The sequence below is a fragment of the Arachis ipaensis genome, chromosome B2 (assembly GCF_059453495.1).
Source record: "Arachis ipaensis isolate K30076 ecotype BB chromosome B2, ASM5945349v1, whole genome shotgun sequence".
Classification (NCBI taxonomy): Eukaryota; Viridiplantae; Streptophyta; class Magnoliopsida; order Fabales; family Fabaceae; genus Arachis; species Arachis ipaensis.
The window spans coordinates 91,888,724-91,960,812 of NC_142437.1; the positions used below are offsets into that span (position 1 = coordinate 91,888,724).

Here is a 72,089-nt window from a genome sequence, read left to right on the forward strand (position 1 = left end):
CTGGATCAAGTTCTAGAGGACATTTGCCTCCCTGGAACCAAATGGATTACCAATTCAAAAGGTGTCCCAAACTAGTTAAGGAGAGAAGATCTTAAACCAGTTACCAGAGGTTGGTTGGATTTCATTGGGCGCTCTATACTCCCAACCAGCAACCGATCTGAAGTCACTGTTAAGATGGCAGTGATGATTCATTGTATTATGCTAGGGAAAGAGGTAGAGATTCATCAGTTGATCCCCATTGAAATTTACACAATTGCAAACAAGGAATCCACTGAGGCCAGATTGGCCTACCCAAGCTTGATTAGTCTGCTATGCAAAGATGCGGGGGATACAGATGGGTGTGGATGAACTTATCCCAGTTGAATACCCAATCACCAAAAAAATGATGGATGGACCTCCAATTCAAGATAATCCCACCAAGAGGGGGGAGGGGGCGCATGAACTCCTTCCAGAAATTCCTCAATTTGACTATTGGGCTCGCTTAGAAGCATCTGTCACCAAGCTGCAAGAAGCTGTGAATCAACTCAAAGAGGAGCAGCAGAATCAAAATAGCATGCTTTGCAAACTGCTCATAGAACAAGAGAAACAAGGGCGTGAGATACAGGAGCTAAAGCGCCAGAAGCTGTCCCTTGAAGAGCCAGGCGCCCTACAAATTGAAGGAGCACTTGCCTCTCCCAATGCAGGTTGTTGAGTCCTAACTCTGTGATAACTTTTGTTATTAGAGATCTATTTTAAGAGTTACATGAGCATTAGTATTAAAGTCATTTATTTTTATGTCTTTAATTTCCTTTCTTTTATTATTATTTGTCTGCTTTTATGATTATTTTATGTCTTATTTCTATTCCATGATCAATAAAGTTTAGAGTATATGTCTTAAAGCTATGAATAATCCCATAAATCCCTCACCTTTCTTAAAAAAATATTTTTATTTGCAAAAGAACAAGATGTACATGAATTTCAAATTATATCTTGAAAATAATCTAATTATTTTGATGTGGTGGCAATACTTTTTATTTTCTGAATGAATGCTTGAACAGAGCATATTTTTGATATTATTGTTTATGAATGTTAAAACTGTTGGCTCTTGAAAGAATAATGAAAAAGGAGAAATGTTATTGATAATCTAAAAAATCATAAAAATTGATTCTTGAAGCAAGAAAAAGCAGTGAATACAAAGCTTGCTAAAAAAAAGAGAGAAAGCAAGCAGAAAAAGTCAATAACCCTTTAACCTAAAAGGCAAGGGTAAAGAGGATCCAAGACTTTGAGCATTAATGGATAGGAGGGCCCAAAGGAATAAAGTCCTAGCCTAAGCGGCTGAATCAAGCTGTCCCTAACCATATGCTTGTGGCATGAAGGTCCAAGTGAAGAGCTTGAAACTGAGTGGTTAAAGTCGAGGTCCAAAGCAAAAAGAGTGTGCTTAAGAGCTCTGGGCACCTCTAACTGGAGACTCTAGCAAAGCTGAGTCACAATCTGAAAGGGTTCACCCAGTTATGTGTCTGTGGCATTTATGTATCCGGTGGTAATACTGGAAAACAAAGTGCTTAGGGTCACGACCAAGACTCATAAAGTAACTGTGTTCAAGAATTAACATACTGAACTAGGAGAATCAATAACACTATCTAAATTCTGAGTTCCTATAGATGCCAATCATTCTGAACTTCAAAGGATAAAGTGAGATGCCAAAACTGTTCAGAAGCAAAAAGGCTACAAGTCCCGCTCATCTAATTGGAACTGAGCTTCATTGATATTTGAAATTTATTGTATATTCTCTTCTTTTTATCCTATTTTATTTTTAGTTGCTTGGGGACAAGCAACAATTTAAGTTTGGTATTGTGATGAGCGAATAATTTATACCCTTTTTGGCATTGTTTTTACATAGTTTTTAGCATGTTTTATTCACTTTTTATTATATTTTTATTAGTTTTTGTTCAAAAATCACATTTCTAGACTTTACTATGAGTTTGTGTGTTTTTCTGTAATTTTAGGTATTTTCTGGCTGAAATCAAGGGACCTGAGCAAAAATCTGATTCAGAGGCTGAAAAAGGACTGCATATGTTGTTGGATTCTGACCTTCCTGCACTCGAAATGGATTTTCTCGAGCTACAGAAGTCTAATTGATGCGCTCTTAATTGAGTTAGAAATTAGACATTCTGGGCTTTCCAGCAATATATAATAGTCAATACTTTGCCTGAGATTTGATGGCCCAAACTGGCGTTCAATGTCAGCCTAAAAATTCTGGCGTAAAACGCCCAAACTGGCACCAAAGCTGGCGTTTAACTCCAGAAACAGCCTAAGCACGAAAAACTTCAATGCTCAGCCCAAGCACAAACTAAGTGGGTCCCAGAAGTAGATTTCTCTACTATCTGCACTTAGTTACTCATTTTTTGTAAACCTAGGTTACTAGTCTAGTATAAAAACTACTTTTAGAGATTCATTTGAAAACTTATGACATTTTTACATTTCATATTGTACCTTTAACGGCATGAGTCTCTAAACCCCATAGGTGGGGGTGAGGAGCTCTGCTGTATTTCAATGGATTAATGCAATTACTATTATTTTCTATTCAATTGCGCTTGATTCTATTCTAAGATACTCACTCGTACTTCAATATGGAGAATATGATGATCCGTGACACTCATCATTATCCTCAACCCTATGAATGCGTGCCTGACAACCACTCCGTTCTATTTGAGCTCAACGTAGTCATTGGGCGACAGCTTGAGTGCATATCTCTTGGGTTTCTAATTCACGGACCGAGTCCGGAGATTAGAACCTTCGTGGTATAGGCTAGAATCATTGGCAGCATTCCTGAGATCCAAAAAGTCTAAACCTTGTCTGTGGTATTCCGAGTAGGATTTGAAAGGGGATGACTGTGACAAGCTTCAAACTTGCAAATATTGGGTGCAGTGACAGTGTGCAAAAGGACAATGGTCCTATTCCGACGCTAGCGGGAACCAACAGATGATTAGCCGTGTGGTGACAGCGCTTGGTACTTTTCATCCGAGAGGATCATACAACCTGCCATGGAAGGAAGCCATGCGTGTTTGGAGAAGAAGACAGTAGGAAAGCAGAGATTCAGATGATAGAGCATCTCCGGAACCTCAGCCTGTTTCTCATTACTGAATCACAAGTACTATCTATTTCATGTTATTTATTTTTCATAAATTCAATCACTCTTATCATAAATCTCCTGACTAAGATTTACAAAATAACCATAGCTTGCTTCAAGCTGACAATCTCCGTAGGATCGACCCTTACTCACGTAAGGTATTACTTGGACGACCCAGTGCACTTGCTGGTTAGTTGTGCGGAGTTGTGAAAAGTGTAATCACAATTTCGTGCACCACCTGCTCAACCATATCCAAATCTCAATCATTTTCCAAAATTCAACCAGTTTTAATATCAAATTATTTTCAAAGTGAACCATTTCCAATAATAAATCTTTTTCAAAATCAAACCAGCTCAAATATTAAATCATATATAAAATCAAACTAATTCAAAATCAAACCGCTTCCAAAATCAATTCATTTTCATATCTTAAATCATTTCCTAAGCCGATTCTTTTACATTATCAAATTAACTTCAAAACCAAGAAAAACCACTTTTCATAATAATCAACTAAATAACTTCTCAAACCAATTTCTTATCAACAATCGCACACTACTCAAGCAATCAGTAATTCAGTCCAGCAAACCACCACATTCATAAGACAATCATAATCACAGAAATATATCTTTCACATTAATATCTATTTATAAAAACTCTGTAAAATAAAATAAAATTTAAGAAAAACCCCTACCTCGGAAATTCGAAACCTAGAAACCAAACGCATCAAAGAAAACCTTTTCTCTCGACCCGTGATCAGCGGCAACTGCAGCCTCAGCTCCACTCACTTCCGCAACAACCGAAACAGCTTGAATTGTAACATACAATAACCGGAACTCGATTCTAAGGCATTCACGTCGCAAGAACCTTAGCAACATATAACAGAATAGTGACTAACAGAGTTCGGAACAAGGAACAGCTTACCTGACTTATGAATAACTGATAACACGGAGCAGCAGTAGCTCTGGTGACGATGCAGCAGCTTGATGTCGCATGCAACAACCATTGAACTCAGCATGCAAGACTCGGAATTCAACCCTACATTATCGACTCAGAACCTTTAATAAATCATAACAGAATATCAATTTTCAAAGATTCTAGAACGAAACGCTTACCGAGAAGATGGGGTTCCATTAGTGGTCAAAACGACGACGCGAAGCTTTGAGGGCAACAGGGCAGCAACGAACGGCGGTGCAACAGCGATCCAAACGCGACGACGGCGATCCCAGCGACTCAATGACCGTGGCAACACCGCGACGCTCCCTTTCGCGCATCTTCTCCCTCCTCCGTTCGCAATTCCAATGGCAGCGGCAAGGACGGTTCGACGACAGAGATCCGACGAAGCTGGCAGCAACGTGCTTCCTCCATACTTGCGAACACGACGGCAAGACGCGAGGCAGCTCCTCTCCCTTAACGCCGCGCTCCCCCTCCCTTCTCCTTCTCCCTCTTCGTTCTTCCCTTCTTCCTTAGGCCTTTCTTTCCCCTTTTTTTTCCTGCCGTGGGTGTTATAGGGGAAGGGCTAATGGCGGCTAGGATTAGGTATAAGGGGATTAGGGTTTTGTGTTTTTTTTTTAGGATTAGGGTTTGATTTGGGACAATTTGAAATTGGGGATATTTTGGTAAATTGAAGTTTGGATAATTTTAATAAAATTTAGGGATATTGTAATTAATTTAAATCTAATTTATCCTAAAAAAATTACTTTAAAAATTATTATTTAATTATCAATTTGCTAATTAACTCTCAATCAAGTATGCTAATTTAAAATATAAGATAACATAATTAATTTTCTCTATTTATAAAAATTAAAGTATTAAATCTCAAAATCTCAATTATTTAAACTAAATCATGTAAAATTCTTATTCTTCTACAACTGCTAAGTTTTATAATTTAAATATAGAAAATTATTTATTATTCATTAATTATAAGATTAAGTAAAATTTTTAATTTAATTATTAAAACTTGATTTAATTACTTTTAATAAAATAATTTCTAAAAATAAGGTCTTTAATGAATAAATAAATTGAAATTAACTAATAATAATATTTTCCGAAAATTTTGGGTCTTACATCCTATCCACCTTATAAAAATTTTCGTCCTCGAAAATTAAAGTACTACTCAAGATATTTCATAGTTTTAATACTTTAGTTTTGAATACTTTAGAAAAGCAAGAAGTGTTGGCACATATATAAATTTTCAAACACCGGATAAGTCATAAGACTTAGATATAAGGGAAAAGTGTGGTATAAGCAGATGTTACTAGATAGGCTCAAAAATAAAGAGGTTATAGGGTGTCAATACCAAGGGCTTTAAAATGGCTCACTATCACAACTCCCAACTGCACTTTATCGAACAACTCATCCGAAGGTTCTCAATCTCATCAATCACTTTGGAAACCTACAACCAGTCATAAGCCTAATATCAACAAAACCCCTTTCGCATAAAATAAAACTCTACAACATCCTGTGACATCACACACTTACAAACTTCACTTTTCGCATCCACTTATCGTATCCTAAGAACTAACATATCGCTTACTATATCTAAAGGTCATTTGTGTCACTAAACCAAATCTCGAGTTTACTCAGAAGGGTACAAGATTTTAGAAAGAAATAACAAGCAACAAGGACAGTACTCATAGTGATTTCGAAAGAATGAATGAAATTACAGGTAGATAAGGATACCCAAGCAATGAAGATCGCCGAAAAGGAATCAATTGGTAATTACAAGGATAACTCTTGAATCAGAGAAGTTTGTTAGGATCAATAAGAAGAAAAACAACGTATTAATTTGAAACAGATTCAAGCCGAGTCGAAAAAGTATGAGATTTTATAGAAGAAGAATAGTTAAAGACAATAGTGACACATCGCAACGGAACAACTTCATATTATTATAGGGGTTTCATAGCTCGTGGTAGAAAATAAGATCAACAACCTTGTTGCAAGAGTCTTAACAGAGTCAGAAGTATAAATAGATCAAGATATGTGTAATGTACAAATTATAAAGCAAAGAATATAAATTATATCTCAAGAAAAGAAAAGGACAAACGACACGTCAAATTACACAGTACGATTAGAACGCATAAGCCTATATCGCCTAATTAAAAAGAGCACTTAACATTTTCAAAGATTCAAAAATCGGTTTCGTATTAAAACAATTTCAATGACATGTCAAAAAGTACAAGACTCAAGAAGAGAAGTATAATTACAAGGTTAGACGTTACAAAAGGTTCAAACAGTAATTTACAAATAAAAGGCGGACGTATTGAGAGTTTAAATAACTTTAATGGAGACAATGAAAAAAAAATTATGCATTTGTCAAAATTGAATTCAACCTGAATTAAAGTGCAAGATTCACAAAAAGAGTGACTAAAGTTAAGGACGTCGTTTACAAAATTTAGGAGAATGTTTAAGAACATAATCAAATGAAATATCCACAAAGAATAGATAACTTAAGACGAAAATCATCTTACCTTGTAAAAAGAGAAGGTATGAACTAAATATTTAAGGGAATTAACAAAAGTATAGATATTTGTGTTACCTCGAAACATATTCAGGTTGAAATAAATTACTTGAAATTTGTAAAATGAAGGTTATTTGGAATAAAAACAAAATCTCCTTACAAGAATCTCAAAGTATGCTTAGATATATAACCAAACAAAAATATGCATAAAATTGTAATAGGGTCGAAACAAAATCAAGTATTTCGCCAAGACTATTTCTAAGGTAAAGACAAAACATGTGAAGCTTGAAAGATGGAATTTAATTGGACTAAGGACCAAACATAATTCCTCAAAAACCTCAAAAAGTACTTAAGTATTTAGTCAATTAGGGGTATATAGTGAAATCGCGATAAAATTGAAAGAAATTTCAAATTTTGTTTAAAAAGAAAAATTTAAGGTATAGTTTCAAAAATACATATAAATAAAGACATGCCAAATTCAAAACATCTTTATGAATTTTAAAGAATGATTATAGGTACAATCAAGTAAGAGAAAATTGAGTTGAAATTTCTTCTAAAAAAATCAAAAATCTCTTTTAAAAGGTTTAAAACTAAAATTCCAAGTGTATTCTTAAAATCACAACCTTGTAAAGATATTCAAGAAGATTGAGAGATGAAAGGAAGGAAATCCACTCACATTTCGAAAAAGAAGCTTAAATCAAGGAATTTGAACAGAATTCACGAGACATGACAAATCGAATAAGTTCTCAACTGATCCAAAGAAATACAAAACTCTTAAAGAAGAACAACCCAATCAATAGAAATTTCTTAAAGATTTCAAAGACTTTTTTGATGCATTAAACAATTTCAAGAATACATCAAAGAGTACATGAATCAAGAAGAGTTTAAACAAACAAAAACAAATCCTCCAAGGAATTTAAGATAGGCAGTTAGGGTTAAACGAGAATGCATTTCAATAAGAGATAGGGTTGGAAAATAATTAAACTATTTTTCAAAAAAAGAAATCTCAAATATGGATTTCAAGGCACACTATGAAAGAACAAGTTACAAGTCATCAGCAGAATTTTCATGACAAAGAAAAGAATAACCTCAAGAATTAACTCCTAACGTCCTCAAACCGCGCGATATGCGTTACCTATTACTTCTATTTTGCGTATGATAACCCTTTAACTTTTCCGTACACATAAACTATCAACATTAAGTTGGCCAGACTTAACAACAGCAGTTATGCAATGGTAAGCTAATAGTGTTAATCGATAGACAGTCATGCATATAAAACTCAAACTCTTGTTATCAAAACAAGTCATAAAGCATGGCAGACACTTAGAGTATGCAGTGAAGTAAAGTCAGTCCATTCCTAAGGCTCTAATCAGGATGAACTGCTCTAATACCATAATTGTAACACCCTCACTATCAGAATGTCACGCTTCCGACTGCGCCACTCTGATAGCAAGAAGTATTACGACGACTTCGTATACTTCATAATAAAATATGAGCCTTTGACTCGAAACTGTATCGTTGTCTTCTTTGAAAAACCTGAAGATACTTTTTCATAAAAGAAACATACAAATATAACCAGAACTCAATCACATTACTTATATATATATATATGTACCAGACTTCTTATACAAGCACTTACAAATATACATACATGTTTCATTACAAAACAAGTTTCTATCCCTCTTACAACAATATAATATTAATGGCAAGGGAAGAATAATATCTAAACTAAAACATAACAACAAAATCGTATAAGCAAAATTGCGATTAAACTCTTCGTAAGCCTCTTCGTTCGTCTCCTAAAAAGATAAAGCTGTAGAGGGGTGAGAACCTAACCACACGGTCTCACCACAGAATTTTAGAATTGTCATAAGAAGATCTTTAATAAGAAACTTGTTTTCAAACTCAATGATTATCGTTGTCTAATGAATCCTTTGAAAACCAATGATTTAACCATCAAGAATTCAAAATCTTTTTAAAAGAAATCAGTTAACTAAACAGAAATCCAAACTCCCTTTTTAGATAAAAGAATCTTAAAAGTTTTCTAACAGTATGAATGACCAACCTGCTCCAAACATAAGTTTGTTAAATCTATGCTGAACCAGCTCGATATTTCATACTTTACTAAACCACAACACAAACCAATCACAGCCTCCGGCCCATCACGTAATCAATCATGGCTTTAGGCCCAAACAGCTCAATTAACATCTAATTCATCACAATCCAATCAATTTCAGTCACAAACACAAGTAATGAGGTTCAAACACAATCCATAGCAGTTACGTCAAGTATAGCAATTAGCAATTAAACATAATTATTCACATAGGCACACCAAATACAATATGCACACCCAAACAATGTCACATAGATGCATATGATGAATGCCTGTCCTATAGCTGATGAGTCTCATCTATCGGTTATAAAGCCAACCCGACAAGTCTGGTTTGCTAAATCCTTGGACTGTCCCCGACGCGCATCCCCATGAGTATATGCATAGCTTTTTCTCATATATATATCAAATCGCTCAATGGGGGTACCATTCCCGGGAATTTATAAGTGCCCGATCACCTTTACGCCGTAAGGTCAATAGTGTATCGAGTTTCAACCTGGTACATGTGGTGGCAAGCCACGGTACTTTACCTAAGGAACTCGTATCTCATATAAAAGAAGTGCAAAAGCCACATATTCATTTGTTCATCATCATTTCCGCACTTCATTAACAATTCATATCAAATCAATCAACATTCAAGCCATAAGTCACTTTTTCTCAAATCTCTTTACCTGGAAACCAAAATCAATCCATCTCAGTTTTAACTTTAAAACCCTCATCATCCTTCATTCAAATTCAATCATCATCATCCATCCTCCCATTCCGTACATCAACAATCTTAGTTCAAAATATAATTCATTCCTTTCTAAATAAAATCAAACTTAAAAGATATAGTCTTTAAAACAAAATCTATTTAAATAATTACTTCAAACGAAGTTTCTAATTTTCATAAAATTTCGGCAACATCTCCTCTAAAACTCAGACTCTGCCACCCTTTTTGGATCCCATCCAAACATTCCTCAAACCCTTCTCAACCATCTCCAAATCTCAATCTTTTTCCAAAATTCAACCAGTTCTAATATCAAATTATTTTCAAATTGAACCATTTTCAATAATAAATCTTTTTCAAATTCAAACTAGCTCAAATATTAAATCATTTATAAAATCAAACCGCTTCCAAAATCAATTCTTTTTCATATCTTAAATCATTTCCTAAGCCGATTCTTTTACATTATCAAATTAACTTCAAAACCAAGAAAAACCACTTTTCATAATAATCAACTAAATAACTTTTCAAACCAATTTCTTATCAACAACCGCACACCACTCAAGTAATCAGTAATTCAGTACAGCAAACCACCATATTCATAAGACAATCATAATCACATAAATTTATCTTTCACATTAATATCTATTTATAACAACTCTGTAAAATAAAATAAAATTTAAGAAAAACCCCTACCTCGAAAGTCGAAACCCATAAACCAAACACATCAAAGAAAACCTTTTCTCTCGAGCCGTAATCAGCGGCAACTGCAGCCTCAGCTCCACTCACTTCCGCAACAACCGAAACAGCTTGAATTGTAACATACAATAACCAGAACTCGATCCTAAGGCATTCACGTCGCAAGAACCTGAGCAACATATAACAGAATAGTGACTAACAGAGTTCGGAACAAGGAACATCTTACCGGACTAATGAATAACCGAGAACACGGAGCAACAGCAGCTCCGGTGACGACGCAGCAGCTTGATGTCGCATGCAACAACCATTGAACTCAGCATGCAAGACTCGGAACTCGACCCTACGTTATCGTCTCAGAACCTTTAATAACTCATAACAGAATACCGATTTTCAAAGATTCTAGAACAAAACGCTTACCGAGAAGATGGGGTTCCACCGGTGGTCAAAACGGCGACGCGAAGCTTTGAGGGCGACAGGGCAGCAACTAACGGCAGCGCAACAGCCACCCAAACGCGATGACGGCGATCCCAGCGACTCAACGACCACGACAACACCGCGACGCTCCCTTTTGCGCATCTTCTCCCTCCTCCGTTCGCGATTCCAATGGCGGCGACAAGAACGGGTTCGATGACAGAGATCCGACGAACCTGGCAGCAACGGGCTTCCTCCATACTTGCGAACACGACAGTGGCGATTCGCGATGACGACGACGGCGGTGGCGACGGCAAGATGCGAGGCAGCCCTCTCCCTCAACGCCGCGCTCCCCTTCCCTTCTCCTTCTCCCTCTTCGTTCTTCCCTTCTTCCTTAGCCCTTTCTTTCCCCCTTTTTTTTTTCTTACCGTGGATTTTATAAGGGAAGGGCTAATGGCGGCTAGGATTAGGTAAAAGGGAATTAGGGTTTTGTGTTTTATTTTTAGGATTAGGGTTTGATTTAGGACAATTTAAAATTAGGGATATTTTGGTAAATTGAAGTTTGGATAATTTTAATAAAATTTGGGGATGTTGTAATTAATTTAAATCTAATTTATGCTAAAAAAATTCCTTTAAAAAGTTATTATTTAATTATCAATTTGCTAATTAACTCTCACTCAAGTATGCTAATTTAAAATATAAGATAACATAATTAATTTTCTCTATTTATAAAAATTAAAGTATTAAATCTCAAAATCTCAATTATTTAAACTCAATCATGTGAAATTCTTATTCTTCCACAACTGCTAAGTTTTATAATTTAAATATAGAAAATTATTCATTATTCATTATTCATTAATTATAAGATTAAGTAAAATTTTCAATTTAATTATTAAAACTTGATTTAATTATTTTTAATAAAATAATTTCTAAAACTAAGGTCTTAAATGAATAAATAAATTGAAATTAACTAATAATAATATTTTCCGAAAATTTTGGATCTTACACAACAAATTGGAGAGAGGTGACGGCGCCAGCGAGAGTTGAAGCAGTGATCATCCAAAGTTGATGGCGAACACTACAAAAAAATTGTTTATTATGGTTGTTTTTTTTGGGGTAATTACAGCGGTTTTAACCGCCATTATACCCAAGAACAGCGTTTTTGAAAAACACTGTAATCTAAAGTGCCATTTTGAAAATTATGGCTGTTTTTCAAATACCACCACAATTTCTATGGTTAAAACAATGGTTTTCTAAATGTTTAAAATGGCAGTTAAAAATCGCCTTTATATCCAAATAAAATAAAGATTTTCTAACTGGTTAAAATATAAACTGTCATTTTTATTGAGTTAAACCGACATATTATTTTATGAAATAGTGGTTATAAGCGGTCCTTTTTTTCGGAATAAAGTGTCATTTTATATGTTTAAATTGATGGTTAAAAATTGCCATTATTACCGAACAAAAATAATATTTTTAATTGTTTAAGATGGCAATTTTAATTGTCATTTTTCACTGAATTAAAATAATATTTTTTTTGGTTTAAAATGGTAATTAAAAATACCATTTTTATCAGATTTAAATAATAATTTTTTATTTAAAATAATAGTTAAAACCGCCATTTTTTATTGCATTAATTAAACCAACAATATTTTTTTTAAAATTTAATAATAACCAAAAATGATAACCATAAATAAAATATTAACTATTTTTAATTCATACAGAGTCATGAAAAATCAAAAGTCATAACTCATAAATAAAATATCAAACATAATATATGATTTTTAATATCTAAAAAAAGTCATAACCAATTAAAAAAACTATCAAACATAACATATGATTTTTCAATTATATATTTTTTAACATAATAGTCTTTAATACATAAATTAAAGTCTTCATCATAGAAATATAATGCTTCTTTGTTGCTCACTCCAAAAGACCAACTTCTTATCTTTTTTAGCAATAGAATCTTATTATCTTAATCTAATTCCTACAACACAAGTAATAGTTGTTAGCCATTAGATTTTTTCATTCTTTTATTAATGAAACATGAATGAATGGGAGATCAAACATCCATTCGAATTCTACCAACTAGTATGAAACAAGGTAAACATTCACATCATAAACTCATCTAAGTAACCTAGTCTGGAAAAATAATACATGAAATGTTCTCATGATAAAACTTAAATGAAAGAAATTGTTTTTCAAAGTTATCAGCAAGTAGCAAGACTCGGATGGATCAAACTCAAATTGATAGCACATTGCATATGGCATGGATCTTGAACATAAATAGTGCATTGAAAATCCAACGCCTATTGGTTTTTTGAGGTCATTAGTTACATGCTAACATGGATACTTTTTGTGTCATCCACTTTTAAGACATGAAATTTGGAAACAAGCAACCTGTCATAAACAAGCTAAGGGAACCCGCACCTGCCATGCAAGCGAAATTGGTGTCCTTGTCAAAATTCAAAAAGCTTTGGTGTTAGCCTATATCCTTCCCAATTCTTAGGTTTAGGGATCAAACTTCTGCAAGAAAAAAAAATATAAATTATTTCCAGCTCCCTTGGCTAAATGAAAGCATGAACACATGAGAAATCCAAGGTTGAAGTATACTATATAAATACTAACAAACAATCTTCATTTGCAAAATAAATAAGTAAATAGATAAAATTTCTCTACATGAAGAAAATACTATATTTTGATTAATTGTTAAATGAAGGAAGTATATTATATTATCATCTGAAAGAATTTTACATCGGCACTAAATGTTCTCTGCACAAATTACAACTACAAAATTTCATATTATTGTAAAATTTGATAAATTAATAAATAATTAACTAATAAATTAATTATGAGCCAAAGAAATTAGAAAATTAAATTTTATAATCTAGAGAAGTAAAAATATTTAAAATACGAATTAAAACACTAATTTTAAATATTTTGGTCTAAAACCAAACTAACGAACCGAACCGATTGAATCGAACTCGTATTAGCCCAAGGCCCAACATATATACAACTCATCTCGGCCTTCTTCCCTTACCTTTCATAAAACCACGCTGAGGAAGAGAAGCAAGAACAAGAACCCTAAATTCTTCCACTTCAAAAAATTCAATTCCTCGTAACTTTTAACCAGGAGTTCCGATCATCGCACCATTTGCGTTCATGCGACTGCCTCGTCGAACTCTCTAAATCTATCTAAACAAAGTGATAAGAAACTCAAAAGTTCTCACACAGTCCTTACCTCTCATTAATTTCGTATTTTTGGTTTCGGGTATTGAGAAATTGTGTAATTTTGATGGTAAGGTAAGGAACCACTAAACCTTTGTTAATTAGTGAACTAGTGAACTCTTTTATTGATTATAGTGAAATTGTATGAAATTAGATTGAATTTCATGTTGATTTGGAGTCAAATTGGTGAATTGGGACATAATTCTGGTGGTTGAAGTTTGTTGAGTTGATTTGGAGACTTAGAAGCTTGTGGACAAGAGATTTTATGGGTGTTTTGTGGCTTAGAGAGGAATCAGTCAAGGTATGATTTTGGTTTCTTGTAGATAATATATAATGTTGCATGAAAACTTAGGCTAGTTGTCATAAGATAGGTTTGAATATTTTAAATAGTTAGATTTGATAATGGAATTAATATGTGTGTGTGTGTGTATATATATATATATATATGGTTTCTTGTAGATAATATATAATGTTGCATGAAAACTTAGGCTAGTTGTCATAAGATAGGCTTGAATATTTTAAATAGTTAGATTTGATAATGGAATTAATATGTGTATGTGTCTATATATATATATGTGACGTGTGATGAGTTCATAAAGAAAAGTTAATAATTTAGGTGATTAAATGATTGATAAGTAAGAGACTAATATTTGAGAATATATGTGAATATTTGGGATTGATTTGGTTGGTTTTGGATTGAGAATTTTGGAAAACAAGAGGATTTGAACTTTTGGTAAAAATTGAATTTTTGACTAACTTCGGTGGGTCATATTTTGGCTTTCGAACTCCCAAATCTTGTAAAACTTATTTTGAATAAAAATTTGGTCCCAGAAGTTTATAATGTTTAAAGAACGGACTGAAAATAATTTCTAACGAAAAAGGTATGCACGTTTGAAATTTGGTATAAAAAACTTATTTTTCTAAACTTAACAGCTTTTTGGCAAATCTGATATGGTTGCATACACAACAGTGTCACGTGACACGAGTTTTAGGCTCTGCCACACATTCACATATTGATAAGCGGATAGTTTATACGCTTTTTGGCATTGTTTTTACATAGTTTTCAGTATAATTTAGTTATTTTTTAGTATATTTTTATTAGTTTTTAATTAAAATTCACATTTCTGGACTTTACTATGAGTTTGTGTGTTTTTCTGTGATTTTAGGTAATTTCTGGCTGAAATTGAGGGACCTGAGCAAAAATCAGATTCAGAGGTTGAAGAAGGACTGCAGATGCTGTTGGATTCTGACCTCCCTGCACTTAAAATGGATTTTCTGGAGCTACAAAACTCCAAATGGCGCGCTTCATGTTGCAGTCTGGCGTTCAGCGCCAGAAACAAGTTGCAAAGTGGAGTTCAACGCCAGAAATATGTTACAAACTGGCGTTCAACTCCAAGAATGACCTCTCCACGTGTAAACTTCAAGCTCAGCCCAAGCACACACCAAGTGGGCCCCGGAAGTGGATTTCTACATCATTTACTTATTTTTGTAAACCCTAGTAACTAGTTTAGTATAAATAGGACTTTTTACTATTGTATTTAGATCTTCGGATCATCTTTAGTTTCATCTTTAGATCACGTTTGGGGGCTGGCCATTCGGCCATGCCTGAACCTTTCACTTATGTATTTTTCAACGGTAGAGTTTCTACACACCATAGATTAAGGTGTGGAGCTCTGCTGTTCCTCAAAAATTAATGCAAAGTACTACTGTTTTTCTATTCAATTCAACTTATTCCACTTCTAAAATATTCATTCGCACTTCAATATGATGGATGTGATGATCGTGACAGTCATCATCATTCTCAACTTATGAATGCGTGCCTGACAACCACTTCCGTTCTACCTTAGATTGAATGGTATCTCTTGGATATCTAATACAGGGGACCGAGTCCGAGTTATTAGTGTCTTTGTGGTATAAGTTAGAACTCATGGATGGCCATTCCTGAGATCCGGAAAGTCTAAACCTTGTCTGTGGTATTCCGAGTAGGATCTGGGAAGGGACGGCTGTGACGAGCTTCAAACTCGCGAGTGCTGGGCGTAGTGACAGACGCAAAAGGATCAATGGATCCTATTCCAGTATGATCGAGAACCGACAGATGATTAGCCGTGCCGTGACAGAGCATTTGGACCTTTTTCACAGAGAGGATGGGATGTAGCCATTGACAACGGTGATGCCCTACATAAAGCTTGCCATGGAAAGGAGTAGGATTGATTGGATGAAGACAGCAGGAAAGCAGAGATCAGAGGAACGAAAGCATCTCTATACGCTTATCTGAAATTCTCACCAATGAATTACATAAGTACCACTATCCTATTTTATATTTTATTTATTTTTATCCACTATAATTTCTTAATACAGTTTAATCCGCCTGACTGAGATTTACAAGGTGACCATAGCTTGCTTCAAGCCGACAATCTCCGTGGGATCGACCCTTACTCACGTAAGGTTTATTACTTGGACGACCCAGTGCACTTGCTGGTTAGTTGTACGAAGTTGTGAAACAGATATAAGATCATGAATGTGCGTAATAAGTTTTTAGTGCCGTTACCAAGGAATGGAATGATCATGATTTCGCACACCAAGTTTTTGGCGCCGTTACCGGGGATTGTTCGAGTTTAGACAACTGACGGTTCATCTTGTTACTCAGATTAGGTAACTTTATTTTAATTTTAAGTTTTTGTTTTTATTCCTTTAATTTTCGAAAAAAATTTCCAAAAAAATAAAATATATTTTTCTTCAGAATTTTTAAGAATGAATTCTAGTGTTTCATGAAGCATGTTGAAGCCTGGCTGGCTGTAAAGCCATGTCTAAATTCATTTGGACTGAGGCTTCCAAATCATGATTACAAGAGCAAACTAGTTGTTGCTAATCAAATTTGTTATTGTATGACTGATTTGTATCTTCTAAAGCTTGGCTGGCCATTGGCCATGTCTAGTGTTTTGGACCGGAGCTTTCATTGAAAGCTTGGCTGGCTAGTGAGCCATGTCTAATTCCTGGACTGAGGCTTTAGACTAAGAGTGCAAGATTCCTGGAATTCATATTAAAAATTTTGGAATCCTTATTTTTCTTTTTCAAATAATTTTCGAAAAATACCAAAAAAATTCATAAAATAAAAAAAATAAAAAATATTCTTGTGTTTCTTGTTTGAGTCTTGAGTCAATTTTAAGTTTAGTGTCAATTGCATGTTTTAAATTTTGCATAAAATTTTCGAAAAATTCATGCATTCATAGTATTCTTCATGATCTTCAAGTTGTTCTTGGTAAGTCTTCTTGTTTGATCTTGATGTTTTCTTATTTTGTGTCTTTTGTTGTTTTTCATGTGCATCTTTGCATTCATAGTGTCTAAGGATTAAATATTTCTAAGTTTGGTGTCTTGCATGTTTTCTTTGCATCAAAAATTTTTCAAACACATGTTCTTGATGTTCATCATGATCTTCAAAGTGTTCTTGGTGTGCATCTTGACATTCATAGTGTTCTTGCATGCATCATGTGTTTTGATTCAAAATTTTCATGTTGTGAGTCATTTTTTATGTTTTTCTCTCTCATAATTAAAAATTCAAAAATCAAAAAAATATCTTTCCCTTTTTCTTCTCATCAAATTTGAAAATTTGAGTTGACTTTTTCAAAAATTTTTAAAATCAAGTTGTTTCTTATGAGTCAAATCAAATTTTCAATTTGAAAATCTTATCTTTTTCAAAATCTTTTTCAAAAATCAAATCTTTTTCATTTTTCTTATTTATTTTCGAAAATATCATCAACAATTAATGTTTTGATTCAAAAATTTCAAGTTTGTTACTTTCTTGTTAAGAAAGATTCAAACTTTAAGTTCTAGAATCATATCTTGTGATTTCTTGTGAGTCAAGTCATTAATTGTGATTTTAAAATTCAAATCTTTTTCAAAACTATTTCTAATCATATCTTTCTATCATATCTTTTTAAAATCATATCTTTTTCAAAAATATGATTTTAAAATATCTTTTCTAACTTCTTATCTTTTTATCTTTTCAAAATTGATTTTCAAATCTTTTTCAATTTCAATCATATCTTTTTGTTTCAATCATATCTTTTTCAAAACTACCTAACTAATTCTCCCTCTCTAATTTTCGAAAATTATCTCCCCCTTTTTCAAATTTCCTTTTTAATTAACTAATTGTTTTAATTTTAATTTAATTTCAATTTCAATTTTCGAATTTTTTATTTTATTTTATTTTTTTTCGAAATTCCCTCTCTCTCATCCCCTTCTATTTATTTAATTACTTACTAACACTTCTCCTCATCTCATATCTCTGCTCCTATCCTCACCCTTATGTTTGGATTATCCATTCTTCTTCACTCTTATTCCCTTTCTTCTTCTACTAACAACAAGGGAACCTCTATACTGTGGTAAAAAGGATCCCTATTATTATTTTCTGTTCCCTCCTTTTTCATATGAGCAGGAGCAAGGACAAGAACATTCTTGTTGAAGCTGATCCAGAACCTGAAAGGACTTTGAAGAGGAAAATAAGAGAAGCTAAAATACAACAATCCAGAGACAACCTTACAGAAATTTTCGAAAAGGAAGAGGAGATGGCAGCCGAAAATAATAATAATGCAAGGAGGATGCTTGGTGACTTTACTGCACCTAATTCCAATTTACATGGAAGAAGCATCTCAATCCCTGCCATTGGAGCAAACAATTTTGAGCTTAAACCTCAATTAGTTTCTCTAATGCAACAGAACTGCAAGTTTCATGGACTTCCATCAGAAGATCATTTTCAGTTCTTAACTAAATTCCTGCAGATCTGTGAGACTGTGAAGACTAATGGAGTAGATCCTGAAGTCTACAGGCTCATGCTTTTCCCTTTTGCTGTAAGAGACAGAGCTAGAATATGGTTGGACTCACAACCTAAAGATAGCCTGAACTCTTGGGATAAGCTGGTCACAGCCTTCTTGGCTAAGTTCTTTCCTCCTCAAAAGCTGAGCAAGCTTAGAGTGGATGTTCAGACCTTCAAGCAAAAAGATGGTGAATCCCTCTATGAAGCTTGGGAAAGATACAAGCAGATGACCAAAAGGTGTCCTTCTGACATGCTTTCAGAATGGAACATTCTGGATATATTCTATTATAGTCTGTCTGAGTTCTCCAAGATGTCATTGGACCATTCTGCAGGTGAATCCATTCACCTAAAGAAAACGCCTACAGAAGCTCAAGAAATTATTGACATGGTTGCAAATAATCAATTCATGTACACTTGTGAGAGGAATCCTGTAAGTAATGGGACGCCTCAGAAGAAGGGAGTTTTTGAAATTGATACTCTGAATGCCATATTGGCTCAGAATAAAATATTGACTCAGCAAGTCAATATGATCTCTCAGAGTCTGAATGGATTGAAGGAATCATCCAACAGTACTCAAGAGGCATCTTCTGAGGAAGAAGCTTATGATCCTAAGAACCCTGCAATAGCAGAGGTGAATTATATGGGTGAACCCTATGGAAACACCTATAATCCCTCATGGAGAAATCACCCAAATCTCTCATGGAAGGATCAACAAAAGTCTCAACAAGGCTTTAATAATGGTGAAAAAAACGAGTTTAACAATAGTAAACCTTTTCCATCATCTTCTCAGCAACAGACAGAGAACTCTGAACAAAATACCTCTAATTTAGCAAACTTAGTCTCTGATCTGTCCAAGGCCACTCTAAGTTTCATGAGTGAAACAAGGTCCTCCATAAGAAATTTGGAGGCACAAGTGGGCCAGCGGAGTAAGAAAATTACTGAAACACCTCCTAGTACTCTCCCAAGCAATACAGAAGAGAATCCAAAGAGAGAGTGCAAGGCCATTGATACAATCAATATGGCCGAATGCATGGAGGACAGAGAGGACGTAAACCCCACTGAGGATAACCTCATGGGACGTCTCTCAAGCAAGAAGGAGTTTTCCTTTGAGGAACCAAAGGAATCTGAGGCTCATCTAGAGACCATAGAAATTCCATTGAACCTCCTTATGCCCTTCATGAGCTCTGATGAGTATTCTTCTTCTGAAGAGAATGAGGATGTTACTGAAGAGCAAGTTACCAAGTACCTTGGTGCAATCATGAAGCTGAATGCCAAATTATTTGGTAATGAGACTTGGGAAGATGAACCCCCTTGCTCATCAATGAACTAAGTGATCTGGATCAACTGACATTTCCTCAGAAGAAACAGGATCCTGGAAAGTTCTTAATACCTTGTACCATAAGCACCATGACCTTTGAGAAGGATCTGTGCGACCTTGGGTCAGGGATAAACCTCATGCCACTCTCTGTAATGGAGAAACTGGAAATTCTTGAGGTACAGGCTGCCAATTTTTCATTAGAGATGGCAGACAACTCCATGAAAATGGCTTATGGACAAGTAGAGGACGTACTAGTAAAGGTTGAAGGCCTTTACATCCCTGCTGATTTCATAATCCTAGATACTGGGAAGGATGAGGATGAATCCATCATCCTTGGAAGATCCTTCTTAGCCATAGCAAGAGCTGTGATTGATGTAGACAGAGGAGAGTTGGTCCTTCAACTAAATGAGGACAACCTTGTGTTTAAAACTCAAGGATCTCCTTCTGTAACAATGGAGAGAAAGCATGAAAAGTTTCTCTCGGTACAGAGTCAACTAAAGCCCCCACAGTCAAACTCTAAGTTTGGTGTTGGGAGGCCTCAGCCAAACTCTAAGTTTGGTGTTGGGAGTCTACAAAATTGACCTGATCACCTGTGTAGCTCCATGAGAGCCCACTGTCAAGCTATTGACATTAAAGAAGCGCTTGTTGGGAGGCAACCTAATTTTTATTTATCTAATTTTATTTTTTATTTTTATTGTCCTTCCATGTTTTATTAGGTTCATGATCATGTGGAGTCACAAAATAAATCAAAAAAATTAAAAACAGAATCAAAAATAGCAGAAGAAAAATCACACCCTAGAGGAAGGACTTACTGGCGTTCAAACGCCAGTAAGGAGCATCTGGCTGGCGTTCAACGCCAGAACAGAGCATGGAGCTGGCGCTGAACGCCAGAAACAAGCATGAAGCTGGCGTTCAACGCCAGAAACATGCTGCACATGGGCGTTGAACGCCCAGAACAAGCATCACTTCGGCGTTTAAACGCCAGAAATGCATGCAAGGGCATTTTGCATGCCTAGTTGGTGCAGGGATATCCTTGACACCTCAGGATCTGTGGACCCCACAGGATCACCTCAGGATCTGTGGACCCCACAGGATCCCTACATACCTCCACTCACCTTCCCTCCTCATAATCCTATATCACCTCAATCTCTCTTCCCCATCACCTCTTCACCACTCACATCCATATCTTCTTCTTTTTCTTCTATTCTTTCTTCTTTTACTCGAGGGCGAGCAACATTCTAAGTTTGGTATGGAAAAAGCATTGCTTTTTTATTTTTCCATAACCATTGATGGCACCTAAGGCCAGAGAAACCTCTAGAAAGAGGAAATGAAAGACAAAAGCTTCCACCTCCAAGTCATAGGAGATGGAGAGATTCATCTCAAAGGTCTATAGCTCAGTGGTAAAACATTTGACTACAAATCAAGAGATCCCTGAGATACCTCAGGGGATACATTTTCCTCCACACAATTATTGGAAGCAACTAAGGGTGGAAAATCAAGGGCACTCCATCATCCTCCATGAAATTAGAGAAGATCAAAGAGCAATGAGGGAGGAGCAACAAAGACAAGGAAGAGACATAGAAGAGCTCAAGGACATCATTGGTTCCTCAAGAAGGAAACGCCACCATCACTAAGGTGGACTCATTCCTTGATCTTAAATTTTCTGTTTTTCGTTTTTATGTTAAATGTTTATCTATGTTTGTGTCTTATTACATGATCATTAGTATCTAAGTGTCTATGCCTTAAAGTAGTGAATATGAATCCATCATCTCTCTTAAATGAAAAATGTTTTAAAAACAAAAGAACAAGAAGTACATGGTTTCGAATTCATCCTTGAAACTAGTTTAATTATTTTGATGTGGTGACAATACTTTTTGTTTTATGAATGAATGCTTGAACAGTGCATATGTCTTTTGAAGTTGTTGTTTAAGAATGTTAAATATGTTGGCTCTTGAAGAATAAGGAAAAAGGAGACATGTTATTTGATAATCTAAAAAATCATAAAATTGATTCTTGAAGCAAGAAAAAGCAGTGAATACAGAAAGCTTGCAAAAAAAAAAAGCAAGCAGAAAAAGCCAAAAGCTCTTAAAACCAAAAGGCAAGAGCAAAAAGCCAATAGCCCTTAAAACCAAAAGGCAAGGGTAAATAAAAAGGATCCAAGACTTTGAGCATCAGTGGATAGGAGGACCTAAAGGAATAAAATCCTGGCCTAAGCGGCTAAACTAAGCTGTCCCTAACCATGTGCTTGTGGCGTGAAGGTGTCAAGTGAAAACTTGAGACTAAGCGGTTAAAGTCAAGGTCCAAAGCAAAAACAGAGTGTGCTTAAGAACCCTGGACACCTCTAATTGGAGACTTTAGCAAAGCTGAGTCACAATCTGAAAAGGTTCACCCAGTTATGTGTCTGTGGCATTTATGTATCCGGTGGTAATACTGGAAAACAAAGTGCTTAGGGCCACGACCAAGACTCATAAAGTAGCTGTGTTCAAGAATCAACATACTGAACTAGGAGAATCAATAATACTATCTGAACTCTGAGTTCCTATAGATGCCAATCATTCTGAACTTCAATGGATAAAGTGAGATGCCAAAACTATTCAAGAGGCAAAAAGCTATAAGTCCCGCTCATCTTATTGGAGCTATGTTTCATTGATATTTTGGAATTTATAGTATATTCTCTTCTTTTTATCCTATTTGATTTTCAGTTGCTTGGGGACAAGCAACAATTTAAGTTTGGTGTTGTGATGAGCGGATAGTTTATACGCTTTTTGGCATTGTTTTTACATAGTTTTCAGTATAATTTAGTTAGTTTTTAGTATATTTTTATTAGTTTTTAATTAAAATTCACATTTCTAGACTTTACTATGAGTTTGTGTATTTTTCTATGATTTCAGGTAATTTCTGGCTGAAATTGAGGGACCTGAGCAAAAATCAGATTTAGAGGTTGAAGAAGGACTGCAGATGCTGTTGGATTCTGACCTCCCTGCACTCAAAATGAATTTTCTTGAGCTACAGAACTCCAAATGGCACGCTTCCAATTGCGTTGGAAAGTAGACATCCAGGGCTTTCCAGAAATATATAATAGTTTATACTTTGCTCGAGTTTAGAGGACGTAAACTGGCGTTGAACGCCAGTTCCATGTTGCAGTCTGGCGTTCAGCGCCAGAAACAAGTTGCAAAGTGGAGTTCAACGCCAGAAACACGTTACAAACTGGCGTTCAACTCCAAGAATGACCTCTCCACGTGTAAACTTCAAGCTCAGCCCAAGCACACACTAAGTGGGCCCCGAAAGTGGATTTCTACATCATTTACTTATTTCTGTAAACCCTAGTAACTAGTTTAGTATAAATAGGACTTTTTACTATTGTATTTAGATCTTCGGATCATCTTTAGTTTCATCTTTAGATCACGTTTGTGGGCTGGCCATTCGGCCATGCCTGAACCTTTCACTTATGTATTTTTCAACGGTAGAGTTTCTACACACTATAGATTAAGGTGTGGAGCTCTGTTGTTCCTCAAAGATTAATGCAAAGTACTACTGTTTTTCTATTCAATTCTACTTATTCTGCTTCTATGATATTCATTCGCACTTCAATATGATGGATGTGATGATCGTGACAGTCATCATCATTCTCAACTTATGAACGCGTGCCTGACAACCATTTCCGTTCTACCTTAGATTGAATGGGTATCTCTTGGATATCTAATACAGGGGACCGAGTCCGAGTTATTAGTGTCTTCGTGGTATAAGTTAGAACCCATGAATGGCCATTCCTGAGATTCAGAAAGTCTAAACCTTGTCTGTGGTATTCCGAGTAGGATCTGAGAAGGGATGGCTGTGACGAGCTTCAAACTCGCGAGTGCTGGGCGTAGTGACAGATGCAAAAGGATCAATGGATCCTATTCCAGTATGATCAAAAACCGACAGATGATTAGCCGTGCCATGACAGAGCATTTGGACCTTTTTCACAGAGAGGATGGGATGTAGCCATTGACAACGGTGATGCCCTACATAAAGCTTGCCATGGAAAGGAGTAGGATTGATTGGATGAAGACAGCAGGAAAGCAGAGATCAGAGGAACAAAAGCATCTCTATACGCTTATTTGAAATTCTCACCAATGAATTACATAAGTACCACTATCCTATTTTATATTTTATTTATTTTCATCCACTATAATTTCTTAATACAATTTAATCCGCCTGACTGAGATTTACAAGGTGACCATAGCTTACTTCAAGCCGACAATCTCCGTGGGATCGACCCTTACTCACGTAAGGTTTATTACTTGGACGACCCAGTGCACTTGCTGGTTAGTTGTACGAAGTTGTGAAACAGATATAAGATCATGAACGTGCGTATTAAGTTTTTAGCGCCGTTACCAAGGAATGGAATGATCACGATTTCGCACACCACATATGCGGAACATGGCTATGTATGCGACGTTGTCACTTTTACACTCATGCGTACGCAGGATGTATTATGCATACGTAGAACCTCTTCACTGTCTAGAAATCTCGCGTAGCGAACAATGTATGCGTACGCAGAACTATCTTTTTCTAAATTTTCGCGTATGCGGTGGGTAAATTAAATTTTTACATATCAATGAGTAAATGAATACTTCAACAAACTATCAATGATGTCCTAACCAAAAATACAAAGGACTAAATTATTCCTTATAATTAAAAAAAGAGTGATATATTTGTCTTAATATGTTATCTTTTTTAATGGTGCAAAACAAATTAAACTTGCCTAGTGAGAAATGAATTTTTCGATTTTAAATTCTTAAAAAATATTTTATCTTGTGTTTTGATTAGGGAAAAGATTGGTAGATCACTCTAAATAATTGGTATACGAAATTGCTACTCAGGTTGTGAATTGTTGTTCGAAATTGATTCCCTGGCAATGGCACCAAAAACGGATGCACAGGACCATGGTCTAAACATGTCTTCACAACTTCGCATAACTAACCAGCAAGTGCACTGGGTCGTCCAAGTAATACCTTACGTGAGTAAGGGTCGAATCCCACGGAGATTGTCGGTATGAAGCAAGCTATGGTCACCTTGTAAATCTCAGTCAGGCGGATATAAAACAGTAATGGGTTTTCGAAAATAAAATAATAGAATAGGGATAAAGGTACTTATGTAAATCATTGGTAGGAATTTTAGATAAGCGAATGGAGATGCTTTTCGTTCCTCTGAACCTCTGCTTTCCTGCTATCTTCATCCAGTCAGTCTTACTCCTTTCCATGGCTGGCTTTATGTGATACATCACCACTGTCAATGGCTACTTTCGGTCATCTCTCGGGAAAATGATCCAATGCCCTGTCACGGCACGGCTAATCGTCTGGAGGCATCACCCTTGTCAATGGCTTCATCTTATCCTCTCAGTGAAAATGGTCAACGCACCCTGTCACGGCACGGCTATTCATCTGTCGGTTCTTGATCATGCTGGAATAGGATTTACTATCCTTTTGCGTCTGTCACTAACGCCCTGCAATCGCGAGTTTGGAGCTCGTCACAGTCATTCATTCATTGAATCCTACTCAGAATAGCACAGACAAGGTTTAGACCTTCCGAATTCTCTTGAATGCCGCCATCATTCTAGCTTACACCACGAAGATTCTGGTTAGGAGATCTAAGAGTTACTCATTCACTCTAAGGTAGAACGGAAGTGGTTGTCAGGCACGCGTTCATAGGGAATGATGATGATTGTCACGTTCATCACATTCAGATTGAAGTACGAATTAATATCTTAGAAGCGAAACAAGATGAATTGAATAGAAAACAGTAGTACTTTGCATTAATCTTTGAGGAACAACAGAGCTCCACACCTTAATCTATGGAGTGTAGAAGCTCTACCGTTAAAATTATATAAGTGAAAGTCCAGGCATGGCCGAGAGGCCAGCCCTCAAACGTGATCTAAGATAGCATACAACTGATCAAAGATGGTCAAAAAGACGTCTAATACAGTAGTAAAAGGTCCTATTTATAATAAACTAGCTACTAGGGTTTACATGAGTAAGTAATTGATGCATAAATCCACTTCTGGGGCCCACTTGGTGTGTGCTTGGGCTGAGCTTGAGTGTTGCACGTGTAGAGGTCCTTCTTGGAGTTGAACGCCAGTTTTTGTGCCAGTTTGGGCGTTCAACTCTGGTTTTGGATCCTTTTCTGGCGCTGGACGCCAGATTTAGGCAGTAAGCTGGCGTTGAACGCCAGTTTACGTCATCTATTCTTGGCCAAAGTATGGACTATTATATATTTCCTGAAAGCCCTGGATGTCTAATTTCCAACGCAATTGGAAGTGCACCATTTTGAGTTTTGTAGCTCCAGAAAATCCACTTTGAGTGCAGGGAGGTCAGAATCCAACAGCATCAGCAGTCCTTCTTCAACCTCTGAATCTGATTTCTGCTCAAGTCCCTCAATTTCAGCCAGAAAATACCTGAAATCATAGAAAAACACACAAACTCATAGTAAAGTCCAGAAATGTGAATTTAACATAAAAACTAATGAAAACATCCCTAAAAGTAACTAGATTCTACTGAAAACATACTAAAAACAATGCCAAAAAGCGTATAAATTATCCGCTCATCACAACACCAAACTTAAATTGTTGCTTGTCCCCAAGCAACTGAAAATCAAATAGGATAAAAAGAAGAGAATATACTATAAATTCCAAACTATCAATGAAACATAGCTCCAATCAGATGAGGGGGACTTATAGCTTTTTGCCTCTTGAATAGTTTTGGCATCTCACTCTATCCATTGAGGTTCAGAATGATTGGCTTCTATAGGAACTCAGAGTTCAGATAGTGTTATTGGTTCTCCTAGTTCAGTATGATGATTCTTGAACACAGCTTCTTTATGAGTCTTGGCCGTGGCCCTAAGCACTTTGTTTTCCAGTATTACCACCGGATACATAAATGCCACAGACACATAACTGGGTGAACCTTTTCAGATTGTGACTCAGCTTTGCTAAAGTCCCTAATTAGAGGTTTCCAGGGTTCTTAAGCACACTCTTTTTTTTTTTGCTTTGGACCTTGACTTTAACCGCTCAGTCTCAAGTTTTCACTTGACACCTACACGCCACAAGCACATGGTTAGGGACAGCTTGGTTTAGCCGCTTAGACCAGGATTTTATTCCTTTAGGCCCTCCTATCCACTGATGCTCAAAGCCTTGGGATCCTTTTTATTTGCCCTTGCCTTTTGGTTTTAAGGGTTATTGGCTTTTTGCTCTTGCCTCTTGGTTTTAAGAGCTTTGGCTTTTTCTGCTTGCTTTTTCTTTTTCTTTCTATTTTTTTTTCGCCCATTTTTTTTTCTGCAAGCTTTGTTCTTTGCTGCTTTTTCTTGCTTCAAGAATCATTTTTATGATTTTTTAGATTATCAAATAACATGTCTCCTAGTCATCATTCTTTCAAGAGCCAACATATTTAACATTCTTAAACAACAACTTCAAAAGACATATGCACTGTTTAAGCATACATTCAGAAAACAAGAAGCATTGTCACCACATCAATATAATTAAACTAAGTTCAAGGATAAATTCGAAACTCATGTACTTCTTGTTCTTTTGAATTAAAATATTTTTCATTTAAGAGAGGTGATGGATTCATAGGACATTCATATCTTTAAGACATAGTTACTACTTACTAATGATCATGTAATGAAGACACAAACATAGATAAGCACACAACATAGAAAATGAAAAACAGAAGAAGTAAGAACAAGGAATGAATCCACCTTAGTGATGGTGGCGCTTCCTTCTTGAGGAACCAATGATGTCCTTGAGCTCTTCTATGTCTCTTCCTTGTCTTTGTTGCTCCTCCCTCATTGCTTTTTGATATTCTCTTATTTCATGAAGGATGATGGAGTGCTCTTGATGTTCCACCCTTAGTTGCTTCCAATAATTGTGTGGAAGAATATGTATCCCCTGAGGTATCTCAAGGATCTCTTGATTTGCAGTCAAATGTTCTACCACTGAGCTATAGACCCTTGATGGAAGCTTTTGTCTTCCCTTTCCTCTTTCTAGAGGTTTTTCTGGCCTTAGGTGCCATCAATGGTAATGGAAAAACAAAAATCTCATGCTTTTACCACACCAAACTTAGAATGTTGCTCGCCCTCGAGCAAAAGAAGAAAAAATAGAAGAAGAAGAAGAAGAAGATATGGAGGAGATGGAGGGATGTGGGCATGGATGTGAGTGGTGAATAGAAAACAAAAGGGATGGTCATGAATGGAGAAAGAGAGGGTGAGGTGGGTAGGGATCCTGTGAGGTCCACAGATCCTTAGATGATCCTGTGGGGTCCACAGATCCTGAGGTGTCAAGGCATTTACATCCCTGCACCAATTTAGGCATGCAAAATACCCTTGCACACAACTCTGGGCGTTCAGCGCCAGGTTGGTGCCCATTTTGGGTGTTCAACGCCCATTTGTTGCCATTTCTGGCGTTGAACGCCAGAACCATGCTTGTTCTGGGCGTTCAGCGCCAGGATGCTGCCCATTTTGGGCGTTCAGCGCCAGAACTATGCTCTGTTCTAGCGTTGAACGCCAGGCAGATGCTTCCTCCAGGGTGTGATTTTTCTTCTGCTGTTTTTGATTCTGTTTTTGATTTTTTTTGTTTATTTTGTGACTCCACATGATCATGAACCTATAAAGACATATAACTAAGAAAAATATAGTTAGATAAATAAAAATTGGGTTGCCTCCCAACAAGCGTTTCTTTAATGTCAATAGCTTGACAGTGGGCTCTCATGGAGCCTCACAGATGTGCAGAGCTTTGTTGAGACTCTCCAACACCAAACTTAGAGTTTGGATATGGGAGTTCAACACCAAACTTAGAGTTTGGTTGTGGCCTCCCAACACCAAACTTAGAGTTTGACTGTGGGGGCTTGGGTTGACTCTGCTTTGAGAGAAGCTTTTCATGCTTCCTCTTCATGGTTGTAGAGGGAGATCCTTGAGTTTTAAACAGAAGGGAGTCTTCATTCCATTGGAGGACTAGTTCACCTCTGTCACCATCAATCACAGCTCTTGCTGTGGCCAGAAAAGGTCTTCCTAGGATGATGGATTCATCCTCTTCCTTTCCAGTATCCAGGACTATGAAATCAGCAGGGATGTAAAGGCCTTCAACCTTTACTAACACGTCCTCTACTTGTCCATATGCCTGTTTTCTTGAACTGTCTGCCATCTCTAATGAGATTTTATCAGCTTGCACCCCATAGATTCCCAGTTTCTCTATTACAGAGAGGGGCATGAGGTTTATTCCTGAACCCAGGTCACACAGAGCCTTAAAGATCATGGTGCCTATGGTACAAGGTATTATGAACTTTCCAGGATCCTGTCTCTTCTGAGGCAATGTCAGTTGATCCAGATCATTTAGTTCATTGATGAACAAGGGAGGTTCAACTTCCCAAGTATCAATACGAATTAATTTGGCATTCAGCTTCATGATTGCACCAAGAAACTTGGCAGTTTGCTCTTCAGAAATGTCCTCATTCTCTTCAGAGGAGGAATACTCATCAGAGCTCATGAAGGGTATAAGGAGGTTCAATGGAATCTCTATGGTCTCTAGATGAGCCTCAGAGTCCTTTGGTTCCTCAGAGGGAAGCTCCTTATTGATCACTGGACATCCCAGGAGGTCTTCCTCCTTGGGATTCATGTCCTCCTCTCCTTCTTTGGGTTCGGCCATGGTGCTTATGTCAATGGCCTTGCACTCTCCTTTTGGGTTCTCTTCTGTATTGCTTGGGAGAGTACTAGGAGGGATTTCAGTGATCCTCTCACTCAGCTGGCCCACTTGTGCTTCCAAATTTCTAATGGAAGACCTTGTTTCATTCATGAAACTTACAGTGGCCTTAGATAGATCAGAGACTAAGTTTGCTAAATTAGAGGTATTTTGTTCAGAGTTCTCTGTCTGTTGCTGAGTGGATGATGGAAAAGGTTTATTATTGTTAAACATGTTTCTTCCACCATTATTAAAGCCTTGTTGAGGCTTTTGATCCTTCCATGAGAAATTTGGATGATTTCTCCATGATGAGTTATAGGTGTTTCCATAAGGTTCACCTAAGTAATTCACCTCTGCTATTGCAGGGTTCTCAGGATCATAAGCTTCTTCTCCATAAGAAGCCTCTTGAGTACTGTTGGATGCAGCTTGCATTCCATTCAGACTCTGAGAAATCATATTGACTTGCTAAGTCAATATTTTATTCTGAGCCAATATGGCATTCAGAGTATCAACTTCAAGAACTCCCTTCTTCATAGGCGTCCCATTATTCACAGGATTCCTCTCAGAAGTGTACATGAACTGGTTATTAGCAACCATGTCAATGAGTTCTTGAGCTTCTGCAGGTGTTTTCTTTAGGTGAATGGATCCACCTGCAGAAGTATCCAATGACATCTTTGATAGCTCAGATAAACCATCATAGAATATATCCAACATGGTCCATTCTGAAAGCATGTCAGAAGGACACTTTTTGGTCAGCTGCTTGTATCTTTCCCAAGCTTCATAGAGGGATTCACCTTCCTTCTGTCTGAAGGTCTGAACATCCACTCTAAGCTTGCTCAGCTTTTGAGGAGGAAAGAACTTGGCTAAGAAAGCCGTGACCAGCTTATCCCAAGAGTTCAGGCTATCTTTAGGTTGAGAGTCCAACCATATTCTAGCTCTGTCTCTTACAGCAAAAGGGAAAAGCATGAGCCTGTAGACTTCAGGATCTACTCCATTAGTCTTAACAGTATCACATATCTGCAAGAATTCAGTTAAGAACTGAAAAGGATCTTCAGATGGAAGTCCATGAAACTTGCAGTTTTGCTGCATCAGAGAAACTAATTGAGGTTTCAGCTCAAAGTTGTTTGCTCCAATGGCAGGAATGGATATGCTTCTTCCATATAAATTGGAATTAGGTGCAGTAAAGTCACCAAGCATCCTCCTTGCATTATTATTATTTTTGGCTGCCATCTCCTCTTCCTGTTCGAAAATTTCTGAAAGGTTATCTCTGGATTGTTGTAATTTAGCTTCTCTTAATTTTCTCTTCAGAGTCTTTTCAGGTTCTGGATCTGCTTCAACAAGAATGTTCTTGTCCTTGCTCCTGCTCATATGACAAAGAAGAGGGCACAGAAAAATAATAATAATAGAGATCCTTTATACCACAGTATAGGGGTCCCTTTGTGAGTAGAAGAAAAGAGGGAGACAAAGAATGTGATGTAAAGAAAGAAACACAACTGTGAGGAGGGCAGAGATGTGAGATGAGATGTTAGTAAATGAATAAATAAATAGAATAAGATGGGAGAGGGAGAATTTTCGAAAATAATTTTTGAAAAAGAGTTAGTGATTTTCGAAAATAGTTTTTGAAAAAGGTTAGTATTTTTTTCGAAAAATTTTTAAAATCAAAAATAAAAATAATTAGTTAATAAAAAAGAAATTTTTGAAAAAGAGGGAAGATATTTTCGAAAATTAGAGAGAGAGAGAGTTAGTTAGGTAGTTTTGAAAAAGTTAAGAAACAAACAAAAAGTTAGTTAGTTAGTTGAAACAAATTTGAAAAGATAAGAAGTTAGGAAGTTAGAAAAGATATTTTGAAAATTTTTTGAAAAAGGTATGATGAGAAGATATTTTTGAAAAGATATGATAGGAATTAGTTTTGAAAAATATTTGATTTTTAAAATCACAATTAATGACTTGATTCACAAGAAATCACAAGATATGATTCTAGAACTTAAAGTTTGAATCTTTCTTAACAAGTAAGTAACAAACTTGAAATTTTTGAATCAAAACATTAATTGATGATGTTATTTTCGAAAATCATGTGATAAAAATAAGAAAAAGATTTTTGAAAAATATTTTTGGAATTTTCAAAAATAACTAAGAAATTTGAAAAAGATTTGATTTTTGAAAAAGATTTTGAAAAAGATAAGATTTTCAAATTGAAAATTTGATTTGACTCATAAGAAACAACTTGATTTTAAAAATTTTTGAAAAAGTCAACTCAAATTTTCGAATTTGATGAGAGAAAAAGGGAAAGATATTTTTTTGATTTTTGAATTTTTATGATGCAAGAGAAAAATTAAAAACATCATTTTTATGTTTTTCTCGTTTATTTTTTAATCAAAACAAGGGATGCATGCAAGAACACTATGAATGTCAAGATGAACACCAAGAACACTATGAAGATCATGATGAACATCAAGAACATATTTTTGAAAAATTTTTAATGCAAAGAAAACATGCAAGACACCAAACTTAGAATTCTTTAATGCTTAGACACTAAGAATTCAAGAATGCATATGAAAAACAAGAAAAGATACAAAACATGCAAATGCAAAGATCAAACAAGAAGACTTACCAAGAACAACTTGAAGATCATGAAGAACACTATGAATGCATGAATTTTCGAAAAATGCAAGATGCATATGCAATTGACACCAAACTTATAACATGACACATGACTCAAACAAGAACACAAAAATATTTTTGATTTTTATGATTTTATGATTTTTTTGTATTTTCTTTTAATTTTTTTTTCGAAAATTATTGTGAAAAATAAAAATAAGGATTCCAAAATTTTTAATATGAATTCCAGGAATCTTGCCATGTTAGTCTTAAAGCTCCAATCAAAGGGTCAGGCATGGCTTAATAGCCAGCCAAGCTTTAATAAAAATATGAGTGTAATTCAGACATGACAAGCCTAACATGCCCTATCCAGAAGAATTGGGCATGACTCCATTGAGGTGATTAGTTGAAGACCAATCCCAAAGCAGTTTGGGTATGGCTTTACAGCCAGATATGCTTCAACATGCTTCATGAAACACTAGAATTCATTCTTAAAAATTCTGAAGAAAAATAATATTTTTGAAAACATTTTTTTTTCGAAAACAAGTGAGAAATTTTTGAAAAATTTTTGAAAGGAAAACAAAAAGAAAATTACCCAATCTGAGCAACAAGATGAACCGTCAGTTGTCCAAACTCGAACAATCCCCGGCAACGGCGCCAAAAACTTGGTATGCGAAATTGCTACTCAGGTTGTGAATTGTTGTTCGAAATTGATTCCCTGGCAATGGCACCAAAAACGGATGCACAGGACCATGGTCTAAACATATCTTCACAACTTCGCATAACTAACCAGCAAGTGCACTAGGTCGTCCAAGTAATACCTTACGTGAGTAAGGGTCGAATCCCACGGAGATTGTCGGTATGAAGCAAGCTATGGTCACCTTGTAAATCTCAGTCAGGCGGATATAAAACAGTAATGGGTTTTCGAAAATAAAATAATAGAATAGGGATAGAGGTACTTATGTAAATCATTGGTAGGAATTTCAGATAAGCGAATGGAGATGCTTTTCGTTCCTCTGAACCTCTGCTTTCCTGCTATCTTCATCCAGTCAGTCTTACTCCTTTCCGTGGCTGGCTTTATGTGATACATCACCACTGTCAATGGCTACTTTCGGTCATCTCTCGGGAAAATGATCCAATGCCCTGTCACGGCACGGCTAATCGTCTGGAGGCATCACCCTTGTCAATGGCTTCATCTTATCCTCTCAGTGAAAATGGTCAACGCACCCTGTCACGGCACGGCTATTCATCTGTCGGTTCTCGATCATGCTGGAATAGGATTTACTATCCTTTTGCGTCTATCACTAATGCCCTGCAATCGCGAGTTTGGAGCTCGTCACAGTCATTCATTCATTGAATCCTACTCGGAATACCACAGACAAGGTTTAGACCTTCCGGATTCTCTTGAATGCCGCCATCATTCTAGCTTACACCACGAAGATTCTGGTTAGGAGATCTAAGAGATACTCATTCAGTCTAAGGTAGAACGGAAGTGGTTGTCAGGCACGCGTTCATAGGGAATGATGATGATTGTCACGTTCATCACATTCAGATTGAAGTACGAATTAATATCTTAGAAGCGAAACAAGATGAATTGAATAGAAAACAGTAGTACTTTGCATTAATCTTTGAGGAACAACAGAGCTCCACACCTTAATCTATGGAGTGTAGAAGCTCTACCGTTAAAATTATATAAGTGAAAGTCCAGGCATGGCCGAGAGGCCAGCCCTCAAACGTGATCTAAGATACCATACAACTGATCAAAGATGGTCAAAAAGACGTCTAATACAGTAGTAAAAGGTCCTATTTATAATAAACTAGCTACTAGGGTTTACATGAGTAAGTAATTGATGCATAAATCCACTTCCGGGGCCCACTTGGTGTGTGCTTGGGCTGAGCTTGAGTGTTGCACGTGTAGAGGTCCTTCTTGGAGTTGAACGCCAGTTTTTGTGCCAGTTTGGGCGTTCAACTCTGGTTTTGGATCCTTTTCTGGCGCTGGACGCCAGATTTGGGCAGTAAGCTGGTGTTGAACGCCAGTTTACGTCATCTATTCTTGACCAAAGTATGGACTATTATATATTTCTTGAAAGCCCTGGATGTCTACTTTCCAACGCAATTGGAAGCGCGCCATTTCGAGTTCTGTAGCTCCAGAAAATCCACTTTGAGTGCAGGGAGGTCAGAATCCAACAGCATCAGCAGTCCTTCTTCAACCTCTGAATCTGATTTCTGCTCAAGTCCCTCAATTTCAGCCAGAAAATACCTGAAATCACAGAAAAACACACAAACTCATAGTAAAGTCCAGAAATGTGAATTTAACATAAAAACTAATGAAAACATCCCTAAAAGTAACTAGATTCTACTGAAAACATACTAAAAACAATGCCAAAAAGCGTATAAATTATCCGCTCATCAATAATTCTAGATCACTCATCAAGCAAAAGTGTTTAGCAAGATTTTGCTAGGTATGCAATATTTTCAACCAATTAATTGAGCACATCAATAGTAGAAAATATAAGCCACAGTATGCAGGCCATAAATCATCATCCTTTTTTCTAGCACTTGCATTGTTAAGTCCAGAAAGCATTTATTTCTTCAACCTCCTTTCTTCATTGTTATCCTCTAAAAGTATTCCTTTATTCCCAAATATTCCAAATTTGTCTCAATAAACACTACTAGAAAATTAGTTATTACAGATGGATATTTTCGACGGATTTTATCCCACGGAAATACAGACAGAATTTCAGAGGAATTTTTTGTCGAAAAATAAAAAAAATGAATTAGCATAAATTACAGATGGAAAATAGAATCCGTCGATAATTCTGTCGGTAAAATTAATTTTTTTCGTGGAAAATATTTACAGACGGAAAATCCGTCTGTAATTAAATAGACAGAACGATGCGTTTTATTAAATTATTACAGACGAAAAATCTGTCTGTAATTTAAAATTTTCCGTCGAAAATATTAGAATAAGGAGTTAGGTTCCCGAAACTCCGAGTGGTTCATTTCACTTTTTCACGTTTTCCTTGAATTACTCCCTGCCTTCTCTCTCCCTTGAAGATGTGACGTCCTCCGCTATCGCTGCCACCGCGGCTCACGTCGCACGAGCTCCCTCCATCGCCCTCATCGCGTTTGCTCCCTTCGTTGCCGTCGTCGTACGAGCTCTCTCCGCCGTGCTCTTGTCTTACGAGTTCCTTTCGCCGTCGCTCTCGTCGCTGCTTCTTCTCTCCTCGCCGGAGGCTTGTCATCATCTCTTCTCGTCGCCGTTAGTTCAGGTAGGCCTCCGCCTCCTTCTCGTCCATATCCCTACCCCTTCCATTGTGATTCTATTCTGATTTCATTATCCTAGCCCTAGCCCTGTCCCTTCCCTGTTGCTGCTGCAGAGAACCAAGTTTCTAAATTCTAACGTATGAATTTTGAATATTCCTGTAATTTGTATATTCCTGTATGTTCCCTCCCCCTCGGTCTCCACCTAAGATAGATCCACCAACCACACTGCAAAATCCTCAACCCAAGATTCTCGAACCTTCTCAGATCCAAGTTCGTTAATCCCACTTTCTTTGTCTCACTCACACTTTCTTTCACATTCTTAGTCGCTTCTTTTCCCTAACGAATTGCTGACCTTTCACTTACACACAAGCAATACGATGCCGAATCATAGCTAACAGTGAAATTCAGTCAACAAAACCCTAATTGGTTGTTTCTTCTATTTTGTTTGAGAATTTAGGGAATAAGAAAGAGCGAAAAAGAATGGGTGAGTGATAAACCCCAATTTTGTGGTTTATATTGTGTAGAATTTGGGAGTTTTTGTCAATATTTCTCACACTTATTCACAATAAATGCATGATTTTGTGTTCTCATCCTAATATTGCTCTATGATGAAAAACATGCTTATTTTGCCTTAAAATTGCTATATTTTGATCCTCTTTTATTGCCATTCGATGCCGTGATGTATTTGTTGAGTGATTTCAGGATTTATAGGACAAGAATGGCCTAGAAGAGAGAAAGAAAGCATGCACAAAAGGAAGGAACATGAAGATTTGGATTTTGGGAACTTCAACATCGGCACGCACGCATGGCGCGCACGCGCGGAAAGCTGCACGTGACCTCATTAAAGGAAATCGTGCCTGGTGATTTCTGAGGCTCATCAAGCCCAACTTCAAACTGTTTCTACATGGAAAAGACCCAAGGATGCTAGGGGGAAAGGGGGGATTAATCATTTTATACTTAGACATAATTTTAGCTAGTTTTTGGTTCTTTGTTCTTCTAAAGAGAGAAACCTTTGTTCCTCTCTAGATCTAGCCTTAATTTGATCTTCCCTTGTTGAATTCTGAATTGGATCTTGTTAATTACTAGTTTTAATTTTTTAATTTGAATTCTCTAGTATAAGTTTGTTTAGATCTTGTGTTAGTTTTATGTTTTCTTGTTGTTTGTCATTTTATACCCATTTCATGAATCTTGTAGATCTTGATTTGTTATTGTTGCATTGATAATTTCCATGATTAATTGTGTTGTTTGAATGATTGTATGTTGATAATTGTTAGTGGGTCCTTGTTAGTTCCAATTTAATTGCAATTTAAATAGGTCTTTTATTAATGCTTACCATGTGTTTGATGAAATGTTTCCTTTGATTATGGAGTAGTTATCTTTATTCTTGGCCTAGGCTAAGGGAATTGGGTAAGCTTGAGTCATTGAGTCTAATGGATTTGATGATTTGGGAACCCTTAGTGGTCAATTTGATAGCCATTGACACTAGCCTACTACCAAGTTAATTGGTAGTTAGGTTGGACCTTATGGGTTGATGTTGACCAAACCATTTAATATACTTCAAGTATAGAAGTAAACTTAATGAGTTTGGTTCCTCATAATTGTTAAGATATGGTTATCAGACAAGGATAGTGATCTCAATTCCCATGCCTAGCCAAGAGTTGCTTTTATCATTCGTATTTGAAAACCCAAAAATCTTGATTGCTTTATCTTAGTTGTAGTTACTTGTTTAGTTTAGAATAGAATTACTTTGGATGTTATTTTATGAGTTTGGGATTATTTACATTTTGCTCTAATCGTTTGCATTAGTCTCTTACATTCCAAGATTACTTGCTTGTTAAGATTCCTAGTTTAATTTCTTGCTCATGACTTGCAACCCCAGATTTCTAACCAATGTTGAAGCACATGTTTGCCCATTCTTTGTGAGACGACCCGAGGTTTGAATACTTCGGTTACTTTTATTGGGGTTGAACTTGTGACAACCAATTTCCTTCTAAATTTGATACTCGAGGATTGTTGTTGGGAAGAGCTATACTTGCAACGGGATTTTATTGAGAAATTCTATACCAACATAGTCCACGGGGCCCATCAAATTTTTGGCGCCGTTGCCGAGGAATGGTTGCAATATATGCCTTGATATTGGTTATGTAAATATGTGAATATTGTAGATAGTTTACTTTCTTCTAATACTTAGCTATAGTTTAGATTTCTTTTGTATGTGTGCTATGACTCCCAAGTTTGATGACTCGGTCTCAACCGAATTCTAGCTTAGTCGAGTTTGATCCTGAGATTGAAAGAACCTTGTTACACACTCGGCAAGCTAGACGGCGGTTGGATTATACGGCTAGTACTTCGGCCTCTCTTGAGGAACATACCGAATCACTAGACGGTACCGAGAGTGACTTGGAGTCCGCTACTTCCTATTCTTCTGTTGGCACTACTAATACATCGTTGCATCCTACAGGTGAGCCATACATGGCGGAGCCACGACGGATCACTTTGCATGAGCAAGGAACTCGGAATATCATACTCCAACCTTTGCATCAAGGTATCCTAACCTTGATCCAAACTTTGAGTTGAAGAGTAGCTTGATAAATTTACTTCCTAAGTATCATGGGTTGCCGGGTCAAGACCCCATCCGACATCTAAGAGATTTTCAAGTTTCTTGTTCTACGGCTCGAAGGCATGGAGCCGATGAGTTGGCTATTATGGTCTTTGCCTTCCCTTTTTCTCTTGAAGGGAAAGCAAAGATGTGGTTTTATTCACAACCGGATGAAATTGTGACCAATTGGAATTTCTTGAGAAGAGAGTTTCTAGATAAATTCTTCCCACCGGAGAAGACCGACTACATCCAGAAGGAGATTTTGGGTGCAAAAAGACCAAGAGAGTTTGTATGAGTATTGGACTCGGTTCAAGAGGCTATTGGAATCTTGTCCACACCATGGATTGAACACTCACTTGCTCATTAGTTACTTCACTAGAGGTCTTAGTGCGGAAGATAGAAGATTGCTCACCGCTTCTAGTGGCAGTTTCCTTTCAAAGAACAAGACGGAGGGAGAAGCTTGGAAATTGATAAATGATGTTGTCGAGGCTACACAACATGTAAGGGTGAGAAGTAATCCTCTCAAGGGTGTGGTAGAACCATCCCCTTCCGAAGCAAGCTTAACCAAGGCGCTTGGGGACATGACTACTATCCTCACTCAAATACAAAAAGATCAAAAGGAATACTACTCCATCCAAGCCATCCAAGCCCCACCTCAAGTTGCTCAACTTGAAGGCCCTCCTAGAATTTGTAGTTTGTGCTCTAGCACCACACATTACACCGATCAATGCCATCAAATTCAAGAGGAGCATGCTCTTGTTGTAGCCAATGTGAACTACAACAACCGTCCACCCTATCCTTCTCAAGGCCAAAACAACTACTCTCATGGTAGTAATCAAAATCAAGGGTGGAGGGATAATGCACAAGGGAGCAATCAAAACCAAAGATGGAACAATTCTTCTTCTCATTACAACAACAACAACCAATCTTCGTCTCAATATCACAACAACAACCACCAAGCCAACCAAAATCACCACAACCAAAACCAAAGCAACTATACCAAATACCAAGCACCACACCATAGACAACAATCCAACCAAGCCTCTTCATCTTCCACCAATCAATTCGATGAGCTTAGAACCGTTAAGGAGAAATGAGATGAGAGCTATAAGGCTCAATTTGATACCATGGGCGCTCAATTAGCCAATCTCACCGACATGATCTCGAAGATGTCCATGTCCTCCAATAACACCAACCAACCCTCAAGCTCTTCTATCCTTCCTTCCCAATCCCAACCAAACCCCAAGGCGGTCTCAACGCCATCACTCTACGGTCGGGGACTACATTAGAGGAGATACCTCCTAGGGTCATGGAAGACATTCATGAGGAAGAGGTGGTTGTTGAAGCTCCACATGAAGAGGAGGAGGTAGACAAAAAGCATGATGAAGAAGGTGTAAGCCTTAAGGAACCCAAGAGGAAAGCTATAGTGGATGAGTCCATTCCTATTCCATTCCCTTCCTTGGTGAAGAAAGCAAAGAAAATGCCGGAATTCGATTTAAACATGCTTCAAGTGTTCAAGAAGGTTGAGGTAATCATACAACTTCTTGATACTATCCAACAAATTCCGAAGTATGCAAAATTTCTGAAAGACTTGTGCACACACAAGGATAGGATAGGAGAGTTGGAGACATTATCCTTGGGTAGTTTAATTTCTTCCTTGATGGAACCTATTCCAAAGAAATGTGGTGACCCTGGACCTTGTTTAGTGTCCTGTTGTATTGGTGGACATACTTTTCATGACTGTACGTGTGATCTAGGAGCTTGTGTAAGCATCATGCCACTTTCTATCTTTGTGCGGTTGAATTTAGCTCCATTAAAGAAGTCGGCGGCAAAGTTTACCTTAGCCGATAAAAGTATGATCACTGTGATGGGAATAACAGAAGATGTACTTGTGGCAATCAAGGACTTGGTCTTTCCGGTTGACTTTTACATCCTTGAAATGCCTCCAACAGAAAATAGAAGCTTATCCTCCGCTCTACCTGGTAGACCCTTTCTTAAGACCTCTAAATTCAAGTTAGATGCCTTCACCAGCACATATTACTTTGAGGTTGGAGACAAGACTATCAAGTTCAATTTGGAAGAAGCCATGAAGCATCCTCCCGAAGAGCACTCCGTGCCCCGATATGATGTAATTGATGAAGTGGTAGCGGAAGTGCAAGAAGAAAACCACCACAAGCTATGCTATCCTATTTTTGAAGAGACGAATGACCAAGAGGATGAACATGAGAAAGTTGTTGAGAATGAATTCCGTGAGCTTGATGAAAAGGAACCTCAGCTTGAGGCAAAAAGTGAATTGAAGCCTCTTCCATCTCATTTGAAGTATGCTTTCTTAGAGAACAACCAAAAGTTTTCGGTCATTATTGCTAGTGAGCTTTCGAGTGAAGAAGAAGAAAAGCTCCTAGATGTTCTAAGAAGGTACAAGAAGGCAATTGGTTGGAGCCTAGCTGATATTGTGGGGATTGACCCTCGCAAATGCATGCATCGTATATTTCTCCAAGAGGGAGCTAGGCCGGTTAGGCAACTGCAAAGGAGGCTCAACCCGACCATCCTTGATGTGGTAAAGAAGGAGGTCACTAGGCTACTTGATGCGGGTATCATATACCCAATTTCTGACAGTGAATGAGTGAGCCCGGTGCAAATTGTTCCCAATAAATCAGGCATCACTGCGGTTAAGAAGGATGATGGTGGAGTGGTCACCAAGAGAGTACAAAATGCATGACGAGTGTGCATCGACTATAGAAGATTGAACGCCGCTACAAGAAAGGACCACTACCCTTTGCTCTTTATCGATCAGATGTTGGACCGTTTGGCGGGTAAATCCCATTATTGCTTTCTTGATGGATTCCCTGGTTACTTCCAGATTCACATTGCTCCTGAAGATCAGGAAAAGACCACATTCACTTTCCCTTTTAGCACCTTTGCCTACAAAAGGATGCCATTTGGACTATGTAATGCACATGCTACCTTTCAGTGGTGTATGACCAGTGTCTTTTCCGATTTAATGGAGAATTGTCTGGAAGTCTTTATGGATGACTTCAGTGTTTATGGAACTTCATTTGACTGTTGTTTAGAGAACTTGGCCAAGGTCATAGCTAGATGTGTTGACACTAACCTTGTCTTGAATTTTGAGAAATGTCACTTTATGGTAAGGTAAGGTATAGTGTTAGGACATGTAGTATCTAGTGAAGGCATTTCTGTAGACCCGGCCAAGGTCGATGTTATCACCACTTTACCTCACCCCTCATCTGTGAGGGAGGTCCGCTCGTTTTTGGGACATGCAGGATTTTACAGGCGCTTTATCAAAGATTTCAGCAAAATTACTTTGCCATTGTCGCGCCTACTCCGAAAAGATGTGGATTTTGAGTTATTTGAAGGGCTAAGGAGAGTTCTTACCACAGCACTGGTTGTGCGAGGCCCCAACTAGACGTTGCCATTCGAGATAATGTACGATGCATCAAACCATGATGTAGGTGCCGCGCTTGCACAGCGCGATGGTAAACTCCTTTATGTCATTGCTTACTCTTCTAAAACACTGGATGCAGCACAATCCAACTATACCACTACAGAAAAGGAACTCCTAGCTATTGTTCATGCTTTAGATAAATTCAGATCTTATTTGCTAGGTTCCAAGATAGTGATATACATGGATCATGCAGCTTTAAAGTACTTATTGACAAAGAATGAGTCAAAGCCTAGACTTATATGTTGGATCTTGCTTTTGCAAGAATTCGACATTGAGATTAGGGACCGGAGTGGGTCTCCAAACTTGGTTGCGGATCATTTAAGCTGCCTTGAGAATTTAAAATTTGACCCAGTCCCGATCAATGACTGAAAAAGAGAGAAACTCTTGCGCGATCTAGAATTTTCACAAATAAATTCGTGTTGTAAGTATAGCTTCTAGACCGACAAGAATTCCTTTCTTACAAAAGTTTTGGTTGTCACAATTAATAAACCCCTAAATAAATTGATAACCGAAGTATTTAAACCTCGGGTCGTCTTCTCTAGGAATTGCAGGGAAGTGTGATTTATTATTGGTTATGGAAAAGTGTGTTTTGGGGTTTCGGATTAAGATAAAAAGCAAGAATAGCAATGGCAGAGGAAATAAAATAATAACAATAAAAAGCCTTGATTAGGAGAGATCAATCAGAAGTTCTATCCTTGTTGGATTCTTCTCAAGATCAATTGATAATTGAAGGTTACTTCTACTTAGTTATCCTTTACCAAGTAAAGTAAAAGAAAGTCAAGTAAGTTGGAAGTCTACTTCTATTCACAAGTTTTAATCCTCTCCTTTGGGAAGGATTAGCGTTAGTGACTAGAAAGCCAGCCAACAATAAACCCAATTACAATTTAACTCTTGAGTAATTCAACTCAAGGGTCTCCAAATATTAATCAACTCCAAAATCAAGTTCGGACTTAACTTAGAACATCAATTAATAACAAACAATAGAAGAAGTGATAAATTTGAAATACCTCAAATTGCATTAAATAAAAGAAATCAAGTTAAACATGAGAATTCATGAACCAAATTGGAAAAATAAATAAAAGAAATATTGAACCTGGAAATTGAGAAGAAGCAATCCTAAAACTAAGAGAATTCCTAAATCCTAAAACCTAAGAGAGAGGAGAGAACCTCTCTCTCTAAAAAACTACATCTAAAACCTAAAACTATGTATAAATGTATGTTGTATCATGAATGGATGCATTTTTCCACTTTATAGCCTCTAATCTGTGTTTTCCGGGCCAAAAACTGGGTCAAAAATAGCCCAGAAATCGCCCTCAACAATTTCTGGTATGTACAGGTCGCGGCAAAGTGACGCAGAGGCGTCGTCCACGCGTTTGCGCAGATTGCATTTTTGTCAGGTCACGCGTCCGCGTGATTCACGTGTTCACGTTGCTTGAATTCGGGGCAGCTATGACAAATTATATATCGTTGCGAAGCCCCGGACGTTAGCTTTCCAACGCAACTAAAACCATGTCATTTGGATCTCTGTAGCTCAAGTTATGGTCGATTTAGTACCAAAAGGTCAGGCTGGACAGCTTAGCAATTTCTTCAACTTCTTGTATTTCTTCCACTTTTGCATGCTTTCTTTCCATCCTCTGAGTCATTCCTGCCCTTTAATCTCTGAAAACACTTAACACACATATCATGGCATCGAATGGTAATAAGAGAGGATTTAAAATTAGCAATTTAAAGGCCTAGGAAACATGTTTTCAATCATAGCACAAGATCAGGAAGGAAAATGTAAAACATGCGAATCCTATGAATAAGTGGGTGAAAAGCTGATAAAAACCACTCAAATTAGCACAAGATAAACCATAAAATAGTGGTTTATCAACCTTCCCACACTTAAACATTAGCATGTCCTCATGCTAAGCTCAAGAGAAGCTATAAAGGAGTGAAGAGGAATGGTAAAATGTATGAAATGCAGTCCTATCTATATGAATGCAACTAAATGTGAAATGCTTCTACCTACTTGGTTAAAAATAAATAAGTTCTCCAAGACAAACATAAATAAAATTCCACTAATTCAAACCATACAGTAAAAACAAGTAAACTTGTTAGAAGATAGCTCATGAAAGCAGGGAATATAGAATCAAGCATTGAACCCTTACTGGTAGTGTATATCACTCTAACTCTCAAGTGTCTAGGGTCAATCACTCTACTCTTCCCTAGTCATGCTTTCTCAACCTTGTTCTTCATCTAACCAATCAACAAATATTTAGTATACCAATGCAAACATCATGAGGTCTTTTCAGGGTTGTAATGGGGCTGAGGTAAAGGTAAGGATATATATATATATATATATATATATATATATATATATATATATATAAGGCTAAGTGAGCTAACAAAGTGAATCCTTGATTAGTCTAAGATCTAACCTAACATATACATACTTTATATAAGTTAAAATGCTTTACCTAGCTACCCAAATTTTTTCCACTTTTGTATTACATGCTCATGTATCAAACTTATTTTTGAATTTTGTTCCATGTGCATTGATTCTTTTTATTTTGCGTTTGGGGTAATATTATTATTATTATTATTATTTTCAATGCACATGGTAATTTAATTATTTTGATTTCACATGAGCATGCTTCCCAAATTTTCAAATAACTTATTCAATTTAATTCCCTTTTTTTTCTATCATCCCATGTTCCCATAAAATTTCCCATACTTAAATTATACACAATATCTATCTTAAGCTAACCAAGAATTCAACTTGGGATTTTTATTTTGTTTTTCTGCTTAAGGCTAGTAATGTGGTTATGGAATAGAGGGGGGTTAAAAAGCTCAAAGTGGCTAACAAGGGTGACATAAAAGGGTAGGCTTATTTGGGATAAGTGGGTGAAAACAAGTAATGGCCTCAATCATATGCAAGCATATAAATACACTAAATAATGGACATATAGAGTGGAACAAAGTAAAGATTGCAATTATAGAGAAGAAAACACACAAGAATAAAATATTTATGGTTAACTAATGTAACCATGTAATTAATCTCAAAATCTCACAGGTTGTGTGTTCTTTGGCTCAAAAATCATGTTCCAAATATAACTTCAAACAAATTTAACACATAGAAAATTTTAATTTTTTTTATTTAAATTAGTGAATTTTTTTTTTCAAAAATAGGGTCCTAGAAAGAAACTTATTATTTTTCAACCAAGTAGTATTTAAATGTAAACAATCAACTACACATGCAATCTATTATGCAATGCAACAATGAACTAATGAAGAAAATAAGACATTGGTGTTGAGAAGAGAATAACTAACCCATGGAGATTGGTATCGACCTCCCTACACTTAAAGGTTGCACCGTCCTCGGTGCATGCAGAGATGTGCAGGTGGACGGGCTGCTACAACTGATGCTTTTCTCTAGAGATTGTGCAGATGGACTTATCTGTCTCCCCTTTTAGAAGTTTTCCTTTTCCCTTCTTTGGTGGCCAGCCTGAAAGAAGAGAAAAAAGAAGAAAAAGTAACCCAGAAATAAAGATAAAAAAATAAATAAAGTCTGGGTGGGTTAATGCCAAATAATGGGGGTCTTAATTACATGGTAGCTACAACATGAAAGTGAGAAAATAATAGAAGCACATGGTATACCAGTGGTGTAAAATTTGCAATAAAGGGGAGGGGTGTGGGTAATGAAAGACAGTATAAGTTCATATCAATGCAAAAAGGAGCACAGGTATAAAAGATTGGCATTGATTTAAATAATATTACCCAATCAGAATAAAACAAGTCACTAAGCACCCAAAATAATACAAGAGAAGATGCAACAGTTAAATAAGAAAATTTAACACCAACGAAAAAATAATAAATTTAGAAAAGAAAATAAAAATATGCACAAAATTAAAATGCAATGAATGAAAGTATGCAAATTAAGTAAAATAGAATGAAGGTGAAAAAGAATGAGAAGTGAAAGAGATAAAGTAAGAAAGAAAGAAGAAAGAAGGAAAGATAGAAGAAATTAGGATTAGAAAAGAAAAGATGAGATAATTGGCGCGGATTTGGATAAGTTGTGCGGCGCAGGCGACGCGGACGCGTGAGTGACGCGGTCGCGTGGTGTGCGATAAGGTCAGGTGACGCGAACGCGTGGGTCACGCGATCGCGTGGCCTGATTTGTGCGATTGGCGCGAGTGCAGCCTCGCGTTCGCGCAACTCTCTATTCGAAACTCTTTTTGCCAAATTTTTGGGTGACGCGGTTGCGTGGTTGACGCGATCGCGTGGATGGCCATTTTTGGAAAACGACGCGGTCGCGTGGGAACGCATTCACGTGGGAGGGCTTGGGCTTCCAGCACGAGTCCAGCCCCATTCCAGCCCAACATACTGCCATACACCCCTTTACGTCGATTTTACAGAGCCACGCGTTCGCGTGGGTGACGCGGACGCGTGGGAGGCTATTTCACAAACGACGCGAACGCGTCAGCGATGCGGTCGCGTGATCATATTTGTGCCTAAGGCACGCCTCCAGCCACGCTTTCGCGTGACTCTCTGTTCACTTTTCTTTTCTTCCTAATGCACCTGTGACGCGGACGCGTCAACGATGCTTAAGCGTCGCATTCGTGTTTTTTTTTTTTAATGTAAAAAAAATGCAGAATGCAGAATGCATATGCTTATGCAAAATTTATGAATGACCACTAATAAAAATGAAAATAAAATAAAATAAAACAAAGAATAAAAATGAAAGATCATACCATGGTGGGTTGTCTCCCACCTAACACTTTTAGTTATTGTCCTTAAGTTGGACATTTGGAGAGTCCTTTGTTATGGTGGCTTGTGCTTGAACGCATCCAAGAATCTCCACCAATGTTTGTGATTCCAATGGCCTCCGGAGTCCCAAACTAGGCGCAGAAAGCCTTCAAGTAGGTTAAAGCAAGTGACAAGGCCCCAAGAGTATTGATTTCTAGACTGAATTCCGGGGTCCCAAACCTTGTTTTTGCACACGTCTTCTTGTTGATCATTAGTGTTCCAACCGGGTGGCAGGCAATCTAAATTCTCACTAAAGCGGCCAAACAACTTCCTAGATCCATTCAGTTGAGCTTTACACCAACCTTTGCATTTAAACTTTGAGCTTTCCACCATATTGAATCTTGCATGACGACTCCTACTACTAACCATCTCCCTGTTACTCTTAAAGCCACAAAGAGCTCTAAACTGACAATCTGTTTCAAGCAAAGCATATTCAAGTGAGCTAATTAAGCTTAGAGATGAGAGATTTACCCACTTGAATGAAGGGATGGATGGTGATGGCTTTGGGGAAGAGGTCTCCAGCAACCTTGGCAAGGTGATTTCCAGCTCCATTCCCTTGGGCTCTTCTTTGACAACTTCCACCTCTTTGTAAGCTTCTTCAATTTCAACCTCTTTCTCTTGGTAGATTTCTTCCAATTCAGTCTCTTCTTCATTACTTACCAAGGGCATAGGAGGTTGTGCTTCTTCTTCTTGAATCTCCATCTCAAGTCCAATGGGAGAGGATTCAATTGTAGATAAGAATTCATTAATGATTGAATCCATCTCTTGATCATCCCCTTCAAAGTCTTCAACCATGATATGCTTTGAAGGTTGTACACCCTCCTCAATATCAATTTCAAACTCCTTAGAAGGGGGCTCTATGACTTGAGTTTCCCATGGAGGTTCCGCATCTACCAAGTCTTCAACTACTTCTTCCTCTTCAACGATCACGGCTTCCTCCAATTGTTCCAATATAAAGTCGTGCTGCTCACTATCCACCAGAGTTTCTAGTGTCTCCTTCATGCTACGTTCTTCAGTAGATTCTCCACATGAAACCGTGGGGTTCCTTGAGTGTTCAGATGTTGGGAAGCTAATTGATTTACTACCTCGGTTAAGGCAGTCACTAATTCCAGTACATTCTTTTTCATCTTCGCTTGCCCTTGAAGAAGACCACGAAGGATGTCATCCATTGGAGATTAGGGTGGATATGAGGGTTCATTATTTTGGAGAAAGGGTTCATAATAGGAAGGTGGTTCTTCTTGATAAGGATATGGAGATGGTGAATATTGAGGTGGTGGTTCTGGGTGTGGTTCATATGGTGGTTGGTGTGGTGGATACAAGTTAGGGTCATATGGTGGTGTTTGGTGGTAAGGGGCTTGTGAGTATGGTGGTTCAAAGTTGTGTTGAGGAGATGGTTCATAAGCATATGGCGGGGCTTATTGGTAACTACAGGAGGGTCCACCATAGTCATCATTTTGGTATGCATCACAAAATGGTTATTGGTTATAGTGCATTGGAGGGGGTTGTTGTCAAGAGGGTTGATCAAATCCTCGTGGCTCCTCCCATCTTTGATTCTTCCAACCTTGATGCCTATTTTCATTATAGTTTCCATTCCTTACAACAACATTGGAACCAAACTTAAAGCGATGGGGGTGAGAACTCATAATAGCAAATAAAAATTAAAATAAAAATAAAAACAAATTTAAATTAAAAGGTTATTGAAATTTAAATTTTTAAATTTAAAAATTAAATTTTGAATTTTGAATTTTAAATTTTGAAATTTGAAATTTGAAATTTGAAATTTGAAATTTGAAATTTAAATTTTGAATTTTGATTTTTGAATTTTAAATTTTGAATTTTGAATTTTGAGAAAGTCAACAATATAAGATAAAAATTTGAAAAAGATTTAAATTTTGAAAAGGTTTGATTTTTAAAATTTTAAATTTAAAATTTGAAATTTGAATTTTGAATTTTGGAATTTAATTGAAATTTGAAATTTGAATTTGAAATAAGATAAGATAAGATTTTGAAAAAGATATGATTTTTGAAAAAAGATTTGAATTTTGAAATTTAAAACTAAGATAAGATAAGATAAAAACATTTTAAAATAAAAATCTGAAAAAAAAATTTTTATAACTAAATAAAAACCAATAACCTCTTAATTTACGAAAAAGCAAAAATAAAAATAAAAATAAAAACAAATCAAAAAGCAAATATATACAATAACCAATAATAAGGCACACGTTTGCAATTCTCCGGCAACGGCACCATTTTGAAAAAGAGCGAAACTCTCGCGCGATCTAGAATTTTCACAAATAAATTCGCGTTGTAAGTATAGCTTCTAGACCGACAAGAATTTCTTTCTTACAAAAGTTTTGGTTGTCACAATTAACAAACCCCTAAATAAATTGACAACCGAAGTATTTAAACCTCGGGTCGTCTTCTCAAGGAATTGCAGGAAAGTGTGATTTATTATTGGTTATGGAAAAGTGTGTTTTGGGGTTTCGGATTAAGATAAAAAGCAAGAATAGCAATGGCAGAGGAAATAAAATAATAACAATAAAAGCCTTGATTAGGAGATATCAATCGGAAGTTCTATCCTTGTTGGATTCTTCTCAAGATCAATTGATAATTGAAGGTTGCTTCTACTTAGTTATCATTTACCAAGTAAAGTAAAAGAAAGTCAAGTAAGTTGGAAGTCTACTTCTATTCACAAGTTCTAATCCTCTCCCTTGGGAAGGATTAGCGTTAGTGACTAGAGAGCCAGCCAACAATAAACCCAATTATAATTTAACTCTTGAGTAATTCAACTCAAGGGTCTCCAAATATTAATCAACTCCAAAATCAAGTTCGGATCTAACTTAGAACATCAATTAATAACAAACAATAGAAGAAGTGATAAATCTGAAATACCTCAAATTGCATTAAATAAAAGAAATCAAGTTAAACATGAGAATTCATGAACCAAATTGGAAAAATAAATAAAAGAAATATTGAATCTGGAAATTGAGAAGAAGCAATCCTAAAACTAAGAAAATTCCTAAATCCTAAAACCTAAGAGAGAGGAGAGAACCTCTCTCTCTAAAAAACTACATCTAAAACCTAAAACTATGTATGAATGTATGTTGTATCATGAATGGATGCATTTCCCCACTTTATAGCCTCTAATCTGTGTTTTTCGGGCCGAAAAATGGGTCAAAAATAGCCCAGAAATCGCCCCCAGCGATTTCTGGTACATACAGGTCGCGGCAAAGTGACGCGGAGGCGTCGTCCACGCGTTTGCGTGGATTGCATTTTTGCCAGGTCATGCGTCCGCGATATTCACGCGTTCGCATCGCCTGACTTCGGAACAGCTATGGCAAATTATAAATCTTCGCAAAGCCCCGGACGTTAGCTTTCCAACTCAACTAAAACCGCGTCATTTGGACCTTTGTAGCTCAAGTTATGGTCAATTTAGTACCAGAAGGTCAGGCTGGACAGCTTAGCAATTTCTTCTACTTCTTGTATTCCTTCCACTTTTGCATGCTTCCTTTCCATCCTCTGAGTCATTCCTGCCCTTTAATATCTGAAAGCACTTCAGACACATATCACGGCATCGAATGGTAATAAGAGATGATTTAAAATTAGCAATTTAAAGGCCCAGGAAACATGTTTTTAATCATAGCACAAGATCAGGAAGGAAAATGTAAAACATGCAAATCCTATGAATAAGTGGGTGAAAAGTTGATAAAAACCACTCAAATTAGCACAAGATAAACCATAAAATAGTGGTTTATCAATGACTCATTCCCATTGGATAGTTTGCATGCTGTGTCGGATAGCTTTCCTTGGTTTGCCCCAATGGCGAACTACTTGGTTGCAAAAATCTTCCCTCCCAACTTTTCTAAAAACCAAAGGGACAAGTTGAGAAGTGATTCCAAATACTACATTTGGAATGACCCTCACTTGTGGAAGAGGGGCGCGGCCAAGTAAGTCAAAGATGTGTGCCAGAATCTGAAATTCAACCCATTCTTGAAGCTTGCCATTCGTCCAAATGTGGTGGCAATTTTGGCCCACAAAGGACAACTAAAAAGGTGTTGGATTGTGAATTCTGGTGGCCAACCTTATTCAAGGATGCTAACTGGTTCTGTATGTCTTGCCATCAGTGTCAGAAATCGGAAAACACGTCCCAAAGGGATGAGATGCCTCAGCAACCTATGTTGTTCTGTGAGATATTTGATGTATGGGGCATTGACTTTATGGGACCGTTTTCCAACTCAAGTGGGTATCTATATAATCCGTTAGCGGTTGACTACGTGTCAAAGTGGGCAGAAGCAATACCTACCCGCCTTGACGACGCCAATACCATTGTTTCTTTTATTAGAAATCACATTGTATGCCGTTATGGGTCGTCACGAGCAATCGTGAGCGACCAAGGATCCCACTTTTGTAACAGAAAAATAGAGACACTGCTCAAGCGCTATAGGGTATTGCATAAGGTTGCCACTGCTTATCATCTGCAAACCAATGGACAAGTGGAAGAGTCCAACCGGGAGATCAAGAGAATCTTGGAGAAAGTGGTCAATCCACAAAGGAAGGATTGGAGTTTCCGGTTAGGAGATACACTATGGGCGTATAGGATGGCCTACAAGACCCCGTTAGGGATGAGTCCCTTCTGGATCGTCTATGGTAAGGCATGCCACCTCCCAGTGGAAATTGAGCATAGAGCCTATTGGGCGGTAAAGCAGTGCAACATGGATCCAACCAAGGCAGGAATGGCCAAAAAATTACAACTAGAGGAGCTCGAGTGCTTGAGGAACGAAGCGTATGAGAATGCCCGAATTTACAAGGAAAAGACTTAGGCATTTCATGACCATCACATCCGGAAGAAGGATTTCCAAGAAGGTGATGAGGTTCTCCTCTACAACTCGAGGCTTAGATTCATGCCTGGCAAGCTCCGTTCTAGATGGGAAGGACCCTTCAAGGTGAAGGAGATAAAGTCCTATGGAGTGGTGGAGTTGTTTGATCCCAAAAGTGAAGCAACTTTTAAGGTGAATGTACATAGAGTAAAGAAGTACCATGGCTACAAGCTCCCAAAAGAGCTAGAGGTATTCCTGCTAACGGATGCACCTAAAGGAGGAGAAACTTAAGCAACTGAGTGTCCAACTTAAGGACGTTAAAGAAAAGTGCTTGGTGGGAGGCACCCTACCGTGGTAAGATCTTCCTTGTGAATACCATCCTATTTTTAGCCTTAGATTCTTGTGAATTTTGTGATTTCTTGATGTTGTTGATTGTATAGGAATGTTAGTTTCTTTGTTCTTGATTGGATAGATGGGATGTTCATATAGTTTTCATCATTTTGGTATGGATGAATTATTGAAGTTAGAGAAAATGCTTTGTCTCGAATGGTGCATGAATTTATAAGTGTTTTCATGCCTACTAGCTTGAACACCTACCAAAAATGTGTTAGAATAGCTTTTCTCTATATGGTGTTAAAAAATAAAAGGGAAGCAAGGAAAAAAGGGCATCCGCGCGCGAGCGCACTGTGTGTGCGCGCGCCGGAGGTGTGTTTCAAACTCCTGGGCCAAAAATCAGAGAATTGTGCCCGCTTCATGCCCATTTTGTGCTAGGCACCCACGCGTCCGCATACATGCCGCATGCGTGACACCTTGCAATTTGACCATCGACGCGCAAGCGCACTGTACGCACGCGCGCCGATAGTGCTACATAAACTCCCTGGTACAAAAACCAGAGAGTTATGCCACACTTGTGCTTAGCTTGTGCCCATACCGACGTGTCCGCGCACTGCGGGCGTCCGCGCCGGTCGCCAATCCACTCAGGCACGCGTCAGCGCACTGTGCGCGTTCGCGCGCCTGTACTGAATGCTAACTCTGGTACATATTACCCGAGACTTGGGCCAACTTTGTGCCAATCCTGTGCCAGAGGCATAGCTACACTCGCGCGTCAGCGCCATTAGCGCGTGCGCGTCCCTTGTCCGACCCTCACCGACATGCCAGCGCACTGTGCGTGCGCGCGCCGGTCGCGCAAATCAGTTTTAAAGCTGCGCGCCTTGTTTCTATCCCACTTTCTTTCTTATTTCTCTCTTTTCTTCTTCTTCCTACTCCATCACCTTTCTTATCATTCCGGCTAGAGGCGATGTGGTCTCAACCGGAAAATACTTACATCTTCCCACGAACAACCCAAGCCATGACGTAGCCCTTCCATCTACTATTGCTTCCACATCATCGTCACCACCACGACAAAGATCCGCACATCAAAGGATAAAAGATCTACACCGGAAGATTGATAGATATGAGCGGCGCAACCAACGCCGATACACTTATATCAAGAAGCTTCTGCATTATGTTACCCATAGCATGAAGGAACCCGAAATATTCACATCCACCTCAAATTTAAGTGATAGGAGCTCTGATGGAGGGGATAGTGATTGTTCCGGTCCCAACCGTCCTTTGCGCATTATTGGTAGCACGGAGGACCGTGCTAAATTCTAAGTGTGGGGAGGTCATTCGACCGATCTCCATGGGTAACAATCTCTTCCTTTCAACACCCATGGATTTATCTTTTGCTTAGTAGTTAGTACATTGCATGTGTAGTTAGTTTTGCTTGTAAATACTCCTTGCATGATAGTTAGTTTCTATAGACTTGCTTGGTCAAAATAATAACGTTTTCCCCAAGAAACTGTGTTTCGGGGTACCCTACCAATTTTGACAAAAATTTTTGCGGAAAACTTGCTTCGAGAATGTATTTTGGAACATAGTGATTGAGCTAAGAACACAAGCATGTAAGTTTTGAGCCTATTGTGTGGTTATATCTTCTAACCATTAATTCCCATTCTTGTGTGTATTGTTCTCTCTCTATGATTGTAATCCTTGCTTTGTCTAATTCTATATGTTCATTACTTTGTGTATGAATGCATTTACATGATTGAAGCCATCATTTAAATAGTCACTTTTCCCAAACGGCCTTAACCCTTTTATCTACCATTGCTAACCAATTTTGAGTCCATGATAAACCCCTTTTTGTTCTAAATAGAGCACATCAATAACCCTCAGTGAAAAACACTGGATGTCCCTAGATTTGGATCCTTGATTAGCTTAGGTGAGTTAGGGTGCGTGTCATTCAAATGGGAGGGTGTACTTGGGAACTTGGGTAGATGTAAAGGTGTGTATTTGTAATTGAATTTAAAAATTTTGGAAAGTAGGAATATACTCATGTATTGAATGATTGAGCCATGTGCATTGAAACTTTTATACATGAAACCCCAAGAAAGAGGGGACCAAAAAGAAAAGAAATTGTATGTGTATATATGAGAATGTAAGAAAAAGAAATAGAAAAATAGAAGAAACAAAAATATAAAAAAAGAAAGCAATGAAAGCGGACAAAAATGCCCCAAGGCAAAGTAATAATAACAATGCATATGGGATGTGAATTGGAAAGAATGCATGAGTATGCAAAAAGTGAAACCAATGGGTAGCTAGGTATTGTATTACAGTTGTATAGGTTGTCCTATGTGTCTAGTGGGATCTTAGGTTAATCAAGGACTCAAATTTTAAGCTCACTTGGCCATATACATCCTTACCTTCACCCTAGCCCCATTACAACCCATGAATAAGACCTAATGATACTTGTAAGCATGCATCAAGTAATTGTTGATTGTTAGATGAAAGACAAATCTTGGAAAGCATGATTAGGAGAGGATTGAGTGACGAACCCTACACACTCGAGCGAATAGAGCGGATACACTTCCGGTGAGGGTTCGATGCTCAACTCCTTGTTCCTGGCTTTCACAAGCATTCATCTAGCAAGTTATATGCACTTCATGTTGATGTTCAAATTGGTAGGATTCATGAACTACATAGCATTTTCACCCCGTATGCTCATATTTGTTCTTGGAGGATAGATTTACCCTTGACCAAGTGGATAGATGATTTTACTTTAGTTGCATGCATTCACTTAGGAAATTTGCATTTCATAAACCCTTTCTTACCATGATCTTTGGTCTTTTTATTTTAAGCATGAGGACATGCTTGGTTTACGTGTGGGGAGATTTGATAAACCCCAATTTTATGGTTTATATTGTGTAGAATTTGGGAGGTTTTTGTCAATATTTCTCACACTTATTCACAAGAAATGCATGGTTTTGTGTTCTCTTCCTAATATTGCTCCATGATGAAAAACATGCTTATTTTGCCTTAGAATTACTATATTTTGATCCTCTTTTATTTCTATTCGATGTCGTGATATATTTGTTGAGTGATATCAGGATTTATAAGACAAGAATGGCCTAGAAGAGAGAAAGAAAGCATGCACAAAAGGAAGGAACATGAAGATTTGGATTTTGGGAACTTCAGCATCGGCGCGCACGGCACTTTGCGCACACGCGTGGATGTAGATAGCTGGAAGCAGCGCGCAAGGATGGACGCATCCGCGCAGATCAGAGAATTCCCACCGACGCGCACGCACGCATGGCGTGCACGCGCAGAAAGCTGCACGTGACCTCATTAAAGAAAATCGTGCCTGGCAATTTCTGAGGCTCATCAGGTCTAATTTCAAGTTGTTTCTGCATGGAAAAGACCCAAGGATGCTAGGGGGAAAGGGGGGATCAATCATTTTACACTTAGACATAATTTTAGCTAGTTTTTGGTTCTTTGTTCTTCTAAAGAGAGAAACCTTTGTTCCTCTCTAGATCTAGCCTTAATTTGATCTTCCCTTGTTGAATTCTGAATTGGATCTTGTTAATTACTAGTTTTAATTGTTTAATTTGAATTCTCTAGTATAAGTTTGTTTAGATCTTGTGTTAGTTTTATGTTTTCTTGTTGTTTGTCATTTTATACCCATTTCATGAATCTTGTAGATCTTGATTTGTTATTGTTGCATTGATGATTTCCATGATTAATTGTGTTGTTTGAATGATTGTATGTTGATAATTGTTAGTGGGTCCTTGTTAGTTCCAATTTAATTGCAATTTAAATAGGTCTTTTATTAATGCTTACCATGTGTTTGATGAAATGTTTCCTTTGATTATGGAGTAGTTCTCTTTACTCTTGGCCTAGGCTAAGGGAATTGGGTAAGCTTGAGTCATTGGGTCTAATGGATTTGATGATTTGGGAACCCTTAGTGGTCAATTTGATAGCCATTGACACTAGCCTACTACCAAGTTAATTGGTAGTTAGGTTGGACCTTATGGGTTGATGTTGACCAAACCATTTAATATACTTCAAGTATAAAAGTAAACTTAATGAGTTTGGTTCCTCATAATTGTTAAGATATAGTTATCAGACAAGGATAGTGATCTCAATTCTCATGCCTAGCCAAGAGTTGCTTTTATCATTCGTATTTGAAAATGCAAAAATCTTGATTTCTTTATCTTAGTTGTAGTTACTTGTTTAATTTAGAATAGAATTACTTTGGATGTTATTTTATGAGTTTGGGATTATTTACATTTTGCTCTAATCGTTTGCATTAGTCTCTTGCATTCCAAGATTACTTGCTTGTTAAGATTCCTAGTTTAATTTCTTGCTCATGACTTGCAACCTCGGATTTCTAACCAATGTTGAAGCACATGTTTGCCCATTTCTTGTGAGACGACCCGAGGTTTGAATACTTCGGTTACTTTTATTGGGGTTGAACTTGTGACAACCAAATTCCTTCTAAATTTGATACTCGAGGATTGTTGTTGGGAAGAGCTATACTTGCAACGGGATTTTATTGAGAAATTCTATACCAACATAGTCCACGGGGCCCATCAAATTTTTGGTGCCATTGCCGGAGAATGGTTGCAACATATGCCTTGATATTGGTTATGTGAATATGTGAATATTGTAGATAGTTTACTTTCTTCTATTACTTAGCTATATTTTAGATTTCTTTTGTATGTGTGCTATGACTTCCAAGTTTGATGACTCGGTCTCAACCGAATTCTAGGTTAGCCGAGTTTGATCCTGAGATTGAAGAACCTTGTTACACGCTCGGCAAGCTAGACGGCGGTTGGATTATACGGCTAGTACTTCGGCCTCTCTTGAGGAACATACCGAATCACTAGACGGTACCGAGAGTGACTTGGAGTCTGCTACTTCCTATTCTTCTGTTGGCACTACTAATACATCTTTGCATCCTACAGGTGAGCCATACATGGCAGAGCCACGACGGATCACTTTGCATGAGCAAGGAACTCCAGATATCATACTCCAACCTTTACAAGCAAGGTATCCTAACCTTGATCCAAACTTTAAGTTGAAGAGTAGCTTGATAAATTTACTTCCTAAGTATCATGGGTTTCCGGGTCAAGACCCCATCCGACATCTAAGAGATTTTCAAGTTGCTTGTTCTACGGCTTGAAGGCATGGAGCCGATGATGTGGTTTTATTCACAATTGGATGAAATTGTGACCAATTGGAATTTCTTGAGAAGAGAGTTTCTAGATAAATTCTTCCCACCGGAGAAGACTGACTACATTCGGAAGGAGATTTCGGGTATAATGCAAAAAGACCAAGAGAGTTTGTATGAGTATTGGACTCGGTTCAAGAGGCTATTGGAATCTTGTCCACACCATGGATTGAACACTCACTTGCTCATTAGTTACTTGATCGGAGGTCTTTGTGTGGAAGATAGAAGATTGCTCACCGCTTCTAGTGGCGGTTCCCTTTCAAAGAACAAGACGGAGTGAGAAGCTTGGAAATTGATAAATGATGTTGCCGAGGCTACACAACATGTAAGGGTGAGAAGTAATCCTCTCAAGGGTGTGGTAGAACCATCCCCTTTCGAAGCAAGCTTAACCAAGGCGCTTGGGGACATGACTACTATCCTCACTCAAATACAAAAAGATCAAAAGGAATACTACTCCATCCAAGCCATCCAAGCCCCACCTCAAGTTGCTCAACTTGAAGGCCCTCCTAGAATTTGTGGTTTGTGCTCTAGCACCACACATTACACCGATCAATGCCATCAAATTCAAGAGGAGCATGCTCTTGTTGTAGCCAATGTGAACTACAACAACCGTCCACCCTATCCTTCTCAAGGCCAAAACAACTACTCTCATGGTAGTAATCAAAATCAAGGGTGGAGGGATAATGCACAAGGGAGCAATCAAAACCAAAGATGGAATAATTCTTCTTCTCATTACAACAACAACCAATCTTCGTCTCAATATCACAACAACAACAACCATCAAGCCAACCAAAATCACCACAACCAAAACCAAAGCAACTACACAAAATACCAAGCACCACACCATAGACAACAATCCAACCAAGCCTCTTCATCTTCCACCAATCAGTTCGATGAGCTTAGAACTGCTATGGAGAAATGGGACGAGAGCTATAAGGCTCAATTCGATACCATGGGCGCTCAATTAGCCAATCTCACCGACATGATCTTAAAGATGTCTATGTCCTCCAACAACACCAACCAACCCTCAAGCTCTTCTAGCCTTCCTTCCCAACCCCAACAAAACCCCAAAGGCGGCCTCAATGCCATCACTCTACGGTCGGGGACTACATTAGAGGAGATACCTCCTAGGGTCATGGAAGACATTCATGAGGAAGAGGTGGTTGTTGAAGCTCCACATGAAGAGGAGGAGGTAGACAAAAAGCATGATGAAGAAGGTGTAAGCCTTAAGGAACCCAAGAGGAAAGCCATAGTGGATGAGTCCATTCCTATTCCATTCCCTTCCTTGGAGAAGAAAGCAAAGAAAACGCCAGAATTCGATTTAAACATGCTTTAAGTGTTCAAGAAGGTTGAGGTAACCATAACACTTCTTGATGCTATCCAACAAATTCTGAAGTATGCAAAATTTCTAAAAGACTTGTGCACACACAAGGATAAGATAGGAGAGTTGGAGACATTATCCTTGGGTAGTTTAATTTCTTCCTTGATGGAACCTATTCCAAAGAAATGTGGTGACCCTGGACCTTTTTGGTGTCCTCTTGTATTGGTAGACATACTTTTCATGACTGTATGTGTGATCTAAGAGCTTGCGTAAGCATCATGCCACTTTCTATCTTTGTGCGGTTGAATTTAGCTCCATTAAAGAAGTCGGCGGCAAAGTTTACCTTAGCCGATAAAAGTGTGATCACTGTGATGGGAATAGCAGAAGATGTACTTGTGGCAATCAAGGACTTGGTCTTTCCAGTTGACTTTTACTTCCTTGAAATGCCTCCAACAGAAAATAGAAGCTCATCCTCCGTTCTACTTGGTAGACCCTTTCTTAAGACCTCTAAATTCAAGTTAGATGCCTTCACCGGCACATATTCCTTTGAGGTTGGAGACAAGACTATCAAGTTCAATTTGGAAGAAGCCATGAAGCATCCTCCCGAAGAGCACTCCGTGCTCCGATGTGATGTAATTGATGAAGTGGTAGCGGAAGTGCAAGAAGAAAACCACCACAAGCTATGCTATCCTATTGCTGAAGAGACGGATGACCAAGATGATGAACATGAGAAAGTTGTTGAGAATGAACTCTGTGAGCTTGATGAAAAGGAACCTCAGCTTGAGGCAAAAAGTGAACTGAAGCCTCTTCCATCTCATTTGAAGTATGCTTTCTTAAAGAACAACCAAAAGTTTCCGGTCATTATTGCTAGTGAGCTTTCGAGTGAAGAAGAAAAGCTCCTAGATGTTCTAAGAAGGTACAAGAAGGCAATTGGTTGGAGCCTAGCTGATATTGTGGGGATTGACCCTCGCAAATGCATGCATCGTATATTTCTCCAAGAGGGAGCTAGGCCGGTTAGGCAACTGCAAAGGAGGCTCAACCCGACCATCCTTGATGTGGTAAAGAAGGAGGTCACTAGGCTACTTGATGCGGGTATCATATACCCAATTTCTGACAGTGAATGGGTGAGCCTGGTCCAGGTTGTTCCCAAGAAATCAGGCATCACTGCGGTTAAGAAGGATGATGGTGGAGTGGTCACCAAGAGAGTTCAAAATGCGTGGCGAGTGTGCATCGACTATAGAAGATTGAACGCCTACAAGAAAGGACCACTACCCTTTGCCCTTTATCGATCAGATGTTGGACCGTTTGGCGAGTAAATCCCATTATTGCTTTCTTGATGGATTCACTGGTTACTTCCAGATTCACATTGCTCTTGGAGATAAGGAAAAGACCACATTCAATTGCCCTTTTGGCACCTTTGCCTACAAAAAAGATGCCATTTGGACTATGTAATGCACCTGCTACCTTTCATTGGTGTATGACCAGTGTCTTTTCCGATCTAATGGAGAATTGTCTGGAAGTCTTTATGGATGACTTCAGTGTTTATGGAACTTTATTTGACTGTTGCTTAGAGAAATTGGCCAAGGTCTTAGCTAGATGTGTTGACATTAACCTTGCCTTGAATTTTGAGAAATGTCACTTTATGGTAAGGTAAGGTATAGTGTTAGGACATGTAGTATCTAGTGAAGGCATTTCTGTAGACCCGGCCAAGGTCGATGTTATCACCACTTTACCTCACCCCTCATCTGTGAGGGAGGTCCGCTCGTTTTTGGGACATGCAGAATTTTACAGGCGCTTTATCAAAGATTTCAGCAAAATTGCTTTGCCATTGTCGCGCCTACTCCAAAAAGATGTAGATTTTGAGTTTGACAGTGCATGTGTGAAAGCATTTGAAGAGCTAAGGAGAGTTCTTACCACAGCACCGGTTGTGCGAGGCCCCAACTGGACGCTGCCATTCGAGATAATGTGCGATGCATCAAACCATGCTGTAGGTGCCACGCTTGCACAGCGCGATGGTAAACTCCCTTATGTCATTGCTTACTCTTCTAAAATACTGGATGCAGCACAATCCAACTATACCACTACAGAAAAGGAACCCTTAGCTATTGTTCATGATTTAGATAATTCAGATCTTATTTGCTAGGGTCCAAGATAGTGGTATACACGGATCATGCAGCTTTAAAGTACTTATTGACATTGAATGAGTCAAAGCCTAGACTCATACGTTGGATCTTGCTTTTGCAAGAATTCGACATTGAGATTAGGGACCGGAGTGAGACTTGGTTGCGGATCATTTAAGCCGCCTTGAGAATTTAAAATTTGACTCATTTGATAAACCCCGTTTTTAGGGTTTATCATCTATAGAATCTAAGGGTTTTATCAATGATCTTCCACACTTATTCATATAAAATTGTATGATTTTGTGTTCCCTTCCCATTTTACCTTATAGATGAAAATATGCTTCTTTTGCATCAAAATTGATATATTGTAATCCTCCTCTATTACCATTAGATGCCTTGATCCGTTTGTTAAGTGATTTCAGAAGTTACAGGGCAAAAATGGCTAAGAGGAGTGAAGGAAGCATGCATGAATGGAGGGAGTATGGAACAAATTAAAGATTTAGATTTTGGACATGCACGCGTGATGAGCGGATAATTTATATGCTTTTTGGCATTGTTTTTAGGTAGTTTTCAGTATGTTTTAATTACTTTTTAGTATATTTTTATTAGTTTTATTCAAAATTTACATTTCTGGACTTTACTATGAGTTTGTGTGTTTTTCTGTGATTTCAGGTATTTTCTAGCTGAAATTGAGGGACTTGAGCAAAAATCTGATTCAAAGGCTGAAAAAGGACTGCAGATGCTGTTGGATTCTGACCTCCCTGCACTCAAAATAGATTTTCTGGAGCTACAAAAACTCAATTGGCGCGCTCTCAATTGCGTTGGAAAGTAGACATCTAGGGCTTTCCAGAAATATATAATAGTCTATACTTTGCCCGAGTTTTGATGACGCAAACTGGTGTTTAAACGCCCACTCCCTGCCCTATTCTGAAGTTAAACGCCAGAAACAGGTTACAAACCAGAGTTAAACGCCACAAATAGGCTACAACCTGGCGTTTAACTCCAAGAGAAGTCTCTACACGTGTAAAGCTTAATGCTCAGCCCAAGCACACATCAAGTGGGCCCCGGAAGTGGATTTCTGCATCATTTAACTTATCTCTGTAAACTCTAGTAACTAGTTTAGTATAAATAGGACTTTTTACTATTGTATTAGAGGTATTGGTCATTCTGGTTCCCTCTCTGGGGGCCGAAGCCAATGAACATCATTATCACTTATGTATTTTCAATGGTGGAGTTTCTACACCCCATAGATTAAAGTGTGGAGCTCTGCTATTCTTCATGAATTAATGCAAAGTACTATTGTTTTTCTATTCAATTCAAGCTTATTCTTATTCCAAGATATTCACTCGCACTTCAACCTGTTGAATGTGATGATCCGTGACACTCATCATCATTCTCACCTATGAACGCATGCCTGACAACCACTTCCGTTCTATCTGCAATAGCTTGAGTGTGTATCTCTTAGCCTCCATTCCGAAAGATCAGAGTCTTCGTGGTATAGGCTAGAATTATTGGCGGCTATTCCTGAGATCCAGAAAATCTAAACCTTGTCTGTGGTATTCTGAGTAGGATCTGGGAAGGGATGACTGTGACGAGCTTCAAACTCGCGAGTGTTGGGCGTAGTGACAGACGCAAAAGGATCAATGGATCCTATTCCAACATGATCGAGAACCGACAGATGATTAGCCGTGCGGTGACAGCGCACTTGGACTATTTTCACTGAGAGGACGGACGGTAGCCATTGACAATGGTGATCCCCCAACATACAGCTTGCCATGGAAAGGAGTATGAATGATTGAATGAAGACAGTAGGAAAGCAGAGATTCAGAAGCAACAAGCATCTCCATACGCTTATCTGAAATTCTCACCAATGAATTACATAAGTATCTCTATCTTATTTTATGTTCTAATTACATTTTAATTATCAAAACTTCATAACCAATTGAATCTGCCTGACTGAGATTTACGAGATGACCATAGCTTGCTTCAAGCCGACAATCTCCGTGGGATCGACCCTTACGCACGTAAGGTTTATTACTTGGACGACCCAGTGCACTTGCTGGTTAGTTGTGCGGAGTTGTGAAAAGAGTTGAGATTAAGATCGTGCGTACCAAGTTTTTGGCGCCGTTTCAGAGATCACAATTTCGTGCACCAACGCGCACGCACACCTTGTGCGTACGCATGGATGCGTGCATCCAGAGCCAGCGCAGTGGAGCCGAGCGAGGAGCAGGCGCGCTTATATGGCTGAGCCATATTCCCTATGACGCTCGCGCGCACCTTACGCCTGCGCGCAGATCGCAAAAGACCCCAGGGACGCGTACGCGTACAGTGCGTGTACGCATCGATGTGCGCACATGATTTTTTAAAAAGAACACGTGCCCAGTGATTTCAAGGAGTCTCCAGGCCCTATTTTGGAGCAGATTTTGGAGGGAAAAGCTTAAGAAGACCAAGGATTAGGGGTGTTAGGACAATTAGTCATAATTCTAGATATTTTAGGGAGTTAGTTACATTTTATTTTTTAGAGAGAGAAACTCCAACTTCTCTCTAGAATTTCACTTCCTCCATTGCAATTCTCCTTTGATTTCTTGGTGAGATCCATTGCCCATTCACTTTGCTTTTGGTACAAGTTGTAGATCTACTCTTCTTCTACTCTTAATTGATGCTCTTTTGATTTAATTTCTTAGATCTAGATTTGGTTGACCTTGTTACTTTGAATTTGGATTAATGAATTAAGGTTTCATTCAATTGTTTGATTGTTGATGATTGTTTGGATTAGATAGCTTTAATTCAACTCTCTTCTCTCAATTACATCATGTTTTCTATGATTGCCTACCAATTGTTTGTGATAATGACAACCCTAGCTATGGAGTAGAATTCTCTTACTTGGCTTAGGGGTTGAGTTATTGGAGACACTTGAATAGTGGATATCAATTGTAGATTATGAATTGAGAATTGCTAATTGACTTGGAGTGCACTAAAGCTATACTTCCTTAGGGTGAGACTAGGACTTGTGAATCAAGTTAGTTACTCTCACTTGACTTTCCTCCATTGTTAGGGGGTTAACTAAGTGAAGTAATAATCAATTCTTATCATAATTGAAGGAAACTATAATGATGAAACTTCCAATGCTTACCCTTGGCCAAGGCTTTTATCTCAATTAATTGTTGTTTGCTTTTGTTAGCTTGAATTCTTGCACCAACTCTCAAAACCATAAAAGCTTTTCTAATCAATGATGCGCATTCTAAGGTAATTCCTAGGGAGAACGACCCAGGATCAATACTCTCGGTCATAGATTTTAGAATTGTTTGATGCGGTATTTGCGTGTTGGTTAGACTATACTCACGACTGGATATATTACTAGTTTCTAACCGGCATAAGAATATTTCCGTTCATCACCATTCCCGATCAATGACTCATTCCCATTGGATAGTTTGCATGCTGTGTCGGATAGCTTTCCTTGGTTTGTCCCAATGGCAAACTACTTGGTTGCAAAAATCTTCCCTCCCAACTTTTCTAAAAACCAAAGGGACAAGTTGAGGAGTGATTCCAAATACTACATTTGGGATGACCCTCACTTGTGGAAGAGGGGCGTGGACCAAGTAATTCGAAGATGTGTGCCGGAATCTGAAATTCAACCCATTCTTGAAGCTTGCCATTCGTCCGAATGTGGTGGCCACTTTGGCCCACAAAGGACAGCTAAAAAGGTGTTGGATTATGGATTCTGATGGCCAACCTTATTCAAGGATGCTAACCGGTTCTGTGTGTCTTGCCATCAGTGTCAGAAGTTGGGAAACACATCCCAAAGGGATGAGATGCCTCAACAACCTATGTTGTTCTGTGAGATATTTGATGTATGGGGCATTGACTTTATGGGACCGTTTCCCAACTCGACTGGGTATCTATATATTCTATTAGCGGTTGACTACGTGTCAAAGTGGGTAGAAGCAATACCTACCCGCCTGGACAACGCCAATACCGTTGTTTCTTTTATTAGAAATCACATTGTATGCCGTTATGGGTCGCCACGAGCAATCGTGAGCGACCAAGGATCCCACTTTTGTAACAGGAAAATAGAGACACTGCTCAAGCGCTATGGGGTGTTGCATAAGGTTGCCACTGCTTATCATCCGCAAACCAATGGACAAGCAGAAGTGTCAACCGGGAGATCAAGAGAATCTTAGAGAAAGTGGTCAATCCACAAAGGAAGGATTGGAGTTTCCGGTTAGGAGATGCACTATGGGCGTATAGGACGGCTTACAAAACCCCGTTAGGGATGAGTCCCTTCCGGATCGTCTATGGTAAGGCATGCCACCTCCCGGTGGAAATTGTGCATAGAGCCTATTGGGCGGTAAAGCAGTGCAACATGGATCCAACCAAGGCGGGAGTGGCCAGAAAATTACAACTAGAGGAGCTCGAGTGCTTGAGGAACGAAGCGTATGAGAATGCCCAAATTTACAAGGAAAAGACTAAGGCATTTCATGACCATCACATCCGAAAGAAGGATTTCCAAGAAGGTGATGAGGTTCTCCTCTACAACTCGAGGCTTAGATTCATGCCTGGCAAGCTCCGTTCTAGATGGGAAGGACCCTTCAAGGTGAAGGAGATAAAGCCCTATGGAGTGGTGGAGTTGTTTGATCCCAAAAGTGAAGCAACTTTCAAGGTGAATGGACATAGAGTAAAGAAGTACCATAGCTACAAGCTCCCGAAAGAGCTAGAGGTGTTCCTGCTAACGGATGCACCTAAAGGAGGAGAAGCTTAAGTAACTGAGCGTCCAACTTAAGGACGTTAAAGAAAAGTGCTTGGTGGGAGGCACCCCACCGTGGTAAGATCTTCCTTGTGAATACCATCTTATTTTTAGCCTTAGATTCTTGTGAATTTTGTGATTTCTTGATGTTATTGATTGTATAGGATTGTTAGTTTCTTTGTTCTTGATTGGATAGATGGGATATTCATATAGTTTTCATCATTTTGGTATGGATGAATTATTGAAGTTAGAGAAAATGCTTTGTCTCGAATGGTGCATGAATTTATAAGTGTTTTCTTGCCTACTAGCTTTACACCTACCAAAAATATGTTAGAATAGCTTTTCTCTATATGGTGTTAAAAAAAGGGAAGCAAGGAAAAAAGGGCATCCGCGCGCGAGCGCACTGTGCGCGCGCGCGCTGGAGGTGTGTTTCAAACTTGTGGGCCAAAAAACAGAGAGTTGTGCCCGCTTCATGCCCATTTTGTGCTAGGCACCCACGCGTCCGTGTACGTGCCGCCGGCGCGCCACCTTGCAATTTGACCATCGACGCGCAAGCGCATTGTGCGTGTGCGCGCCAATGGTGCTACATAAACTCCCTAGTACAAAACCAGAGAGTTATGCCACACTTGTGCCTAGCCTATGCCCATACCGACGCGTCCGCGCCGGTCGCCAATCCACTCAGGCACGCGTCAGCGCACTGTGCGCGTCCGTGCGCCTGTACTGAATGCTAACTCTGGTACATATTACCCGAGACTTGGGCCAACTTTGTGCCAATCCTGTGCCAAGGGCACAGCTACACTCGCATGTCAGTGCCATTGACGCGTGCGCGTCCCTTGTCCAGCCTTCACCGACGCGCCAGCGCACTGTGCGCGCGCGTGCCGGTCGCGCAAATCAATTTTAAAGCTGCGCGGCCTACTTCTATCTCACTTTCTTTCTTATTTCTTTCTTCTTCTTCCTACTCCATCATCTCTCTTTCTTTTCTTCTTCTTCCCCAATTCACCATCACCGTCTCCGGTTACTTACCGGCGACCACCATCGCTTCCGGTGGCTCTACACTTCTTCTCTCCTTCTCATTCTCACAAGAAGAGAACCTCACTTTCTTCTTTTCTCCTTCTCAAGGTTCTACTTCTTCCATACCTCATCTATTACTTTCTTTGCATAATCTCTTCTTCTAGTTAGATTTTTCTTGTTTGTTTACTTATTTTCTACCTTAGTTACATGATTACATTACTTGCTTTTTATTTGCTTACTTTTCCTTTTTCTTGTTCTTCCATGGATGTTGAATTTGAGTTTTAATTTGCGTTGATAGATCTTCTTGTTGTCTCTCATTGTCTTTGTCATGTAAGTGATGTTATTTGATGATTGATATTTCATTTTGGATTTAAATTGATTAAGTATCTCATAATTGCTCATTGCTTGATAATTGCACACCAAGTGTTCGAGGAAATGCACGAATGCCATTTTGGTTTATTTTAATCATGTATCTTCACTTTAGTGCCTCCTCCTCATTCACTTGCTCTCTTCTAAATGCATTGAGTCCACTTTGCTTATCACTTGCAAATTAGATACTCCTTGAACATGACTTGCTCTTTGTTATGAATGCTTGAGATTACTCTTCTCATGCCGTTTTGCATGCTTCATTCCCTCTTGCATCCCATGCCAAGTGTTGTGACCCATGTTTCTATGATTACTTTGTTGCATTGTTTCTTATGGGCAATATCTTTTGCTTGCATGTTTTTGTTGAGATGATTCTTTGGGTTTAATGCTTTCATTTTTCCCTTTCTTTTTCAGGATGGCCACCAAGAAAGGCAAGGAGAAAGCTTCAAGGAAACCGGCTGCAAAGAGGGCACCCCAAAGGTCAAACTCTAAGGCGCACTCTTTATTAGGAGCAAAACCGCTATATAAGAAAGCGAAGGCACCCGCTCCTATTGATGAAAATGAGAAGAGCAAACCGGCAAAGGATTCTTCAAAGTTCTCCAACCGCTTCTATGAACTTATGTTCCCCGCCATGGTTGAGAGGAATTACCATGCTGAGCATCTACTCTCTCCGTCGGACAAGGTTGCTCCTTGTATTCTACCCCGCATTGAACGGCGAGGATGGGAGTTTCTTCTGAGAAAACCACAAGAGGTCAACCTCTCATAGGTGGTAGAGTTCTACACTAACTACCATCTTCCCTCTCTTCAATCGGTATACATGCGCCGGAAGCAAGTCTCAGTTTCAGAAGAGGCTATTCAGCATGTGCTTAATGTCTTACCAGTACCAAATGACATGGATGGCTACCAAGAAGTCTTACGTCAGCGTGAAAAATTTGGGTTTGATTGGGACTCGATCCTCCGATTCATTGCTAAACCAGAGACATTTTGGACCCATGGTCGATTCAGGATGAGACCCAAGTGCATTGACGCTCGCTTCCTCACTGTAGAAGCTAGAGCTTGGGCTCAGATCCTATCCCACTATGTGCTACCTAGCACCTACAAGTCGTCTTTCACGGCGGATCTTGCTTTGCTTGTTTGGTGTGTTCTCACGGAAAGACCGATGAACATTCCACTTCTTGTCAAGCAAGCGATGGGTCAAGTCCACAGCCGTGGTAATTTGCTATTTCCAGCATTGGTATCTGATTTAGTTGCTGCTGCGGGTGTTCCTTGGGAAGATATGGATACAAAGGCTATCATTCCGACTAGAGGCGATGTGGTCCCAACCGGAAAATACTTACATCTTCCCACGAACAACCCAAGCCTTGACGTAGCCCTTCCATCTTCTATTCCTTCCACATCATCGTCACCACCACGGCAAAGATCCACACATCAAAGGATAGAAGATTTACACCGGAAGATTGATAGATATGAGCGGCGCAACCAACGCTGATACACTTATATCAAGAAGCTTCTGCGTTATGTTACCCCTAGCATGAAGGAACCCGAAATATTCACATCCACCTCAAACCCAAGTAATGGGAGCTCTGATGGAAGGGATAGTGATGGTTCCGGTCCCAACCGTCCTTTGCGCATTATTGGTAGCACGGAAGACCGTGCTAAATTCTAAGTGTGGGGAGGTCGTTCGACCGATCGCCATGGGTAACAATCTCTTCCTTTCAACACCCATAGATTTATATTTTGCTTAGTAGTTAGTACATTGTATGTGTAGTTAGTTTTGCTTGTAAATACTCCTTGCATGATAGTTAGTTTCTATAAAGTTGCTTGGTCAAAATAATAACTTCTTCCCCAAGAAACTGTGTTTCGGGGTACCCTACCAATTTTGACAAATTTTTTTGCGGAAAACTTGCTTCGAGAAGGTATTTTGGAACATAGTGATTGAGCTAAGAACACAAGCATGTAAGTTTTGAGCCTATTGTGTGGTTATATCTTCTAACCATTAATTCACATTCTTGTGTGCATTGTTCTCTCTCTATGATTGTAATCCTTGCTTTGTCTGATTCTATATATCCATTACTTTGTGTATGAATGCATTTACATGATTGAGGCCATCATTTTAATAGTCACTTTTCCCAAACGGCCTTAACCCTTTTATCTACCATTGCTAACCAATTTTGAGCCCATGATAAACCCCTTTTTGTTCTAAATAGAGCACATCAATAACCCTAAGTAAAAAATACCGGATGTACCTAGATTTGGATCCTTCATTAGCTTAGGTGAGTTAGGGTGCGTGTCATTCAAATGGGAGGGTGTACTTGGGAACTTGGGTAGATGTAAAGGTGTGTATTTGTAATTGAATTTGAAAATTTTGGAAAGTGGGAATATACTCATGTATTAAATGATTGAGCCATGTGCATTGAAACTTTTATACATAAAACCCCAAGAAAGAGGGGACCAAAAAGAAAAGAAATTGTATGTGTATATATGAGAATGTAAGAAAAAGAAATAGAAAAATAGAAGAAACAAAAATAGAAAAAAAGAAAGCAATGAAAGGGGACAAAAATGCCCCAAGGCAAAGTAATAATTACAATGCATATGGGATGTGAATTGGAAAGAATGCATGAGTATGCAAAAAGTGAAACCAATGGGTAGCTAGGTATTGTATTACAGTTGTATAGGTTGTCCTATGTGTCTAGTGGGATCTTAGGTTAATCAAGGACTCAAATTTTAAGCTCACTTGGCCATATACATCCTTACCTTCACCCTAGCCCCATTACAACCCATGAATAAGACCTAATGATACTTGTAAGCATGCATCAAGTAATTGTTGATTGTTAGATGAAAGACAAATCTTGGAAAGCATGATTAGGAGAGGATTGAGTGACGAACCCTACACACTCCAGCGAATAGAGCTGATACACTTCCGATGAGGATTTGATGCTCAACTCCTTGTTCCCGGCTTTCACAAGCGTTCATCTAGCAAGTTATATGAACTTCATGCTGATGTTCAAATTGGTAGGATTATGAACTACATAGCATTTTCACCCCGTATGCTCATATTTGTTCATGGAGGATAGATTTACCCTTGACCAAGTAGATAGATGATTTTACTTTAGTTGCATGCATTCACTTAGCAAATTTGCATTTCATAAACCCTTTCTTACCATGATCTTTGGTCTTTTTATTTTAAGCATGAGGACATGCTTGGTTTAAGTATGGAGAGATTTGATAAACCTCAATTTTGTGGTTTATATTATGTAGAATTTGGGAGTTTTTTGTCAATATTTCTCACACTTATTCACAAGAAATGCATGGTTTTGTGTTCTCTTCCTAATATTACTCCATGATGAAAAACATGCTTATTTTGCCTTTGAATTGCTATATTTTGATCCTCTTTTATTGCTATTCGATGCCGTGATGTATTTGCTGAGTGATTTTAGGATTTATAGGACAAGAATGGCCTAGAAGAGAGAAAGAAAGCATGCACAAAAGGAAGGAACATGAATAATTGGATTTTGGGAACTTCAGCATCGGCGCGCACGAGCATTTCGCGCGCACGCGTGGATGTAGATAGCTGGAAGCGGCGCGCAAGGATGGACGCATCCGCGTGGATCAGAGAATTCCCACCGACGCGCACGCGCACATGGCGCACACGCGTGGATCACGAAAGCAATCGGCGTGCACGCACTCATGGCGCGCACGCGCGGAAAGCTGCACGTGACCTCATTATAAGAAATCGTGCCTGGCAATTTCTGAGGCTCATCAGGTCCAATTTCAAGTTGTTTCTGCATGGAAAAGACCCAAGGATGCTAGGGGAAAAGGGGGGGATCAATCATTTTACACTTAGACATAATTTTAGCTAGTTTTTAGTTCTTTGTTCTTCTAGAGAGAGAAACCTTTGTTCTTCTCTAGATCTAGCCTTAATTTGATCTTCCCTTGTTGAATTCTGAATTGGATCTTGTTAATTACTAGTTTTAATTGTTTAATTTGAATTCTCTAGTATAAGTTTGTTTAGATCTTGTGTTAGTTTTATGTTTTCTTATTGTTTGTCATTTTATACCCATTTCATGAATCTTGTAGATCTTGATTTGTTATTGCTGCATTGATGATTTCCATGATTAATTGTGTTGTTTGAATGATTGTATGTTGATAATTGTTAGTGGGTCCTTGTTAGTTCCAATTTAATTACAATTTAAATAGGTCTTTTATTAATGCTTACCATGTGTTTGATGAAATGTTTCCTTTGATTATGGAGTAGTTCTCTTTACTCTTGGCCTAGGCTAAGGGAATTGGGTAAGCTTGAGTCATTGGGTCTAATGGATTTGATGATTTGGGAACCCTTAGTGGTCAATTTGATAGCCATTGACACTAGCCTACTACCAAGTTAATTGGTAGTTAGGTTGGACCTTATGGGTTGATGTTGACCAAACCATTTAATATACTTCAAGTATAGAAGTAAACTTAAAGAGTTTCGTTCTTCATAATGGTCAAGATATGGTTATCAAACAAGGATAGTGATCTCAATTCCCATGCCTAGCCAAGAGTTGCTTTTATCATCATATTTGAAAACCCAAAAATCTTGATTGCTTTATCTTAGTTGTAGTTACTTGTTTAGTTTAGAATAGAATTACTTTGGATGTTATTTTATGAGTTTAGAATTATTTACATTTTGCTCTAATCGTTTGCATTAGTCTCTTGCATTCCAAGATTACTTGCTTGTTAAGATTTCTAGTTTAATTTCTTGCTCATGACTTGCAACCCCGGATTTCTAACCAATGTTGAAGCACATGTTTGCCCATTCCTTGTGAGACGACCCGAGGTTTGAATACTTCGGTTACTTTTATTGGGGTTGAACTTGTGACAACCAAATTCCTTCTAAATTTGATACTCGAGGATTGTTGTTGGGAAGAGCTATACTTGCAATGGGATTTTATTGAGAATTCTATACCAACATAGTCCACGGGGCCCATCAGTGACGAGAATATGCTGCTATCTCTCAGGTATAGTTTCACTGTTGACTCTCTTTCTAATGAAATTAGCTCATTCTCATAGTAATAGGTGCATTTCCTTAGTTTATCCTTTTGGTCTCCATGCATATGTGAAAAGTTTGAATTAATTTACCAATTATATTACATTTATGGACATCATTTGTGTTTCTTTGCAGGACAATGGCCTTGATCCAATTGTAGAGCCAGAAATTCTCGTAGACGGTGATCACCCGATTGAGAGGACATTAGAAGTGGCAGAGAAGGTTTGGTCAGAAGTCTTCTTTTATTTGGCTCAAAACAATGTCATTTTTAGGGAATTTTGCTCAAACCTATCATGGTTACACCTGGGGCCGAGCACAAGGAAAAGGCTTCTCCAGAAACCATTGCCAAATATACACTTACCATGCTGAGAAGAAGAGTTCCTCCTGCAGTCCCTGGAATCATGGTACGTCTATTGTTCTTTGTTTCCTCTTATTACAAATTGATACGTAGCATTATGATCGTGTTGAGTGCATGTATCCTGTCTTTTAGGATTTGAGATGATGCTAATTTTAATTACTTTTTACATTTAAGATTGAATTTATACTAGAATTTGGAAGTTACAATCACTATAATAAATCGTAAATTATGTTCCGTTTGTATTTTCAGTTCTTGTCTGGTGGACAATCCGAAGTGGAAGCAACACTGAACCTTAATGCAATGAACCAAAGTCCCAATCCATGGCACGTTTCATTTTCATATGCATGAACTTTGCAGAACACTGTGCTCAAGACATGGCAAGGACGCCCCGAGAATGTGGAAGCGGCTCAAAGTCTCTTTTGGTGTGCGCAAAAGCAAACTCCTTGGCTCAGTTGGGAAGATATTCTGCTGAGTGTGAGTCTTAAATATCCTAGTTTCTGC

General features: G+C 38.2%; 2 non-coding genes across 2 annotated transcripts; one reads left to right on the forward strand and one right to left on the reverse strand.

Annotated features, from left to right (window-relative positions):
• Nucleotides 1–18,683: 18,683 nt before the first annotated feature.
• On the reverse strand, nt 18,684–18,791 carry LOC148574846 (small nucleolar RNA R71). The gene has a single exon (XR_015906434.1). It is a non-coding gene; the product is annotated as a small nucleolar RNA R71 (small nucleolar RNA).
• Nucleotides 18,792–30,288: 11,497 nt separating this feature from the next.
• LOC148574847 (small nucleolar RNA R71) lies at nt 30,289–30,396 on the forward strand. Its single transcript, XR_015906381.1, has one exon. It is a non-coding gene; the product is annotated as a small nucleolar RNA R71 (small nucleolar RNA).
• The last annotated feature ends 41,693 nt before the right edge of the window (nt 30,397–72,089 follow it).